Source organism: Apium graveolens, chromosome 2 (genome assembly GCF_009905375.1).
Source record: "Apium graveolens cultivar Ventura chromosome 2, ASM990537v1, whole genome shotgun sequence".
NCBI lineage: Eukaryota > Viridiplantae > Streptophyta > Magnoliopsida > Apiales > Apiaceae > Apium > Apium graveolens.
The window spans coordinates 111,735,171-111,807,259 of record NC_133648.1 but is presented as its reverse complement, the minus strand read 5'-3'; positions in this window follow the sequence as shown (position 1 = coordinate 111,807,259).

Below are 72,089 nucleotides of genomic sequence, written 5' to 3'. Positions count from 1 at the left end.
ATGTGAATTGAATAAAAGAACTTGTTGCCCCGGCATGAATGACTTAGGCGATAGCTTCCTGTCATGCTTCCTTTTTACCTTTTCCTTGTATATTTTGTTGTTCCGTACGCTTGAAGTCGAAATTTATCAAGTTCATTTAACTGAAGCATTCGCTTCTTCCCAGCTGCATCTAGATCAAGGTTTAACTTCTTCAATACCCAATAAGCCTTATGCTCAAGCTCTGCAGGTAAATGACATCCCTTACCATAGACAAGTTGAAACGGGGACATCCCAAGTGGAGTCTTGTATGATGTTCTATAAGCCCAAACAACTTCATCGAGCTTCAAAGACCAATCTTTCCTTGACGGAAAAATGACCTTCTCTAGAATGTGCTTGATCTCTCTATTAGACACTTCAGCTTGACCATTAGTTTGCGGATGATAGGAAATAGCAATGAAATGATTCACATTTTAGCGTTGCATCATAGAAGTGAACTTACGATTGCAGAAATGCGACCCTTCGTCACCTATGATAACTCGTGGCGTTCCAAACCTTGTGAATATCTGCTTATGAAGAAAACTCAACACTACCTTTGCATCATTAGGCGGTAGAGCTTTGACTTCTACTCATTTCGACACATAATCGACTGCCAGCAAGATGTACTGATTATTGCAGGATGAGATAAGGATGAGATAAATGGTCCCATAAAATCGATTCCCCAAACATTAAAGACCTCAACTTCAAGCATCACGTTTAAAGGCATCTCATCCTTTCTGGTAAGATTCCCAACTCTTTGGCAACGATCACACCTTAAAATGAACTGATGTGCATCCTTAAACAACATAGGCCAGAAAAAACCTGCTTGAAGAATACGAGCTGCTGTCTTTTCACCACCATAATGTCCACCATAAGCTGTGCAATGATAGTCTCATAATATCCCCTCCGTCTCACAGAATGGGATACATCTCCTGATGATCTGGTCAGCTCCTTGTCTAAACAAATATGGTTCATCCCACGTGTACCACTTCACCTCATACAGAAACTTCTTCTTTTGAGCGGCATTCATATTAGGAGGCATTATATTGCTAACAAGATAGTTCACAATGTCTGCGAACCATGGCTCTTCCTCTTGAATTATGAATAACTACTCATCCGGAAAAGATTCGTTGATCAATGTCTTATCATGTGAAGTAGAATCGGGATTCTCCAATCTAGAGAGATGGTCAGCTACTTGATTTTTAATACCTTTTCGATCCTTGATCTCTAACTCGAATTCTTGTAGTAAGAGAACCCAACGAATAAGTCTAGGCTTCGAATCCTTCTTTGAGACCAGATAGCGGATGGCAGCATGATCAGTGAACACCGTCACCTTTGTCCCAAATAGATAAGATCGAAATTTTTCGAAACCAAAAACTATAGCCAAGAGCTCCTTCTAAGTAGTGGTGTAGTTCAGTTGGGCTCCATTTAGCATCTTACTAGCACAGTCCACATGAAAGATATTGGTCTTTCGCTGCCCAAGAATTGCTCCCATTGCATAATCACTTGCATCACACATCATCTCAAAAGGTTCTCTCCAATCCGGTGCTGTAATAACTGGTGCGGTGATTAAACTCTTCTTGAGAGTCTCGAATGCTGCCAAACATTCTTCATCAAATTTGAAAGGCACATCTTTTTCGAGCAAGTAGCACAACTGATTAGATATCGTAGAGAAGTCCTTGATGAAACGCCGATAAAAACCCGCATGACCAAAAAAGCTACGGATTCCTTTCACAGAAATAGGTGGTGGAAGATTTTCAATAACGCCCACCTTGGCTTTATCCACCTCAAGACCTTTACTGGAGACCTTATTCCCAAGAATGATGCCTTGTTGCACCATGAAGTGACATTTTTCCCAATTGAGCACTAGATTGGTTTCAACACACCTTTTGAGTACCAAACGGAGATTATTCAAGAATTCATCATACGCATGTCCAAAGACAGAGAAGTCGTCCATGAACACTTCGACATTATTTCCAATCATATCAGAGAAAATGGCCATCATGCATCTCTGAAAAGTGGCAGGTGCACCACATAAGCCAAAAGAAACTCTTTAAAAAGAAAATGTGCCAAATGGACAAGTGAAAGTAGTCTTCTCTTAATCTTCTGGTGCAATGCAAATCTGATTGTAGCCCGAATATCCATCCAGAAGACAATAATACTTTTGACCAGCCAACCTGTCAAGCATCTGATCAATAAATGAAATAGGGAAGTGATCCTTCCTCATGGCTTTATCCAACTTCCTGTAGTCCATACATACCCTCCATCATGTGACTGTTCGAGTGGGGATAAGCTCGTTCTTCTCATTTGCTACGACAGTAATATCTCTTTTCTTAGGTACACATTGCACGGGGCTCACCCAAGAACTGTCAGAAATAGGATATATAATTCCTGCATCCAGCCACTTTAGAATTTCTTTCTTCGCCACTTCTTTCATGATAGGATTAAGCCTTCGCTGTTGCTCAACAGTCTGCAAAATTTTATGCATGCAGTACGAAGGGCTGATCCCTTTTATATCTGCTATAGTCCATCTGATGGCCGATTTGAATTCTCTCAAAATCCTCAAGAGCTTGTCCTTATCAGTACCTGAGAGGTCAGATGCAATAATAATAGGAAAAATAGATGCATCACCTAAAAAAACATACATCAACTGTTCAGGAAATGGTTTAAGCTCTAAAGTAGGTGCTTCCTCAATAGATGGTTTGAGCTTTCCCTCAACATTCTTGAGATCAGTATTTCCCAGAGATTCAAATGGCATGTCTAGCTTTCATTTCCAAGGAGAAGCATTTAGATATTGTAGATGCTCATTGCCTTCATCATCTTCACTGTCAAAATCCCCCAATAAGGCTTTTTCTAAGGCATCAGACCTTAGCACATGATCAAGTTCTGAAATAACTGCATAATCGACCTCATCTTTCATAGGGAATTTCATCGCATTGAACACATTAAATGTCACATCATGATCTTGCACCCTTATACTGAGTTCACCTTTTTGCACATCTATCAAGGTACGGCCTGTAGCTAAGAAAGATCTTTCCAAGATTATAGGAATCTTCTTATCTTCCTCGAAATCTAGAATGACAAAATCTGCAGGGAATATGAGCTTGTCCACCTTTACTATCACGTCCTCCACAATGCCTCGTGGGTATGTAATCGAATGATCGGACAATTGTAGAGACATGTAGGTGGACTTTGAATCAGGAAATTCAGCTTTTTGAAGATAGACAACGGCATCAGATTGATGCTTGCTCCCAAATCACAAAGGCACTTGTCAAATGACAACTCGCCAATGGTGCAAGGAATGGTAAAGCTACTTGGATCCTTAAGCTTTGGAGGTAACTTTTGTTGCAGCATGGCACTGCACTCTTCCGTCAAAGCAACGGTATCAAGATCATCCAGTTTCACCTTCCTCGAAAGAATACCTTTCATGAATTTCACATAACTAGGCATTTGTTCAAGAGCCTCAGCGAAAGGTATGTTGATGTAAAGTTTCTTGAAGTATGTTGATGTAAAGTTTCTTGAAGACTTCCAGAAACTTACCAAATTGCTTGTCCAACTTTTGTTTTTACAATCGCTTAGGAAAAGGTGGTGGAGGATAGAGCTGTTTCTCCCCTGTATTACCCTCAGGCAGAGTGTGTTCAACAATAATCTTCCTTCGTTCCCCCTCTTTCTCCTTTTGCATTCCGTCGTCATCTACATCTTCAACTTCTACATCTTTTGCTTTTTCAGCATCAACAACTTTTCCAGACCTTAAGGTGACAACTTTGACTTGCTCTTTAGCTTCCTTCCTGCCTGGATCTTCAGTATCGTTGGGAAGTGTGTCGGGTTGACGATTGAACAAGGCATTGGCTATTTGTCCAATTTGATTTTCCAAGGTCTTGATAGAATAGCCTGACTTTTGCATTACAGCTTTAACTCCTCAAAATTAGCACTAGAAGGGGGAGCAACACCTCCTTGTTGAGGATATGATTGCCTTTGCGCAAATTACTGAGGTTGCTGGAATCCAGGTGGATTAAACTGTTTACTTGTAGCTTGCTGATATGGTTGCTAAACAACATTCTGATTATTGCTCCAGCTGAAATTGAGATAATTTCTGTTATTGGGATGATAAGTAGCGGGCATAGGCTGCTGCGGTCTCTGAAAATTGTTCACATACTGAACAGATTCATTAACAAGAGAACACTGATCCGTAGCATGCGAGCCTGCACAAAGCTCACAGACACTAGCTATTTAATTTACTCCATAGTTGGCTAAAGAATTGACCTTCATAGACAGCGCCTAGAGCTGCGCTACAATAGCTATAGCTGCATCAACTTCCAGAATACCTGCTACCTTCTCAGGCATCATCCTTTGAGTTGGGTTTTGATACTCATTTGCAGCCATAGTTTCAATGAGATTATAGGCCTCAGTATAGCTTTTGACCCACAAGGCGCCTCCAGAAGCTGCATCGAGCATGCCGAGATTGGGCCCCCAAACCATTTTAGAAACCAGTGATCACCATCCAGTCAGGCATACCATGATGTGGACACTTTCTCCACATCTCCTTGTAGCGCTCCCAAGCTTTGCATATAGATTCTCCTGGTTGCTGCGCAAACTGAGTAAGAGCACTCCTCATAGCTACAATTTTGGCCATTGGATAGAACTTCACCAGAAAATTTTGCACAAGATCTTCCCAAGTAGTGATGGACCCAGCTGGTAGTGAATGTAACCAGTCATTAGCTTTATCCCTCAGAGAGAATGGGAAAAACCTCATCTTGATAGCCTCATCAGTGACACCATTATATTTGAAAGTACTACAGATCTCGATAAAATTCCTGATATGCATGTTGGGATCTTCAGTCACAGCACCTCCGAAAGAAACAGAATTCTGCACCATCTGAATAGTGCCCGGCTTGATTTCAAAAGTATTGGCCTGAATAGCCGGATGAATGATGCTTGACTGAATTTCATCAATTTTAGGCCGAGAAAAGTCCATAAGCGCTGGATCAGCTTGAACTAGACGATCACCCATTGTTTCAGGTTCTTTCTTTTCACTATCTTTATCCGAATCTTTAAAAACTATGTTCTCCGAAAAGTCAAGAGTTGTATCTGTCTCCTCGGCTTTATCCAGATTTCTCTTGCGAGTGCGAGAACGTGTTTGCATAAACGCTCGCTAGAGTACCTGAAACACAACCGGAAGTAGTAAGTAACAAGTCTTAATCAATGAATCTCAATGACCACTTATGGCAAGTACATAAACCAAACAAATTAACACCGAGTCCCCGGCAGCGGCGCCAAAAACTTGTTAGGCACAAAGCATGCGCTAAATAATTCACGCAAGTATACGCGTTCGCAAGTAATATAGAATGATTTCTAGTTCATTCCCACAGAGACTCTGATTAATTATATTTAATTAACACTTACTCACCAATGTATGATTATTCTTCAATGTCAAGACAATAACAATTAAGATTGGTTAACTAATAATTAATAAGAGAATTAAACACTTAAATTAACAATACTAAACACACATGAGATCCTAACTTCATTACTACTCCATTCAATAGTTATTTTTATTACCCTTAGCATGTAATGGTGATGATATTAATCGAACAACACGTAACTGATAAATGCCAACTTTCGTTGTACGAATACCATTCTACAAAGCATTCACAATTAAGATAGAAGTTGAATAGGCATCAATTATGTTGAGACCCTATATGTCTACAGAATTTGACAACATAACGATTTAAGCGCAAGTTATTCATGATGATTACACAGGGCAAGTAAAACCGTTAGAGTTACCCACTAATCATGCATACAATACATGAACCTATGCTAGCATGGCAAGTTCTAAATCTCAAGATTCACTATCGCTTCACAAGAGATTACCAAGCTTTCTTACATGTTCACGATGCATATAAGATGAATAAGCATAACCTATGCTAGATATCATACAATCAGCACATACCAAGGAATTAAACAATTAACTAAAGAGATCCATAGTAAATCTGCTAGGATCCCATGATCATGATTTGCCCATAATAGAACTCATCGTCACCTTGGGTTCATATGAAAGCATGATAATAACACAATGATATAAAGATTAAAAATACTTATTAAATAATGAAGTACGTCACAAGAGTATTAAGGTTCAAAGCATTAAGAAAACTAGCATCCACTGTTACAACGAATTAAAAGAATCACAAGATAAATATATGCTTCCTCTTCTTCGTTGTTGTGTGCTAAAACGGTCTTATCAATCTTCTTTCCTTCGCTCTTGATTATCCCCTCAATGAAGAAAACGTCTTCCCATAAGGTTTATATAATAGCCCAAGAGAACCAGCGCTAACAGAAGCCCAATTGGACTCAAATTAATAAAATCCAGAATCTGAAATTCCGCACACAGGCGGTCGCCTGCATCCTCCACGCGGGAACCTGCTAGTAGGCGGTCTACTGCTACTAGCACGCGGGCGCCTGCAACCCTTCTGGAAAATTCCTTGAATTGCTTCTGTTTTTGCTGATTTCTTCGCTCATCACCTCTAGACTGATTCCAAGCACTTCCTTAAGCTTTATTCGATGAAAACCACCTATCAAAGCAAGTTATACCCTGAAATATAAAAACACTAGAAAATGCGTCAAATACACAAAATACTCGAGTTTAAGACACCAATTCAAGCCTTTATAAGACGCTCTAAGCGGTATAAAATGCCACTTATCAGCAGGCCTGGTCTTGTAAAGCCCTGAAGGGTTTATGATCGAGTATTGTTGTGCAAGACATGCCTGTATTATAAAAAGACTAAGTCACATTAACAACCCTAAGATTTAGTTGTATGATAGTCTAAATATGTATTTTGTATTGTATTACTTGAGTCTGTAGTAATGTTAAAGATCAGACTAGAGTATTTTTCTATGAACAGTCTCAAGACTAAGAATAAATTCTGGAAGAAGATCAACAAGATAATGCCTAAGAGAAAAGGTGAAGAAGCTTGGAGTTGAATAAATCTGTTTTAGGAAAAATGTTCTAAGTTAAGATTTCTATAAGTCACAGATCAAGTCATATAGAGAAGTCATTCGAGAACTCCAGAATCACTTATCGAGAAGTCCAAAATGTTTTATAGGGAAGTCTCAGAGATATCAACAAGTCAAATTATCATTAGAGATCTAAGAGATATCTACAAGTCAAAATATATATAGAGAACTTTGAGATATCGACAAGTCATTTCTGCATATGGAGAACTCAGAGATATCGACAAGTCAAAATGAAGATATGAAGATTGGAGATATCGACAAGTAAATTTCTCATTAGAGATCTCAGAGATATCGACAAGTCAAAATGCATATAGAGATCTAAGATATATCGATAAGTCATTTCTACATGCAGAGTTTTGGAGACCTCGACAAGCCAAGTTCACTTATAGTGAACTCAGAGATCTCGACAAGTCAAAGACACTTATAGAGAACTAAGATATAACGACTCGTGTATTTTTGTATTATTTAAATGTGTAATTATGGAAATTATTAAATAAATAAAATATGTGTATTGGTTTTGACCACTATGTGTTGTTTGATTATTATTTATGTGTGATTTATGAGGCATAGGGTCGTTCGTGTAATTAATTACGGACTTGTATTGAATTGTTTTCACTTTTAAAAGTGGATTTAATACAAGTTTATTTGTGTAAATATGTGGATTGTCTCTAAAATTGTTTTTATGACTTTATAATCTCAATATTTATTTTTGGGATTTTATAAAATTCAGAAATCAATATTTCATTAATTATTTAGCCCTGTACGATTCTCTGATTGCATTTATTTGTAAAATCTGTATTTAATTCCCAAATTCTTCAAAAATTATGAAACTCATATTTATTGAAGTTGGGAATATTCCGGGAATTTTAAAATTATTTTGGAAATTTTTGGGATTAATTTCACCCGCGCGTCGATTCGTTTAATTGATAAAAATGGTTATAAATTGCGTTTCAAAAACTATTTAAAAATTACGAAATTTATGTTTTTATAAACTTCGGGATATTTGTAATATTTTAAGACTAATTTGGTAGGTTTCGGGTTAATTTTTATTTGTAGGGTTGTTCATTATTTTTGTAGAGCACGAACCAAATTTGGGGCTACAGTAGAAAACAGGACACGTGTTAAAATTTTGTTAAATCATTAAAACGTGTCAGCTTCTTAGACTATCACCTGTGCAGATGTAAAAGAAAACAGATAGATAAAAAACAATTTATTTCCCCAGGCAGGCACGCGCGGGGCTTCAGGCCATCTCTTTCTGCTCTTTTTCTTCACGTTCTTTATACCTCCTCCTCTATTTTCTCCCTGTTTTGTTCAATTCCCTTGTTCTTCTTCTCCCTTGGTTGTTCACGGTAAGTTTGCCTCCGGGTTTCGCTTTCCATTCGCCTTGAACTCCGGCCATCGTCGTTGTTTTGGTTTTTATGTATATATGTGGTGCCGTTTAATTAATTGAGGTGTTAATTTGTGGTGCGTTTCTGCTTTTCTGCCGCCTCTCACCAGATTCCGGAGAGTTGATGGCGGTTCTGAGGGTGTGCACATGTGGCGTGTGTGCGCACCTGTATGTACAATAGTTCTGTAATTCCTGTGCTTTTGCTGTGTTGCTTAAATTTGGAACTCAGTTTATTCGAATACTTTGAAATGGTTCAAATTATTCCTTGTTATATTCATATACGATCCGAATGATTTTCTGTGATTTATTGAATTGTGCGAATGATTTAAAATCTGGATTTAAAAATTTAGGTGAAATTTTGATAGGAAACCCGAAAGGGTACTGTCGAAATTATGCCGCCGTCGGCAATGAACTCGTTGAGCCGACGAATTGTTGGCAATGATGATTCTTGAGCCAAATAACAATTTATAAATTTATTTTGTAATTTCTGAAATAAAAAGGTAATAGTTAAATAATACGTTTCGGGGTTATTTGGATTGTGAAGTTGGATTGTGTTATTCCTAGTGGACTAACAATGAGATTTACAGAAGGGGGGTTGAATGTAAATCTCAAAACTTTTTCAAGTTTTGAGCAGTTTATGAAAGTTGTGTGTTCAAGAAGAACAAGTGTGTGAATTGCTTTAAGCTAATACAGACAGATATATATTCAAGCACAAATGTAAAGAACACAACAGACCTTAAAAACTTTTCTGGTGGATTTGTTGTTCCACCAGAGATGGTATTTTAGAAAATCTGTGATTAAACAATGTTGATCACAGCTGCATCCTAGTACAAACTAGATGAATTTTCTCTCAATATTTTTCTAAACAGCTCTGGAAAATCTCTCTTCTAATTACTAGCTTCTACTTGGTTTATATATTACCAAGTGTACAAGTGAAGAACAATATAAAATACAGTAATAAAATAAGATCTTCACTTGCTTCTTTTCCTGTTCACTCCAGTACTTTGTTGACTATTGCATCTTTGTACTAAAGAAGAACGACTGCTTTTTCTGTTGTTCCTGAAATTCGGCTACCACATCTCAGTTGTCTCTATCAACCCATGTGCCTCTGTTTGTAAGTACAACTACCCCTTATCAACGTCTAATCATCAGAACATCCGTTGAAGCTTTCATCCGTTGATGCACTCATCCGTTGAAGGATGTTATCCGTTGAAGCTTTCATCCGTTGATGCACTCATCCGTTGAAGGATGTTATCCGTTGATGACTTTATCCGTTGAAGCTTTAGAGACATCCGTTGAAGCTTAGCTTCTCATCCGTTGAAGGTCTTTAAGTCATCCGTTGATACCACTTCACTTATACAAAATTACAAGGCATGAAGTATTTACAATTGGCCTTCCTATCTGCATATCATCTAGTAGTCAACATGACTCATAGTTTCTCTCAACTTCCAAGAATTACATTTTAAATACAGAGACTGAAATATGCTACAACACTAGACTTATTTCTAAGTAAAGCTACACCATCAACGGATAGCCAAAGTGGTCTTATCCGTTGAGGCTACAGACACTAAATTTCTACTTAAGTATTTTGTTAAACATATCATCAAACTAATGCACATACATTCCTAACAATCTCCCCCTATTTATGTCTATAAGAATTGTAGGCATAAATTCAGGGTTAACTTGATGATAACAAAACACTTAACAGATATATGAATTGAAACTAAGTAGAAATTTAAAAATGCTGCAAAAGTGTATGTACTAGGAGGTAATTGAAGATTTACAGTGTTTCCAAGGACACTCCTTTAGTCTGAGCAAATCATCTTTTTCTTCTTTGTTCCCTGGTTTTCTTTCCTAGCCTTTTGTCATTTTCCTCAATTTGGAGTTGGAGTTGTCTGAAGAATTCAGCTTCATCTTCAACACTGACATCCAACTTAGATTGCATTTCTTTGAGAGTTTCATTGCTGGCAATCTTGAGTTGGTCTTCAAGTCTGAAAAATCTTCTGACTCCTTTATCATCTCTAAATTCCATCAACCAATGAGGTGATTTGTGAATTTTCATTTCCCTTTCTTGAATGAGTAAAGTCCTGGGTAAAGCATTGGGCTCCCTCCAAGTTTTCCTTATATTGGCTATCTTGTTGAGAATTTCAGTCTTGGCAGTTCTGGTAAAGCCAGAATCCTTTTATATAGCTGAATAGACTCTAATCAAGGTAGAGTAGCCTTCTTCCAGAATCCTGTGGAGAGGCCATGTTCTTTCCCCAGCTCCTTTATATCTGAACACTAATCTCTTTGGTAGCTGTCTGTAGGCAGCTATTCCCCTTACATCCTCCAGCTCATCCAGATAGAGTTCAATGTCTGAAATTTCTTTTATGTCACTGATGTGAACATAATCATCTTTAGAAATGGGTGACTTAGGCTTAGGTTTTTATTTTTGAGTGAATTTCTTAGAGGTTATGGGAGGTGTAGATTTTGGTTTTCTTTTCTGTTTCTTTGGTAGTGGAAGAGTGGTTAGAAAGGTAGGCAATTTGATAGTGTCCCAATCAATAGGTTCCTCTTTTGGAATGATTGGTTTACCATGGATGTTTATTGTGGGATCAGCAACAAGGGGTTCAGGTATGGAAGGTAGTGGTTTAGATATAGATTTGGTTACTACAGTGTTATCTCCACTCCTTCTATGTGCCTTGGCCTTTCTTCTGTTTCCCTTCTGCCATTCCTCTCTTTCTTCCACACTCTCACCAAATATACTCCCTAAAACCTCATCTAGGTTTGTAGTCTTGTCTTCACCCCTGACTTCAATCCCTTTTTCTTTTTCAACTAGACTTGACTTTAGCTGTTGTTCAAGCTTTGCTTGTGCTCTTTTGTCAGCCTTTAATTGCTTGTCTTCTTCCTTCTTGGCTATTGAGAATTTGGGATGTCCTTGCATCACACATATGCTCTTTCCCTCTCTAATGATAATAGCTCTATTTCTCCTTACAGCCTCATCCATAGTCTTTTTGAGATAAGCAATACTCCTGCCTAAAATCTTGTTCTCATCAGCTTTTGGAGGAGGAAAGTCCACTTCTTTGAAAGGATTCTTTGTTGAGTCCTTATTGGATCTTTCATTGGGCTTGAGAATTATAGCTTGTAGTTCTTTGGAAGAAGCTTCTCCATCCTTATGACTCCCTACTGGCATGAGCTCCATGTTGATTGGTTCAATTTTTGTGCTGTATTTCACAGATGTTGATTTGTCTTGTGTAGAACCAAACAACAGTTGCAACCTTTCATCAATTCTCCTCCTTTGCTCTTTCACTTGAATTTCAGCTGCTGCTAGCTGAATCAAATCAATTCCATCAGGCTTGCCCTTGATTTGAATGATTGGAGAAGTAGTGATGGCAGGAACTAGCACTTTAGATATGTTGACTTTTGTAGATGGCTCTCCTTCCCCTTCCCTTTTACTCTCCCCCTTTTTGTTATCATCAAGGAGAGGGGTCAAGCCTTGTGCTTTTGCCAGTTGCATTAGGAGAGTGGTTTGAGATTGTTGATTGTGAAGAATGGTGGCCACAGAATCTTCAATAACTTGAACTCTGTCTTCTAACTTGGCCAACCGTTTTTCAGTAACAGATTCTTTCTTCAATCTCAAAACCAAGTCCTGCAATGTACCATAGGGCATGACTGAATCCAATTTTTCTGAAGTATAGGTTTTCAAGTCAGCAATATCCTTCCTGAGATCATCCATACTCAGATTCTGCTTCACTTGCTGCAGCTTCATGAGATGCAGTGAGTCCAGGTGAGCTTGAAGGATAGCCTTGATACTTGCATGTGAAGTATTCTGAATGGCCTGTTGAATAGTGTTGATTTGTTTGACTAAAGAGACATTGAATTCCCCTGATCTATACTCCTTAGTCAAGGCCCATTCAGGTAGATTTGGAATTGAACTAGGGCCTTCATCTCCCCCTAAGTTCATGCTTCCATCAAAAGAAATAGAGTCATCATCATCAGAATTTGCTCCAAATTCCTCAGATGGCTCACCAGCTGTAGAAGGCATTTTGTTAATGGCAGCTTTATCCCTTTGAAGAGATTCTGTTGTGTGCACTAGATGTAGTGACCTTGCTGCCTCCTCATTGCCCTGAGCAGCCAACAGTTGATAGGCTGTCACAGGATGAGTAAAAGTGTCAGCATCCAAGGAAATGTTATCAATTACAGCTTTGTAATGTTGCTGAAATTGTCTTTCCTTTTCAGCATCATCCACAATCATTGACTCATTAGCAATGGCTGGTTCCACCCTTGTATCTACTGTACCTGCTTTTCTCTCTTTTTCTCTATGTTCTTGCATCAGGGGCTCCCCCTGGCTCACACATCTCACTCCCTCACCTTCACCTACTAAGGTGGTACTCCACTCACTTACTTTTGCCATGCTGGAAGAAATAGCATGCATTTTTGAGCTCTCAATCTCTCCTTTTGCCTGGGAGCAACCCAGCCTCTCACTCAAATTGTCACTCCCTTCCCTCAATCCTAAGAGTGATTGCACAGTATTCATGTCTTCTACACTTGGAATTAATTCAGTTATTTGTGTAGAGACTGTCAACGGATGTGGAATATCCGTTGAAGATGAAACTGATGTTATCAACGGATAACTGCTGTTAAGCTTATCCGTTGAAGAACAACCACTTGTCAACGGATGAGTGATATCCGTTGAAGAAGGAAAAGAAGTTGAAATTGAAAGTGATATAACTGTTGAATCTGTGTAGATTGATTTGAGATGTGGTGACACAGATCCTTCAATTATATCTGAAAGAATTTGCGGGTGATCCAACAAATCATCTAAGAGATGATGATCACCTGTATTTGAGTGGGGCTTCTCCCTGAGTTGTAAAGAGGGAGAATCAGGAATTGATGGGAATAACATATCCACATCCAGAGATGGTGATGAAGTGTTTGGTGATTGATGTGTGATTATTGTGAGAGAATGGGGCTGTGACTCCACATTTATTGGAGTCACATCAAACTGAGTTTGAGAAGGCATAGACACAGATGGATGTATCTGTGCAGTGTGTGCACCCTGTGTAGAAGATTGGGTTCTGGCCTTCTTTCTTCTAATAAAGGCTTTTGTTGGTGAGTGTTTGGCTTTAGTGTCCCTCCCTCTTTTGTTCTGTGTTCCTGGTTTGGAACTATTTTCAATAGTAACATCCTTTTGGGAGGATGCTACTAGGGATGTGCTAGATACCTTTTCAACCACCACAGCTTTTTGAGAAGCTGTGGCTTGGCTAGCTTGGGAAGCACTCAACTTTCCTTCCTTATCATGGGGGTTTCTTTGATGTTCACCCCTCCCCTCACCACTCACACCCTGTTCACTCACCTCAGGGTTAATAGTTGGTGTTACAACTGTTGTCTTTTGAGAAACAACAGAGGTGGATTTCTTTGTCTTGGATTTTGAAAGTTTAGTTTTGGTGACCTTGGTAGAAATCTGTTGGGGCATCACAGATTTCATGACCACACTAGAAGATAAAGAAATAGAGAGGTTGGAAGAAGTAGGAGTTGTAGAAGCAATTACCTCACCTACCTGAGGTGCATTCATGATTGGTAAATATACCAATGGCACACTGCTGTTAAGATCCATTCTCTTCAAGTCTGCAAGAACTCTTTTCTCTTGTGCCCAGCACTTGAGTTTATTATTCTCATTGATTATGACTAAACCTTCAGCAACATGGTTAACCAATAACATAAAGAATCTAGCATAATAGATGTTATTAGGTCTATTAGCTTTGTTACCCAATCTAGTACCTAATTCTAGCATCACATAGTTGGTAAAGTTAAAATACCTATCAGAAACAAGCATATAGAGCATATTAACCAGAGATGAAGTTATGGCATCAAAATTACTAATTTTCCCAGAGAAAACCTTTATAAAGGCATCCCCAAGGAAACTCCATTCTTTCCTAAGGCCTTTTCTTCTAATACTCCCTAAATTAGCAGAGTTAAGAGAATAACCTATGGAATCTAACATGCTGGATACATCACTATCAGTGTGTGGTGTCATGGCATTGTTCTCAGGCAATTTAAAACATGCTTGTAAATCATCACAGTTAATACAGTGAATTTTACCTTTGAGAGTGAAGGAGATAGTCATATCCATGGAGTTGAACTCAGCAATTGTCCAAATCTCCTCAACTACTTCACAGAAAATTGTTGGGGCTTCCAGCATTGCATAGCTAAGTTTACAGTTTTTGATGAAGTCCATCATTTTGTGATAGTCTGAGTGGGCTTCATTCTTTTCTACCAAAGCTATGAAATTGTTCTTTTCATAGATGAACCCAGATTGAGACATAATCTTCACGACTGGTGCCATTTTTTTGTGAGTAGAAATTGCAGAGAATAACTTGAAGTTTTTGAAGAGAGAAAATGGTAAATGCTTGAAATTTCAAGAAAGCGTAAAGTAAAAATGAACAATCAGAAGGACTTATATGCTTTCTCAAATTAATAAACAAAAATATAAAAGAAAGATTTATCAATAAATATGCGTTAGTGAATTTCAGCCGTTTAAGAATAAACTGTAAGTATTCTAAAAACTACCTTTAAAACCAATACATACAGATGTATGTATGAGTATCAACGGTTAAGAGAATAGAATCAACGGCTGTTAAACACCTGAATCGATTGATGTGACATTTCAACGGATAAGGCAAATTATCATCCGTTGAAAGGTACTTCAATTTTATCCGTTGACGGATAAAAATTCCAGAAATGTATTTGTCTTTCAACGGATAATGACTATCCGTTGATAGAGCAATTTTGACTTTCAACGGATAGGGAACATCCGTTGATGGAATAAACTATGTTAAAAGTCAAATTTGTTCTTAGCAACTAATATATTTCAGGCTTCAATTCAAATTGCAATAAAGACATGAATTTTAAGAGTAATTAAGCATACCTAGCTCACTTACCAATCTTGTGAATGTTGATTCATCAAGTGGCTTGGTAAATATGTCAGCAATTTGTTGTTCACTTGGAACAAAATGTAGTTCCACTGTACCATTCATGACATGCTCCCTAATGAAGTGGTACTTGATATCAATGTGCTTGGTCCTTGAGTGCTGCACAGGATTCTCTGTTATGGCTATGGCACTTGTGTTGTCACAAAAGATAGGAATTCTATCAACATGAAGTCCATAGTCAAGGAGTTGGTTCCTCATCTATAACACTTGAGAACAGCAACTTCCAGCAGCAATGTATTCAGCCTCAGCTGTAGAAGTAGAGACTGAATTTTGCTTTTTGCTAAACCATGATACAAGCTTGTTTCCCAGGAATTGGCAGGAGCCTGTTGTACTTTTCCTATCTATTTTGCAACCTGCATAGTCTGCATCTGAATAACCAATTAGATCAAAGCCAGATTCTCTAGGATACCAAATACCTAAATTTGGTGTACCCTTGAGATATCTGAAAATCCTTTTGATAGCAATTAAGTGAGACTCCCTAGGATCAGCTTGGAATCTAGCACATAGACATGTAGCAAACATTATATCTGGTCTGCTAGCAGTTAAATATAAAAGTGAACCAACCATGCCTCTATAACTTGTAATATCCACAGACCTTTCAGTCTTATTTAATTCAAGTTTGGTGGCAGTGGCCATGGGAGTTTTTGCAGATGAACATTCCATTAAGTCAAACTTCTTTAAAAGATCATAAATATATTTAGTTTGACTAATGAAAATTCCATCACTAACTTGTTTAACTTGTAAACCAAGAAAATAGGTTAGTTCTCCCATTAGGCTCATTTCATAATTACTTTGCATTAGCTTAGCAAACTTTTTGCAAAGTTTATCATCTATAGAGCCAAATATTATGTCATCTACATAAATTTGAACAAGTATACTAGAGCCATTAACATCCCTAAAGAAGAGAGTTTTATCAACAGTACCTCTAGTGAAGTGATTCTCCAAAAGAAATTTTGATAAGGTTTCATACCAGGCTCTAGGTGCTTGCTTCAGTCCATAGAGTGCTTTCAACAGATAATACACATAGTCTGGAAAATTTGGATCTTCAAATCCTGGAGGTTGACTTACATAGACTTCTTCCTCTAATTTCCCATTTAGAAATGCACTCTTGACATCCATTTGATAGACTTTGAAATTGGCATGGGCTGCATGGGTTAGAAATATTCTGATGGCTTCAAGTCTTGCAACAGGAGCATATGTTTCATCAAAATCTATTCCCTCTTGCTGAGAATAGCCTTTAGCAACCAGTCTGGCTTTATTCCTTATGATAATGCCATTTTCATCCATCTTGTTTCTGAATACCCACTTTGTGTCAATAGGACTCTTGTTCTTTGGTTTGGGTACCAGCTTCCATACTTGGTTTCTCTCAAATTGGTTCAGCTCTTCCTGCATAGCTACTATCCAATCTGGATCCAATAGAGCTTCTTCCACTTTCTTAGGTTCCTCCTGAGACAGAAAACTACTATACAGACATTCATCTTGAGTGGCTTTTCTTGTTTGCACTTTAGATGATGCATCACCAATGATCAGTTCAAAGGGATGATTCTTGGTCCATTTCCTTTGTGGTGGAAGATGTGCTCTAGATGAGGTGGCCTCAGTATTGTCATGATGTGAGACAGAGTGTTGACTGGTTGAAACTCCCCCTGAGTTGTTGGTCCTTTGCAGGGAACTTGGAGTTCTATCAACTGATGATGTAAATCGATTATCCGTTGATGAACTATGATCAACGGATGCTTCATTTTGTACTTCAACGGATGATGCACTATGTCTGTCAACGGATACTGCATTGCCTCTATCAACGGATGCAGTATTTTGTGCATTATCCAAGGGCATGTTTTGAATCCCTTTTGAAGTGTCATCTCCATCAGTCTCCTCTTCACTATCATCACAATATATCTCAATGTTGTCAAATTTGAGTTTCTCATTATGTCCCTCATCTGTTAGTCCATCAATCTTTTTATCATCAAACACAACATGCACAGATTCCATAACAATGTTGGTTCTTAGATTGTAGACCCTATAAGATTTTCCAGCTGAGTAACCAACAAATATCCCTTCATCAGCCTTTGCATCAAACTTCCCTTTATGGTCAGATTGATTCCTCAGTATAAAGCATTTACATCAAAAGACATGAAGAAAGTTTAGAGTTGGTTTTCTTCTCTTGAACAACTGATAAGGAGTCATGCCTTTAGCTTGATTGATCAAAGAAATATTCTGAGTGAAGCAGGCACAATTAACAGCTTCAGCCCAGAAATATGTTGGTAACTTTGATTCTTCAAGCATTGTTCTGGCAGCTTCAATTAAAGATCTGTTCTTTCTTTCAACAACCCCATTTTGCTGAGGTGTTCTTGGAGCTGAGAACTCATGCATGATTCCATTTTCTTCACAGAACAGCCTTAATGTCGAATTCTTGAACTCAGTTCCATTGTCACTCCTGATATTTCTAACCTTCAAGTCAGGATGATTGTTGACTTGCCTGATGTGATTGATAATGATTTCACTTGCTTCATCCTTTGATCCAAGAAAATAGACCCATGAGAACTTTGAGAAATCATCTACAATCACTAAGCAATATCTTTTTCTTGCAATAGACAATACATTGACTGGTCCAAACAAATCCATATGTAGCAGCTGTAATGGTTCATCAATTGTTGTTTCAAGCTTCTTTTTGAATGATGCTTTCCTTTGTTTGCCTTTCTGACAAGCATCACACAAACCATCCCTTGAGAATTCAACTAGAGGGATTCCTCTAACTAAGTCCTTTTTGACTAGATCATTCATTGTCTTGAAATTCAAGTGAGATAGCTTCTTGTGCCATAGCCAACTTTCAACTGTGCTTGCTTTGCTGAAGAGACAAGTAATGGATTCTGCATCTGTAGAGTTGAAGTCAGCTATGTACACATTTCCTTTTCTAACTCCAGTTAGAACCACTTTGTTGTCTTTCTTACTAGTGACAACACAGGCTTCAGAATTGAAGGAAACTGTATTCCCTCTATCACATAGTTGACTGATGCTCAGTAAATTGTGCTTGAGACCATCAACTAATGCAACTTCAATAATGATGACATTCCTTGTTGAAATCAAGCCATATCCCATAGTAAACCCTTTGCTGTCATCTCCAAAGGTTATGCTAGGGCCAGCTCTCTCCTTGAACTCTGTGAGCAGGGAGAAATCTCCTGTCATGTGTCTTGAACAACCACTGTCCAAGTACCATAGATTTCTTCCATTTCCCTGATTGCTTGATGAACTAACTTCATTTTCTTCAGAATCAGCCATGAGAGCAAGGCTGACATACTCCACATCTTCATCCTCTTCATCTCCATTAGCTGCCCAGTCCCTTTCTTGAGTAATGAAAGCCCTCTCCTTTTGCTTGAGTAGATCAAAATATTTCTTTTTGTAATCTACTTGTTCAACTTTCTTCTTTTCAGAAGTTGGCTTTCTGCACTCACCTGCAAAGTGTCCACTTATACCACAATTGAAACATTTGAACTTGGATTTGTCCACAGTGTTTTTGTGAGGTTTAGTGGCTCTAGTGTTTTTCTTGAATTTCATCTTTGCAAATCTTCTGGACAGAAATGCAAGATGCTCATCAATACCATCTGAGTCATCTTGGCTGGAGTTGTCTTCATTTTCAGCAACTTGCTCTTTCCCCTTGCTTGATTCCTGATTTCTTATACCATCTTTGGAATTTGATGTAGATCTCACAGTTTCTTGTCTGCATTTCCTCTCATCTTCAGCTACCAATGCAACTGAACTTCCTTTCTTTCTCCCCTTCTCCAATACCTCATCCTGTTCCAGCTCTAGTTCATAAGTCTTCAAGATTCCATACAATCTTTCAAGAGTGAAGTCCTTATAATCTTGAGAGTTTCTTAAGGAGACAGTCATGGGTTTCCATTCCTTTGGCAAGGATCTTAAAAATTTAAGATTTGAATCCTTCACCTGGTACACTCTTCCATACAGCTTCAGTCCATTCAACAGCTTTTGGAACCTATTGAATGTTTCATTTAAAGATTCATTTTCTTCAAAATGAAAGTATTCATACTGTTGAATGAGAAGCTGCATTTTGTTTTCTTTCACTTGTTCTGTACCTTCACACAGTAGTTGAACTGTGTCCCAAACCTCTTTGGCAGTTGTGCAATTTATCACATTATCAAACATATCCATGTTAAGACCATTAAACAAAATGTTCATAGCCTTCTTATCCTTGTGGACTTCTTCTGTGTCTTTCATTGTCCATTCTGCTCTAGGTTTTGGAATGGATTGACCAACAGCAACTGTGGCTGTAGCAACTGTTGCTACTTTGTGGGGAATGTGAGGACCATTCTCAATGCAGTTTACATAACCTTCATCTTGGGAGAGTAGATGAAGGTGCATTTTCACCTTCCAATGGTGATAACTGTCTTTGTCAAGAACTGGGATCTTTACTCCAATATCCTTCTTACTCATCTTTGTTAGATTCCAAGATCTTTAAACTCTTTGTATGTCAAGAGCCTGCTCTGATACCAATTGTTATTCCTAGTGGACTAACAATGAGATTTACAGAAGGGGGGTTGAATGTAAATCTCAAAACTTTTTCAAGTTTTGAGCAGTTTATGAAAGTTGTGTGTTCAAGAAGAACAAGTGTGTGAATTGCTTTAAGCTAATACAGACAGATATATATTCAAGCACAAATGTAAAGAACACAACAGACCTTAAAAACTTTTCTGGTGGATTTGTTGTTCCACCAGAGATGGTATTTTAGAAAATCTGTGATTAAACAATGTTGATCACAGCTGCATCCTAGTACAAACTAGATGAATTTTCTCTCAATATTTTTCTAAACAGCTCTGGAAAATCTCTCTTCTAATTACTAGCTTCTACTTGGTTTATATATTACCAAGTGTACAAGTGAAGAACAATATAAAATACAGTAATAAAATAAGATCTTCACTTGCTTCTTTTCCTGTTCACTCCAGTACTTTGTTGACTATTGCATCTTTGTACTAAAGAAGAACGGCTGCTTTTTCTGTTGTTCCTGAAATTCGGCTACCACATCTCAGTTGTCTCTATCAACCCATGTGCCTCTGTTTGTAAGTACAACTACCCCTTATCAACGGCTAATCATCAGAACATCCGTTGAAGCTTTCATCCGTTGATGCACTCATCCGTTGAAGGATGTTATCCGTTGAAGCTTTCATCCGTTGATGCACTCATCCGTTGAAGGATGTTATCCGTTGATGACTTTATCCGTTGAAGCTTTAGAGACATCCGTTGAAGCTTAGCTTCTCATCCGTTGAAGGTCTTTAAGTCATCCGTTGATACCACTTCACTTATACAAAATTACAAGGCATGAAGTATTTACAATTGGCCTTCCTATCTGCATATCATCTAGTAGTCAACATGACTCATAGTTTCTCTCAACTTCCAAGAATTACATTTTAAATACAGAGACTGAAATATGCTACAACACTAGACTTATTTCTAAGTAAAGCTACACCATCAACGGATAGCCAAAGTGGTCTTATCCGTTGAGGCTACAGACACTAAATTTCTACTTAAGTATTTTGTTAAACATATCATCAAACTAATGCACATACATTCCTAACAGATTGATTATCGGTTTGATTGGTTGGTTATTGCGATTGACGTCGAGTTGTTCGACAGGTTAGTCCGATAAATAAAAGAGGTGCATCCCAATTTCCGAGAAATCGAACTACGGAAATACGGGAGCGTATCCAGTAATTATCGGGCCGTCGAACGAGTATATATAAACATATATATATGTTGTATACGAAATCTGATTATATGTGGTGGTGAACTGTTTTACCAAAAGTAATAACCCTAATTTTGTAAAATGACGAGTATATGTATTTTCCCGAAAATGAACATCGAACCAATTTTTCGAGTATGTGAACCCTAAATTGATGCATGTACTGTAATAATGTACATAAGTACGAGTCGGGATTTGATATCGAAGGGTAGATGTGTTATTGAGGATATGTCAAGTATACATAAACGTCTAACATAGGGTATTTCAGCACTGTAGGTTCTAGTCGAAGGACTCAAGAATTGATGTCGAACTAAGATAGTCTAGTGATCAGTTGGCAAGTGCCTCAAGGTTTCCAAGCGAAGAACCCTGAGAGTCTTGGATACTATCTTCAGATAGATTACTGCGAAGCAGGGATGTCTTCTAGTGAGACAATCATGTTTCTATGAGAGCCCGAACGTTCAAGTCTATCAAAATCAGTCAGTGATAGTCGTAAAGTTCTTCAAGGCAAGTACCCCTGACCATTATTTTATGGTTCAGTATGTATGAATAGCTAAATGTTTTATTTTCGTAATGGAACATAAACGTTTTAATTTACGTATCCCCCGTAGGTATAAAACACTGTTTTCAAATTATTTTGGGGAAAAGTAACTTCGAAAGGTACCTATCTTGAATGAAATGATTTGCGAACTGGATTTTATATGTGTGTTGGTTAAATAAATGATTTTGAAAATGAGATAGGTACAAGTATTTTGAAAACTGGATAAAAAGATCAGATATGGGATACAATGGGGCCAGAGTAGGCCTATTGAGGTGGCATAAGAGGCTAATTTGGTTGCGCGCAATATATAACCGATTAGTCCAGCAGGTCTGAGACCTAGCTAGTCTCTGAGTTCCGGAACAGGTATATGGGATGGTAGTGATAGCCGCCCTGTATTGATAGCCTGATCAGCTTTCTTCACATATTCGTAAGTATCTGATTTGACTTTGTGATTCTCGTAACGGAACAAGTGAGTTATACAGTGGATTGGGAAATGAAAATGGCATGCTAGAATTAAATTCTGGTATTTGTACACAGCACACTACTGATGTTATTGTTTTACAGAGCATGCTAGTTTTAGTATCCAGTTTATGAATGTTTACATGTTTCTAACAAGTTATGAATTCTGTTCCTATAACTGCTTTACTTTAAACTGTTTAATTTTTATTCATATAGTGGTATTGCTGAGCAATTGATTGCTCACCCTTGCAGAATATTTTACATAAGTATTGCAAATGCCTAGGAGATTCTTGCGCGGTAGTCAGGACAGAGTTCCAGCTCCTTTTGTGTCAGGCTCCTCTGAGGTAGTTGTGCTGGACCAAAGATGGTCTGTTGAATTGATATGTTAAGTTAGTTGCGTCAGAAAGATTGTTGTAAGTTGGTTTGTCTTAGTTGTAACCTAAATCATACTTAAGCCTGGCAAAGATCTTGGTAAAAGGGGGTCGTAGTTATGTATTGTTAATGATTTGGATTGAATTATGATTGTTATTATTGTTATTAATGACGTCAACTCCTGACCCCGGGGTTGAGGCCATCACAGTTGGTATCAGAGCTACAGGTTTGAGTCCCTGATTTAGGTTAGGGGTAGAGTCAAAAGAGTGCAGGAAGGTTTATATATAGATGTAAGTCAGCAACTCAATCAGAGGAGCGAGTCTAGGAGTTCAGTCAAGGGTTTCAGAGGCGTAACCCTGACGTTTATTGGGGATTGACTGGAACTGCCCTAACCTAGAGTATGTTTCCTTCATTTATGTGTCATTGATAATATTCGATAGAGGTTCCTAGTTTTCTCTTGAGAAAAACGAGTTTGATCGCGAGAGTTCAGTGTTTGAGCAAACCCTTGATGTGTCAGCTGAGGGGACACCAACGTTGTTCCCACATATCGTATTTTCTATGTCAAGGAATGTTTCTGGACTGATTGTGTGACCTTGGTGAGTTCGGATAGCATGATAATAGTCAGGGGCTGCTATGACGACGAAGTTTTATAGTGAATGTGGATCAGAACGGGAGGTGGTATCTCTGAACCCTTATACTTCTTCCTTGAAATGCATTTTATTTCCAGAGTCATTGTTTCTTTTCTCAGAAATTTTATCGGTTGATTGGGGCAAACAATGCATATGAACTAGTCATTTTTCTATGTGACAAAAGGGTCTGGTGGGACGCCACCAAGTTATGTATTGTGAACTATGCGGTACTAAGACTGGCCATCTTATGTACTTGTATGGTTGCTCTCAGTCATACCTACATTCTCTTCATTATTTCTTCCCATTCAATTTCCTTGATTTTGAAATTTCATTTGAAGTCCCGAGGCAATGAATTGTCAGTAACTTTTGTAGTTGAACAGTCCTAGTATTGTAAGTAAGCGAAAGTTGATTGTCAGGAGAAATGAAAGTCTTATATTAGGTTGTTATTAAAGAACAAGAGTAGCAGCGAGGATTCAGAATCTAATAATGGATTTATAGCCTCGGGAAGGGTAACTCAGTGATACTTGAATCACTTGAGGGTGATAAAAAATCATCCCTAGAGGAATGGTTGGTTGAAATTTGGACCAGGGTGCCTAGAGGATTCTAGCATTCCTTAAGCTTGACTTGAGTTACTAGTGGGCTCTGTGTAATTGGTGGCTGTTATAGCCGGTCAGGTTTCATTTTATACCAGATTGGTGTTATTGTGGTAATAGAGTAGTGGCAGAAATTTGGTCAATTGTTGTTGTATCGAGGAGCTATGTTATGGTATTCGCTTTCTTTGTATTTTAGTTCCCTGAACTGTTATTGATTCTGCTACTGTCAGTGTTTCTATGATTGCTAGTGCTATTAATCTAGATTTCTTTGGTAAATGGACCCTGATATTATGGACATGGGTATTTTATTGGGCAACATTTTCCTGATATAGGTGCACCGTTTAAACGGTGGTATTTTGTTAAACATTTTGTTATATTTTAAATAAACTCATTTATGTATCTCGGGAAGATGCCACTTAAGAAAGCTACCCAGTCTAAAGAAAATAGTAGCAGTTTTGTGGAAGGTCCGACCATAAATGAAATTCTAGATTTGTTGTGCCAGCAGTAGCAACAACAGTTGCAGTTAATCTAACAGGTTCAGCGGTGGTACTACTGTTACAACAGCAGTAGCAAGGAGTGAACCCAAGTGTTTATTTTAAATCTTTTCATATGTTAACCCTTCTAAGTTTAAAGGTGAACCTAATCCAGTAGCTGCTGGAGCATGGTTAAAAGAGATGGAGAAAGTTTTCAATCTTGTTCCAGTAGGTAAGAATCTTAATACTGATTCTGCGAGCTATTTTTTTTAAAAGAATGAAGCAAATTACTGGTGGGAGTTAACCAGAGCGTTAGAAGGGGAAGGCCCTGTTTCATGGGCTAGGTTTATTGAGTTGTTTTTGGAAAGGTATTTCCCAGATTATGTGCGGAGTCGAATAAAAATTGAAGTTTCTAGAACTGAAACAAGGTGAAAGTAGTGTGTTGGAATATAAGGCCAAATTTACAGAATTGGCCCGATTAGTTCCCGAGTATGTAAGTAGGGAGAGTCAGAAGGCAAGGAGGTTTCAACAAGGGTTGAAGCCTGAGATTCGCAAAGGAGTGGTGGGATTGCAACTCTAGACATACTCCCCTATGGTTCAGGTCGCCCTAGTAATGGAAGGTGACTAGAGGTTGAATGTTAAGGACAAAAGTGATAAGAAAAGGGAGTCGGAAGGTGTTAAGGATTGAGCAGACCAAGGAGAATCCATTCAAGGATTTGAGAATCGGTTTGGCTGGAGTAGGAGTAATAGATTCCGGAGATAGAGTTTATTACAGGCTAGGTCTAGTGTTACTTCAGTTGCTTCCACTCCATCCCAGTCAGTTAAATGATCAGTGGATTGCAAGTCATGTGAAAGGAGACGTAGTGGTACGTGCAAGAAGAAGGTGCAATGTTTCAAGCGTGGACGTAAGGGTCATTATGCATCGGAATGTAATCCAGAGAAGCAGGAGTTATGTATCACAATTATGAAAGAGTGTACATATTGTAAGAAGTTGTAAAATGGTTATTAAAGATATTACATTCCAAGGGCCAACATCCAGCTCAACTAGAGATAGAACTTTCAAAAGAACTAAGAAATCAAGCGTTTAGAGGTTGGACGTAGTTACAGTTAATCTGGAACCCTCAAAGTTAGAGGGGTTTGATGTGATTTTAGGATTGAGTTGGTTGTCCTGTATTATGGCAAGAAGTGGTTTTTTAGAAGAAGCGAAGTGTAAAGTGTACAGAAGCCAAGAGCAAGATAAGTTTCTGGAGGCAGAAGCAATATAAGGAGTTCTTCCAATCATGCGAGAAAAGAAGTAATAAGCTAAGGATATAAGGTAGATCCACCATCTGTAAAGATACGAAGAAGAGAATACTTAAGCTAGAGGAATTTTGGGTAATACATAAATGCCCTGAAGTCTCTGGAGGCCAGTGGCACGAAGTAATTAGTTGATAATGATAAAAGTTATTAGGAAGGGAAGTAAGCATACCAGATATAGTTCTCTGGGGGTGTACCAGTGATATTATTGGAGAAGAGGGATGAAATTATGAGATTATGTACCGATTATCGGGAGTTTAGTAAAACGACAAATAAGAATAAGTAACCCCTATTAAGAATTGATTACTTATGTGACCTAATTCAAGGAATGTGTTATTCCTCGAGGATTGACTTAAGATACAGCCTGAGAACATGTCAAAGATTGCGATTAAGATGAGTTATGAGCATTGCAAGTTCTGGTGATATTATGCGAAGTAATAAGTGCATCATTTATCTATAAGGAATCAAGGAACATGGTGTATAAGGAGTATTTGGATGGTATGATAGTATTTATTGATAACATCCTTGCCATCTAAGGGCTAAGGAAGGCCAAGTTGAAAACCTAAAGAAATGTCGTAAAAGGTTGAGAAGTAGAAATTGTAGACTAAGCTTCAAAAGTATGAGAACTTTATCAAAATTGATTATGATCCATGGTTGTTTAAGTGACTACCCACCAAGAAGGGTCCATTCAGGGATAGATGTCTTGAGTAGAAAATAAAATTGAATAGTATTAAGGTCATTGAAGAGTTGGAGGAAGAATGGAAGAAGTGAGAAATTGAAGATTCAAGTACCTGGAGGTAATGGGGGGTAATTGTAGGAGATCACTTTTTAGTCAAAAGGAATGGAAGGAATCAAGGAGTGTTAAGAAGAAGTTATGAATCAAGAATGGGAAACTGTGGGAATTGAAGTTGAGTATTTGAAGGTGGTGAGAAGTTAGAATATAAAATTATTTCCCAACCTTAACTAATGGAAATGAGTAAGAAGTGATCAGATCTTGGAAATTAAATTGAAAATCAGTATTACCTATCACCCTTAGACAGAGGGTCAAAGTGAGAAGATAATTCAGACAATATAAGATATGTAGAGAGTATATATATGATGGGTTTAAAAAGTGAACTGCGATAATCACCTACCATGGATTGAGTTTTCTATGATAATAGTTATCATGCTAGTATGAAAATGTTACTTTGCGAAGTGTTGTATGGACATAAGTGTGGGTCCTCACCCTAGTGAGAGAAAGTGGAAGTAGAGAATATGCATCGAAAGAATATGAATATATAGAATGAGGATCGTGGTATAGGCAAAAGCTTTACCTTGAAAGAGATTGATTAAGTTTGAATAGAAGGAACAAGTAGAGTCTTAAATATGTTGAACCGATAGAGGTATAAATAAATATAGGCAAAGCTGTCTATGAGTTGATGTTATCACCGTAATTGCAATGTGTGTATATATATAGTGTGTTCCACGTGTCAATACAAAGGTGATATGTATCTGATTTGGAATCAAGCCATTGATTAGGAGCCAATGGGTTCTCATCCAAATTTGTTCCGCGTGGAATAATCAATCCAGATCCTAGATCGTTAAGAGTGAGTCCTTAGTAATGAATTTATGTCTATAGTGAGTATGCTTTGAATAAATCCTTGAGTCGAAGAGTCTACTTGGAAGTTAGAGTCTGATATGCTTGACAAATATCCTCATGTATAGTTAGATTAGATTCTGAGGACAGAATCTTTTTAAGGGGGGAAGGATATAACGACTCGTGTATTTTTGTATTATTTAAATGTGTAATTATGGAAATTATTAAATATATAAAATATGTGTATTGATTTTGACCACTATGTGTTGTTTGATTATTATTTATGTGTGATTTATGAGGCATAGGGTCATTCGTGAAATTAATTACGGACTTGTATTGAATTGTTTTCACTTTTAAAAGTGGATTTAATACAAGTTTATTTTTTTAAATATGTGGATTGTCTCTAAAATTGTTTTTATGACTTTATAATCTCAATATTTATTTTTGGGGTTTTATAAAATTCAGAAAACAATATTTCATTAATTATTTAGCCCTGTACGATTTTCTGATTGCATTTATTTGTAAAATATGTATTTAATTCCCTAATTCTTTAAAAATTATGAAACTCATATTTATTGAAGTTGGGAATATTCCGGGAATTTTAAAATTATTTTGGAAATTTTTGGGATTAATTTCACCCGCGCGTCGATTCGTTTAATTGATAAAAACGGGTATAAATTGTATTTCAAAAATTATTTAAAAATTACAAAATTTATGTTTTTATAAACTTCGGGATATTTGTAATATTTTAAGACTAATTTGGTAGGTTTCGGGTTAATTTTTATTCGTAGGGTTGTTCATTATTTTTGTAGAGCACGAACCAAATTTGGGGCTACAGTAGAAAATAGGACACGTGTTAAAATTTCGTTAAATCATTAAAACGTGTCAGCTTCTCAGACTATCAACTGTGCAGATGTAAAAGAAAACAGATAGATACAAAAACAAATTATTTCCCCACGCAGACATGCGCGGGGCTTCAGGCCATCTCTTTCTGCTCTTTTTCTTCACGATCTTTATCCCTCCTCCTCTGTTTTCTCCCTGTTTTGTTGACTTCCCCTGTTCTTCTTCTCCCTTGGCTGTTCACGGTAAGTTCGCCACCGGGTTTTGCTTTCTAGCCGCCTTGAACTCCGACCATCGTCGTTGTTTTGGTTATTATTCCGATTGATTAGACTGGGTGTATATATGTATATGTTTGTATATGGATATATGACATTTAATTAATTGGGGTGTTAATTTGTGGTGCGTTTCTGCTTTTCCAGTTCGTGGCTGCCGCCTCTCACCGGATTCCAGAGAGATGGTGGTGGTTCTGAGGGTGTGCACGCGTGGCGTGTGTGGGCACATGTGTGTACAATAGTTCTGTGATTCCAGTGCTTTTGCTGTGTTGCTTAAATTTGGTACTCGGTTTATCCGAATACTTTGAAATGGTTCAAATTATTCCTTGTTATATTCGTATATGATCTGAATGATTTTCTGTTATTTATCGAATTGTGCGAATGATTTAAAATCTGGATTTAAAAATTTAGGTGAAATTTCGATAGGAAACCCGAAAGGGTATCGAAATTATGCCACCGTCGGCAATGAACTCGTTGAGCCGACGAATTATTGGCAATGATGATTCTTGAGCCAAAGAATAATTTATAAATTTATTTTGTAATTTTTGAAATAAAAAGGTAATATTTAAATAATACGTTTCGGGGTTGTTAGGTCCCAATGTGTTTGTAGAAGGGGGGTTGAATACAAACAATACCGAATAATCGAATTTAGTGCAGAATAAAAAAACTGAAACAAAATTCAAGTTAAATAAAAATATTATTAAACTTGAAAGGTGTTACAACAACGGTATCGATTACAAGGGATTAATCTCAAATTAATTATCACAAATCTAGAATAAATTCGACATGAACTTTTTCTATTTTTGCAATAAAAAGATTCAAATGCTAAACGCAATTTGAGATTAAGTTCTAGGGATTTTGATCCGCTAGATAGTTACACAAGAACAAGAGAATGATTTCTAGTTATTTGAATTTAACTTTACTAACTAGAAATTGTTGATCTTGAATTGGCAGTTGAAGGATAAAATGTTTTCTGCTCTGCTTTCCTTTTGTTCTTGGTTGGTTGAAGTCTATGTTGTGTGTTGATGATTGTCTGCTGCTTCTGTCTTTAAGTTTTAAATCAACAAAACTGAAATGAACTGGCATGACAATCGGCATGAAAATCACTTGTACTAGGAAGACAATCGGTATGACTATCTGTTGTACTAGCATGACAATCTGATTGAACTAGCAAGACAAGCCTCCTTCTAGTAGAACTTTCGATATGACAATCAAATGAACTAGTATGACTTTCGGCAAGACTATTGAATGAACTAGTATGACTTTCGGTATGACAATTGATTGTCATACCAGTTCAAAATAATTGTCTTGCTGAATTAAAACTGATTTTAATCCAATTAAAATTATGAAAATTCTTAATATTAATTTAGAATTAATTAATCAATTAATTCAATTAATCAATAAATTAATCTTTGCAGATATAATTTATTTTCTTAATTAAATTATATGACTTAATTAATTAATAGAGAATTAATACTAATCTTGAGCAGCAACCACTCTTCTGAAAATCTTCTGAAAATCACTAAGAATTATTAATCAATTCCACCACTTTAATGTTGACACTCGATGTACTGTCTGGTTCATGAGTGACTAACTTCCGTGATGTTTCTTCATGTCTTGACTTTGACACTTTGATTTTCTCCAGATTAAATCCTTGTAATTCTCTGATACCTTGACGAGATCTCTGTCACTTGATTAAATCCACAATCTTGATTTGTATCACTGAGGCTTGATCAATTTCTTGAACTTCTTCCAGTGAAGTAATTCCTCAAGTCTGTAGATGAACCTTGTTTCTGAATCCTTTGACAGATGTTACTTTGTGAGATCTCTTTGATGGTAGATCCACTATTTATTTATTACATTCTTATTTGAGTTGAGTTAAAACCTTGAATAAACAAATAGGCTATGACATATGCCTTTCAATCTTCCCCTATTTGTTTGTTAGACAATAACAACAAATACCTAGAGGATAACTCAACTAACAAATAAGAAAAAGATGTAATCAGAAATCCAAAGTAAATAGCAGAAAAGTTCTGGATTAAATTTAACATTTTCCAGATTCCAAATAGATGTTCCTTTAGACTGAACATATCTTCAAGTAGTTTCATCTTCTTTTGTACAACCACATTTCCTGTTGAGAAGCGCATATCTCTCTTGCTTCTCCCCCTATGAGAATTAATTGCTTAAAGAAGATCACCTTTGTTTACCACATCTCCCGTACAATAGGATCCGCAGATAAAAACCAATGGTACTCCCCTTTTGAAAAACAGCTTCTTCCCTTACTAGGAAATCACCTTGTGTTTACCACCTCTCCCGTAAAATAGGATCCGTAGTTACAAACAACAATGGTGTGGTGTAGTGTACATATGTAGGATCTTTTTCTTCCTCCCTGCTATTTCTCCCCCTTAGTTGAGGAATCCTGCAAACTATTACTTAAGCTTTTATCTCCCCCTTAGAGAAGGAATGTATGCCATTGTCTGAAGGAGTTCTCATATTTCACTTGGTTGGAAAAGAAATAACAAGTAGTTTCATCTTTCTTCCTCACTGTGAGTGTGTGATTCTGTTTAGTGTACCTCACATGTGTTTCACTCTTCTCTCCACTCGTGTTTACACTCATTCTCACAAGTGTATCACTCTTCTCTCCACTCGTGTTTACACTCATTCTCACAAGTGTATCACTCCTCTCATAGCTCCAAAAATCAGCTGTACCTGCAAGGAAAATCACCTTAGCCGTCCTTAAGGAGGTCACAGGTGGTGCAATGGGAGTTCGCAAATCCCCATCCTTGTTAAACTCGTCAGATGAATATGAGTCATAATCTACAAGTTGCTAGTTTCCCTTTTAGGGTTCCAAATTTGAATTCTGGGAAGGTAAACAATGATCCAAAGAATTTAGCATAAGGATCAAAGTTCCCTTCTAATGTCTGTGAAGACATTTCCTTGTGACTCATCAGGTAATATCTGAATCATTGTCAACAAGTTGCCGATCTACACCTATGTCAGATCCACTATCCGCAGATGCATCCAGGGGATTTAAGCCTGGGGAGGTAGACACTGACCACTGGCATATGGCTTTTGGATCAGTATCCTCTCCAAACACCTGTAAAGGCAATTGGTCCATTAAAGAACCTTGAACAATCGAATCTGACCTTAAAATGGTCGAAACTCTTGTTTCCGTCAACTCATCCTTTGTGTGTGTAACCTTTTCTTGTGCATCAAGAATTGTTTATGTTTGAGGTGGTGACACTACATTGGATACCCTGGCCGACAGGCAAATTTCAATAGACACACCCTTTTGAGAGAATGAATCTAGTAACTGTTTTTGAGCCTTTTCAGCCATTACATCTTTTTGAGAAGATGTATGGGGGCTAGAAGTTGTCTCGGTTTAAATACTACTCATCTTTGTAAGAGACAGAGCTGCTGGGTTGACTACAGAACCTTCCTTATGTGGTGCACTAGGGCACTATCTCCCTCACGCTCATTAATACTTCATTTTAGTGGTAAGAGGGTGTTGGTTGGTTCTGTTTTTGTGTTTGTCTTTACAGTCTCGGATAAATGTTGTGGGTTTTCAACCTCATGACTGTCAATGAAAGAAAGCCATTGGAGACTGAACCTGTATCACAGAACATATGGCAATAGAGAGATAAAATGTACTTAAGATCTATAATGAATGAAAATTATACATTTAATCTTTTGAGAGAAATGTACACTAGTGATTTCAAAAGATTTTAATGAAATAAGAAATCACTAATGTAGAAAGAGGTTTGATTTTTTCCTAAAACTCACTGCACATATAAAATAATATGTTTGTGCCTAGTAATAAGAGAGTTATTAATATGACGACTCTACTAGTTCATATTAAACTGTAACTTCAGTTAGAGTGCCATACCATGTTCTTGACGATTGCTTGAGTAGTACACTAGTTCATACCAACCTGAAGTGAGATTGTGAAGAAGAGATTTCATAGTCCAATAGATCTGTAACTGCAAAATCCATGAACTGTGGTGCATTGAATTCCTCTTTTGACTCACCAACCAGGAGTACACTTGTACACATCTTACTAGAGTCCAATTCCAAGTGTAAAGTGCATCAGGTGCCTGATATGTCGTAATATTCTCAAGTCTCATCACTGGTGCTATATGTTAGATACTGCTTCCTGATAATAACCTAGCACAATATACAAATTTACAATGATAACATTTCCAGCTTGCAAACAGCCATATCCCTCAGATAAACCTTTGCTGTTATCTCCAAAGGTAACCAGTGGGCCAGCTTTCTCAACCACATTTGATAGCAAGGCTCTATCTCCGGTCATATGTCTTGACGATCCACTGTCAAGAATCCACACTACCGGTTCCACCTATTTACTGCCCTGCACTTCAAATGGATTAGACCTTCTTCGGAACCCAAACTTGGTTGGGCCCGACATACTTGTAGAATTGACCTTTGTCAGGCAAAACAACATTCTTAACTTTAATGGTCTCAACTTTCTCAATGACTGAACATTTGACCTTGTAAACAGCCTTAACAAATTTCTGTTTAGGCTTAGGCACAAATGTCTCCTTTCTAGCCTTAGAAGGACTAGCAGTCTTAGACCTATCATGTTTCCTATTATTCACATGCTGATGAGGAGTAGTCTTATCATTAGAAACATGCTTACCATTAAAATAAGCATACATCAAATTAAAAGCACAAGACATACAATTAGCAACACCACATGCTTTATGAGAGGGATTAATAACAGGCAAATTATGCATGGTAGACATGGCAGTTTTGTTATCCAACTCATGTGTGTCTGAGTTAGTCTCAGTTGCTTTCACAACTTTGACTGGAACTTTCGACACACTTGACTTGGAAATAACCTTCTCATTAGCAAGATCTTCAGCACGCATTTCTTCTTGAATAATAGAGGAGGTCGTATCAAATGGTTCGACAATTGATGCTTTATAGAGGGGTATATCAACACCCTTAAGCACATGTGGTACTTTCCTACCTTTAGCACAGACATGAGGAGGGGAGTTTATGCCTAATTCTCCAATAGCAGCATTGTAATCATAACTTATGCCAGATGTTTGATTAACAGCCTGCTTACTGTAGAACTCTTTAGCCTTCGAACAAGAATTGAAGTAGGCTTTAACCTTAGTCTCAAGACCGGTGATCTTGTCTTTGAGAATAGTTTCGAGTTTTCTATAACAGTTAACTCTATTCTCTAGAAAAGATACTTGTCCTTTTAACTTGTCTTGATTAATGTGCACAAGTCTTAATTCATTGACCTCTTTCTCAAGGTCTTTGATCTGCTAACTTAACAGTTCATTATCATGACGAGCACAATCTAAGGAACCTCCTAGATGATAAACTAATTCAGCATCAGTAAATTTTACCTCTTTTCTTGACGATGAAGCTTTTCCATCAATAGCCATAAGAGCAAGATTCTCATCTTCTTCATCTTCACTATCAGTATCATCCCAGCTTCTTCCCTTTGCCAGGTAAGCCCTTTCAAAGTTACTCTTCTGATTTGAATCATAAGAGTTCTTCCTTACTTGCTTTGGCTTCCTGCATTCTATGGTAAAGTGTCCCATCTCATTGCAGTTATAGCATCTAATGGTGCTCCGATCAACCATCCCTGTTTTGTATCCACCACTACTGGTGTTAGAGGATGAAGATCCACCTGTCTAGAATCTGTTGTAGTTAGACTTGTACTTGAACTTGGGATTTCTCTTGAATCTGACATTGGAGAATCTCTTGACAATTTGGGCCATTGACTCATCTTCCAATTGCTCCAGCTCTTCCAAGGAGTAAAAATCATCACCGGATTGATTTGTAGTAGGAGGATCATATTCTGCTACTAACATATTTTCCTCAGCCTTGGAAGACTGTACCATTCTCTCTGACTGTTGAGATTGTTGTTGTTGTTGTTGACCTTCAGCTACTAGAGCAGTAGATGTGCTGACCACTCTATCTTTCTCGTAGACTTCCTTCTGCTGAATCTGCTCCAACTCATAGGTTTTTAACACACCATAGAGTCTATCCAAAGAAATCTCACTCAGATCTCTAGCCTCTCTTATGGCAGTGATTCTATGTTCAAGATGAGTTGGCAGTGTTAAAAGGAACTTTTGTTGACCTCCCTGATTGAATAATATTTTCCATTTATGTTCAGGTTGTTGATCAATGCATTGTACCTCTCAAACACTTCAGTAATTCCTTCTCCTGGATTGGATTTAAAATGTTCATACTCAGAGGTTAGGATCTCCAACTTGTTCTCCCTAACTTCCTCTGTACCTTCATTAATCACCTCAATAGTTTCCCAGATGTGTTTGGAATTTTTACAGTTCATCACATGTCTGTTCATCAAGGGATCGAGGGAATCAACTAAAATCAACTGAAGGCTGGCATCCAAGGAGGCCTCTTCTTTTTCAGCAAAAAATCCTCAGGCTCTTTTGGATAGGTTCTAGCTTTGGTAATCACAACATCATCTACTATCACCACTGGTTCAATAACCATCGAAGTTTTTGGACCCTTCTTTAACAAGTTCAGATATTTGGGATTTGCAACTTGTAAAAACAAGAGCATCTTCTTCTTCCACATGATATAATTTTCTTTATCAAATAATGGAATTTTAACGGTTCCAACTTTTTGTGGTCATTATGAATTTTTGAATAAATAAAAATTCAAGGAGTTGAAAAATCACAAAAGTTTAGGATCTTGATTTGTTAATTAATCAGAAGGCTCTGATACCAATTGTTAGGTCCCAATGTGTTTGTAGAAGGGGGGTTGAATATAAACAATACCGAATAATCGAATTTAGTGCAGAATAAAAAAATTGAAACAAAATTCAAGTTAAATAAAAATATTATTAAACTTGAAAGGTGTTACAACAACTGTATCGATTACAAGGGATTAATCTTAAATTAATTATCACAAATCTAGAATAAATTCGACATGAACTTTTTCTATTTTTGGAATAAAAAGATTCAAATGCTAAACGCAATTTGAGATTAAGTTCTAGGGATTTTGATCCGCTAGATAGTTACACAAGAACAAGAGAATGATTTCTAGTTGTTTGAATTTAACTTTACTAACTAGAAATTGTTGATCTTGAATTTGTAGTTGAAGGATAAAATATTTTCTGCTCTGCTTTCCTTTTGTTCTTGGTTGGTTGAAGTCTGTGTTGTGTGTTGATGATTGTCTGCTGCTTCTGTCTTTAAGTTTTAAATCAACAGAACTGAAATGAACTGGCATGACAATCGGCATGACAATCACTTGTACTAGGAAGACAATCGGTATGACTATCTGTTGTACTAGTATGACAATCTGATTGAACTAGCAAGAAAATCCTCCTTCTAGTAGAACTTTCGGTATGACAATCGAATGAACTAGTATGACTTTCGGCAAGACTATTGAATGAACTAGTATGACTTTCGGTATGACAATTGATTGTCATACCAGTTCAAAATAATTGTCTTGCTGAATTAAAACTGATTTTAATCCAATTAAAATTCTGAAAATTCTTAATATTAATTCAGAATTAATTAATCAATTAATTCAATTAATCAATAAATTAATCTTGGCAGATATAATTTATTTTCTTAATTAAATTATATGACTTAATTAATTAATAGAGAATTAATACTAATCTTTAGCAGCAACTACTCTTCTGAAAATCACTGAGAATTATGAATCAATTCCACCACTTCAATGTTGACACTCGATGTACTGTCTGGTTCATGAGTGACTAACTTCCGTGACGTTTCTTCATGTCTTGACTTTGACACTTTAATTTTCTTCAGATTAAATCCTTGTAATTCTCTGATACCCTGACGAGATCTCTGTCACTTGATTAAATCCACAATCTTGATTTGTATCACTGAGGCTTGATCAATATCTTGAACTTCTTCCAGTGAAGTAATTCCTCAAGTCTGTAGATGAACCTTGTTTCTGAATCCTTTGACAGATGTTACTTTGTAAGATCTCTTTGACGGTAGATCCACTATTTACTTATTACATTCTTATTTGAGTTGGGTTAAATCCTCGAATAAACAAATAGGCTATGACATATGCCTTTCAGGGATTATTTGTATTATGAAGTTGGATTGATTGCCGGTGTGATTGGTTGGTTGTTGTGATTGACATCGAGTTGTTCGACGGGTTAGTCCGATAAATAAAAGAGGTGCTGCCCAATTTTCGAGAAATCGAACAACGGAAATACGGGAGCGTATCCAGTAATTATCGGGCCGTCGAACGAGTATATATAAACATATATATATATATGTTGTATACAAAATGTGATTGTATGTGCTGGTGAACTATTTTGCCAAAAGTAATAACCCTAATTTTGTAAAATGAAAAGTATATGTATTTTCCCGAAAATGAACATCAAACCAATTTTTCGCGAATGTGAACCCTAAATTGATGCATGTAATGTAATAATGTATATAAGTACGAGTTGGGATTTGATATCGAAGGGTAGATGTGTTATTGAGGATATGTCAAGCATACCTAGACGTCTCACGTATGGTATTTCGGCACTGTAGGTTCTAGTCGAAGGACTCGGGAATTGATGTCGAACTAAGATAGTCTAGTGATCAGTTGGCAAGTGCCTCGAGGTTTCCAAGTGAAGAACCCTGAGAGTCTTGGATACTATCTTGAGATAGATTGCTGCGAAGCAGGGATGTCTTCTATTGAGACAGTCATTTTTTCATGAGAGCCCGAACGTTCAAGTATATCAAAATCAGTCAATGATAGTCGTAAAGCTCTGCAAGGAAAGTACCCCTGACCATTTTTTTATGGTTTAGTATGTATGAATAACTAAATGTTTTATTTTCGTAATGGAACAGAAATGTTTTAAGTTATGTATCCCCCGTAGGTATAAAACACGGTTTTCAAATTATTTTGGGGAAAAGTAACTTCAAAAGGTACCTATCTTGAATGAAATGATTTGCGAACTGGATTTTATATGTGTGCTGGTTAAATAAATGATTTTGAAAATGAGATAGGTACAACTGTTTTGAAAACTGGATAAAACGATCAGATATGGGATACAATGAGGCCAGATTAGGCCTATTGAGGTGGTGTAAGAGGCTAATTCAGTTGCGCATAATATATAACCGATTAGTCCAGCAGATCAGAGACCTAGCTAGTCTCTGAGTTCCGGAACAGGTATATGGGATGGCAGTGAGAGCCGTCCAGTGTTGATAGCCTGATCAGCTATCTTCATATATCCGTAAGTATCTGATTTGACTTTGTGATTCTCGTAACGGAACAAGTGAGTTATACAGTGGATTGGGAAATGAAAATGACATGCTAGAATTCAATTCTAATATTTGTACATAGCACACTACTGATGTTATTGTTTTACAGAGCATGCTAGTTTTGGTATCCAGTTTATGAATGTTTACATGTTTCTAACAAGTTATGAATTTTGTTCCTATAACTGCTTTACTTTAAACTGTTTAATTGTTATTCATATAGTGGTACTGCTGAACAATTGATTGCTCACCCTTGTAGAATATTTTACATATGTATTGCAGATGCCTAGGAGATTCTTGCGCGGTAGTCAGGATAGAGCTCCAGCTCCTTTTGTGTCAGGCTCCTCTGAGGTAGTTGTGCTGGACCAAAGATGGTTTGTTGAGTTGCTGTGTTAAGTTAGCTGTGTCAGAAAGATTGTTGTAAGTTGGTTTGTGTTAGTTGTAACTTAAATCATACTTAAGCCTGGAAAAGATCTTAGTAAAAAGGGGTCGTAGTTATGTGTTGTTAATGATTTGGATTGAATTATGATTGTTATTATTGTTGTTAATGACGTCAACTCCTGACACTGGGGTTGAGGCCGTCACATAAGAGATCTCGATAAGCCATTATACTTATAGAGATGTCAGTTTTCTATACAACAAACTGGAGATCTAGATGTGAACCTCAAGTACAGAATGCAGACAAGTTAAAGATTCAAGATTATCAGTCAAAAAATGATCTAATAACTTAGATTGAAAAGTCTACAAAAGCAGCTTGAAGAGTGCAAGATCAAGGGCCAAGATTAACTGACAAAGGAAGGTCACGGAGCTACAAGATTTGCAAGGATTCACTAAGCCATAAATGGAAAGCTTTAGAGATAACTTAAAGTAGGATTTAGTACATCTTATTACATGTTTTGTAAACCTGTGTTACTAATTTATAAAGTAAACAGTGGTCCTTTGTTTTAAAATATAACAAATAGATCTAAATTTTCTTTTACTCACTCAAGAAAGAAGTTGAGTTCTTTACTTACAAAGAACCCAGGATTTGTAGCAAAACATAACTTGATTTTACTACAAAATTAAGTGAGTTTTGAAATATTGTGTTTTCTGCTTTATTTCTGCTAACATTATATAACTGCATCTCTCATCTTCTTTGTTCATACATCCATAAAATTTTGAAAAAAGGTAAAAATATCTAAAACACATTCACCCCCTCTATGTTGTATTCAATATCTAACACGTGGTATCAGAGGAAAATTTGTAAATAAACAAATCAAGGTCTTGGAAGAATGAATACACACAAGATAAGCAGTATAAAGATACCAGCCTTTTATAAAATCGACTACACATTATGGAAGAAAAGATGATGTTGTTTCTAAGGATGGCCAATCCCTTGTACATCCAGATTCTGAAGAATGGACCTTTTACTCCTATAGAAAGGATTGAAGAATCTACAGATGGAGACATGGTCATCTGTAATATCTTGGATATATCGTGTAATTATTTTTGCTAATAAATAAATATTATGTATATTCAGTATTTATTCTGTGAATTATTTGTTAAGTGGTATATATGTTTGGATGTTTAAAAATAATATAAATTGAGTATTTTAATTTTTATATGTCCAAAATAAAATATAGATAATTGTTATATCTTCCTATTTATTTTTATGTTGATTTATGATTTTATAGGAAATTTATGGATTTTATAAATTCTTTTTCCGAGTATTTATAAACTATTTTATATAATCGGGAACCAGCCGACTTCACCCGTTTTTACGTTTATATAACTCGAAACTCTTCCGAGAACTCCTTCCTAACCTAATTGCAATATTCCGAGCATTTTTCATGTTTCGACTTTTTCGATCCGGCGTACGGTTGTCCTGTGCGGGTCCCGGCGTAATATTTTCGATACAAAATTCGTTTTGGTAAATCAATAAAACTCGTATTTTTTATAAACGGGATCTTTTATTAAACTATTATAATTATCACCTCGTAATACGTGTAACCAGGCGCTGAGACCAAGACCGCAGTACAAATTGTACAGATTTGGATAATTATCCTGAAACCCGGTACCATTTGGATCTGTTTTTATAAATAAACGTACTATTTTATTTCCGGAATGATCCAGCGGGATACTAATTTCCGTAAATATAAATAGCCTTTACCATAATTATTTCCGTACCAAAAATCATTTGCAAACCAGTAAATCTTTATAAAACAGAGAAAATACTATATTCATATTTCGTTCTTCATAATCAAACTCAAATTCGGAGGCGTTATCGATATCCGATTTTGGCGTACATATACTCAAAACGAAGCTACCGAAATCTAGAATCCAAATCTTTCATCAATTTCAATCCAGAAACATCATGTGATTTTCCATTTAATGGTTTTAATTCGAATTTCTTGATAATTAAATAATGAATTTTTGTTCGAGCTATTGTTTGTATGATTTGATGCTTGCATGTTGTAGAGTTTTTGATGCTAATCATTTTGGTATATTATACTTCAAATTTGGAATTCTATAACGTGTCCAATTTGTGGTTTGATTATCGAATTATTGAATTAGGGTTTTCTTGGTTTGAATGTTTTCAATTCGATTTGGGGTTGTCCGTATCTAGGGTTATCTGTTGAATTTGATGATTGATATGTGTTCCTGGTTGAATATGGAATCGATTCGTATATAGCATAGCAACTGACGATTCCCAGAAATCTATAAATCGAGCTCGCCGGAGTTCTTCGCGTTTCTGGCCGGTTTTTGGCCGAAAATTTTTGGGCAATTGTTGATGATGGATTGTTGTTTGACTGTGTTTCTGAAAGCAATTAGAATTGTTTTGCATCAAAGAATAGATCAAATGTAGTTGATTTGGACCCTAATTGAGGTCACCGGAAACCGAGAGGGGTCGGTGGAATCTTGGTTCATCCGGTGTTTTTCCCGACCCGGCAACCTGGATTCTGACCCGGTTTTGATCCGATTTTTGCCTAAATAAACTCTAAAATGCTATTTTTGCAAATTAGTCCCTGGAAGTTTCAGAAGTTTTCAAAAATAGGATTTCTGTTTCAAAAATTTTTAAAATTCAGATTTCTTTTATAAATTCATTTCCAAAATTGATTTTTATTTTCAAAAAAATTCCAAAAATCATTTATTTTAATTCCAAAATTTGTTTTTAATTATTTAATTGGATTTAATTATTTTTAAATGATTTAAAAATTCCGAAATATAGTTTCAAACTTTAAAATATTATTTTAAATTATTTTCATGTCTCGATAATTATTATAAAATTATTTTGAAGCCATATTTGGCCAACCGAACCCTGTTTATTATTTCAAAAATGGTTCAACGACCCGTTTAAATTATGAAAAATGTTTTAAAAATCATATTAAATACCCTTAAGACTGTTTATGACCCGTGGCTTCCTTATAAATGAAATTTCATTGATTGTTTGACATGTTATATGTTATATGTGACTTGTTTGTTTGATTGTCGGTCTATATGATTAGTGTTTATTTGTTTTTAGTATAACTTTCAATCCGTTAGTCGAATTTGGGTAAAACGAAGGGAAGAGAGAAGTGTATACCAAATAGAATCATATGAGTTGAGTATTGATAGATACTTATGATATTTGAGCAGAAGAGGCAAGGAGTAGGAAAGGGAAGCAAGTAGTCGAGGAATAGGAGATTGTGATTGAAATTAGTGAAGTATAGCAACCTAATATCAGGCAAGTGTTCTTACCTTCACAAGATATTTTATAGATAATTGATAATCCTGTTTTTTATTGCAAGTGCTTTGAAGCACTGAACCCAAAACCTTGATTTCAGTTATTGATCTTTGAGCCGTAAACCTATTTCTTTCTGAACCACTGATTGCTGATTACCTAAATACAAACCACTGAGATACGATACTACTCCACAAATACACACAAACTAAATACCAAACACGGAACCAAGATTGCTTATATACTCAAACCATTGTATATGCATTGAAAGATCAAATCCTTATAACCTTGAAACTTTAATTCTTTTGTTATCCAATTCTTGTACCACCTGATAGCCATTCTTTGAATTTGCCATATTGTTCCTTTGTGAAGATTGAAACCATCTCATTATTGGACATCCAATGTTCTTTATAATTTTGATAATTGCTTTACATTGTTTATTCTGTTATTATAGTAGAATTGGATTGTTTTATAAAACTGTGGACCGGATTCGTGGTCAGACCAGATTGGTGGTCAAGTTATGCCAATGTGTGCCTTGGATCCAGTAATTAGAGCAGAGATGTGTGCCTTGCTCGGGGTTAGTGCGTGACTGATCAACAACCTAACCTTGGTTATTAAAATGAAAATATAATATCCAATTCTAAATTATTATTCATTGTTCACTTGATACCTTAACTCTTTTCACTTGATGATCATTATTCTCAGTCTTGTCATTGTGACTTGCTGAGCTAGTTAGCTCATTTGTGCGATATTGTTTATGTTCTTTTCCAGTTAAGAAGGAACCTGTTGGTAGCGAGGATCCCCAATCCACTACGAGAGTTAGGGGTCCAGGTTGATCGAGTTAAGCTAGCTGACAGCTTTTGGAATAGTTTAAGTTTATGAAGTTTGTAATAATGTTTAATATTCAGTTATAAGTTTGAATAGTTGGGATTTGGGCGTTTGTAATATAAGTGTGTGTGTGTGGCTTTTGTGCATACTTTAACCTGTTGCGGTCCGTGGTAGTTGGTGAGTAGGGTCACTACATATTATTATTATCTTTATTATTATATAAGCGGGTTATAAATAAGCTGTGTGTTTGTGTAGACCCCAAACTTCTGACCCGGGTTTAGAGGGTGCCACAGGTTTGATATCAGAGCTACAGGTTATAAGTTACTGACACAAGCCTAGGTTGACGGGAGGTAGAGGGTTAGGATTAGAAGTAAGAAATAGAAAGATAGAACGTCGAGAGGTTGAGTGCGACGGTATAGCATGTATTAATATGATTCGTGTCGTGGTTTGACATTCTTATTATTGCGATATGATTTCAGATAGCAGCGATGGCCGACTCTTTCATCCCCGTATCAGCTGATCACTCAGAGCCCTCAGTTGGAGGACCATCTTCAGATCCACATCCTGTTGTTCCACCAGTGTTGGCTATTTTACCTCCACCTGTGTTGCAGCCCGTACTACTGCAGGCTATTCCACCCCCAGGTATGAGGCCACCTATCAGAGGACCCCCACCAGCTGATTCAGATTCCACTGGGCATTCAGTTACGGGTGCCCCATTTCAGTCTACATTGCATCATGTTCCTTATTACCGGTATGAGGCTCTTCTACTGGAGCGTTATTCCTTGTTGGCACAGATCCAAGAGCTGCAACATATCATCAGGACTACAGATGTTGATCGCAGTGTGAGGGAGCTCCGAGAGGAGATCCATGTGACACGCAGGATTCTTGAGGCCAGGCTACATGGAGCTACATTAGTTGGCCCTGATGCATTTATGGGATGGGCTAGTGAGGTAATGGAGGATCTTGAAAGGCTAGGTCGACCAGAGTTTCCTTGGAGTTAGATACAGAGGCACAGAGATGGAGATGCTAAGCAGTGTTATTGTGGTTGTTTAGTATGTACAGTAGTGTGTAGTATGTATCAGTAGACTTTTGGGTTGTATTTATAGACTAGATCTGCTGAGTAGTGAGTAGGTTTGTTGTACCCTTTTGCTTTTACTTCCGAAGTGTCTTTACGCTTGTACTACCTAAAACTTTTGATCTATATATATCAGTACCTTTCCTTTCCAGCATTGACATTTACATTACTGCACCTGTTTTACTTTACTTTACTTATTGCACCAGTTATACCTCCTATGATACCATGTACCCTACCCCATTTTACTGTTTACATTCTGTAAAGAAGCATGTAATTTACTTAGTTCGACTGTTACAACTATTTTCAAAAAGAGATATTTGTGTTTTACAAAACTTTTCTTTTATGCAAAAGGATTTGATTTAAAAGCTAAATAAGTTGTTTGATTCTTTACAGAAAATGCCTCTCAGAAGAAATACCCCCACCAACACTCAGAATAAAGAAACCAACAACAACAACAACCAAGACAATACCAACCAGAATGCAAACCCAGGACCCATAGACCCAGCAGTAGCCTAGATTCTTCAAATCTTGGCTCAACAAACAGTTCACCGGACTCAACAACAACAAAGACAGACCAATCCCGAGGTAACTTTCAAAACTTTCCAGGCGGTGAACCCACCAGAATTCAAGGGTTCCTTAGATCCGATTGAAGTGAATATTTGGTTAAAGGAAATAGAGAAGTCGTTTGCTTTAGTTAAGGTAAAGGAAGAACATATGGTTGAGTTTGCAAGTTATTATTTAAAGAATGAGGCCACCTATTGGTGGGAAACTGTGAAGACATTGGAAGGTACAGATGTTATTACTTGGGGGAGGTTCAAAGAATTGTTTTTAGAAAAATATTATCCCCAGCTTGTTCAGGATCAGATGGAGCTGAAGTTTTTAGAGCTAAAGCAAGGAAATATGTCGGTAGCTGATTACGAGAGTAAGTTTGAAGAGTTGTCAAGGTATGTGCCATCATATGTGGATACTGACAGGAAGAAGGCTAAGAGATTCCAGCAAGGTCTGAAGGCATGGATCAGAGGAAAGGTAACCATATTTGAATTGGATACCTATACAGCAGTTGTATAGAAAGCTATGATTGCAGAAACAGAGAGGGAGATGTCACAGAAAGAGAAGGAGAGTAAGAAGAGAAAGTTTGAAGGGAATGAAGGACAGTTACAACCAGGGAAGTTTCCAAATTTTAGGAAGGGCAAGTTTCAGCCAGGGAGAAATTTTAATTTCAAGAAGCAAAATACAGGCGACGGAGGTCAAGGCAATCGTCCTGCCAATGTGAATCAGCCAAATCAGTTGAGGCTAACTTTTCCAGATTGCCAGGTATGTGGGAAGAAGCACGTAGGAGTTTGTAATAAGTTGAACATGGTTTGTTTCAAGTGTAATCAGAAAGGGCACTATTCGAGAGAGTGCCGCAATCAACCAGCAAGAGAACCAGTGAACAAGGATCAGCCTACCCAGAATCCAGCAATTAAGGTTCGAACTATTGGATTTACATGCTTTAAATGTGGGAAGCCAGGACATATAGCCAGGGATTGCAAGACACCAACCCCAGTCAACAATGAATTGAGAATTATGGGATCTACTCCATCAGTGAATGAGACTCCAGGGGCTAGAGTTTTTGATATGTCGGTAAAAGACGCTATCGAGGATACTGATGTCATGGTAGGTACGCTTAATGTGAATTCTTTATGTGCTAAAGTGTTAATAGATTCGGGAGCAACTTGATCGTTTATTTATCAAGATTTTGTTAATAAGTTAAATTGTCCAGTTGAGTATTTAAATGAAATAATAAATGTGGAATTAGAAAATCAAGAACGTACGTATGTTAATCAAATTTGTGGGAATTGTGAGATTGAGATTTCTGGTAGTAAGTTTTGTGTGGATTTGTTACCATTTGAGCTATGAGAGTTTGACGTTATCTTAGGAATGGATTGGTTATCTAAGCACGATGCCCAGATAGATTGTCGAAATAAGAAGGTAACGGTGAAGACGCCAGATGAAAGAATAGTAACGTTTAAGGGCCAAAAACAAGCAAAGAAGTTCTTAACGATAATCCAAGCTAAAAAGTTACTACGACAAGGATGCGATCATTTCGTTGCATATGTGATTGATAGAAGTCAGGAGCCATCAAAACTTGAAGATATTCCTGTAGTCAATGAATTTCCAGACGTATTTCCCGATGAGTTACCAGGACTTCCTCTAGATAGAGAAATTGAGTTTGCGATCGACTTAGCACCTGGAACGGAACCAGTGTCCAAGGCCCCGTATAGAATGGCGCCCGTCGAGATGAAGGAACTAGCAAAGCAATTACAAGAGCTATTAAAGAAAGGAGTAATCAGACCTAGTGTATCCCCGTGGGGTGCATCGGTACTATTTGTCAAGAAGAAGGATGGAAGCATGAAACTGTGCATCGATTATCGGGAGCTCAAAAAGCTTATAATCAAGAACAAGTATCCGTTACCCATAATTGATGATTTATTTGACCAGTTGAAAGGAGCCAAGTACTTCTCCAAGATCGATTTGAGATCAGGATATCACCAACTAAAGATTAATCCAGAAGATATACCAAAGACAGCTTTCAGAACAAGGTATGGACATTTATGAATTTCTAGTGATGTCTTTTGGATTAACTAATGCCCCAACAGCATTCATGGACCTGATGAACAGAATTTTCAAGGAATACTCGGACAAGTTTGTTATTGTGTTTATAGATGATATTTTGATTTATTCAAAAACAGAAGAAGATCATGCAAAACATTTGAGGATAGCTTTGGAAATTTTGAGGAAAAAATAGTTATATGCTAAATTCCCGAAGTGTGAGTTTTGGTTACAGGAAGTTCAGTTCTTAGGACACATAGTCAGTAATGAAGGGATCAAAGTTGACTCAGCGAAGATTGAAGCAATTACAAATTGGGAAAGACCGAGAACACCGACAGAAGAAAGAAGTTTCTTAGGATTAGCGGGATATTATCGCCGATTTGTTCAAAATTTCTCAAGGATTGCGACACCATTGACAAAGCTTACACGGAAAAATAAAAAGTTTATATGGAATGATAAATGTGAAGAAAGTTTTCAGGAATTGAAGCGAAGATTAATCACGGCACCTGTTTTGTCACTTCCAGATGACCAAGGGAATTTCGTAATCTATAGCGATGGTTCTCATAAAGGACTAGGATGTGTTCTGATGCAGCACGACAAAGTTATTGCATATGCGTCAAGACAACTGAAACCATATGAACAGAAGTATCCTACTCATGATTTGGAGTTAGCGGCTATAGTATTCGCTTTAAAGATTTGGAGACATTATCTATTTGGAGAAAAATGCGAGATTTATACGGATCACAAAAGCTTGAAGTACATATTCACACAAAAGGAGCTTAATATGAGACAGAGAAGATGGTTAGAGTTGATTAAGGATTACGACTACACAATTAACTATCATCCCAGTAAAGCGAATGTTATGGCGGACGCGTTAAGTCGGAAAGAAAAGTTGAATGTATTGTCAGTACCCGAAGAAATATACAAGGAATTTCAGAAACTGGAATTGGAAATCAGAGTTTGCAAGCCTGATGAAGCAAAAGTGTATAGTATGACTTTCCAGCCGGAGTTGTTAGAAAAAATAAGGAAGTATCAAGAGGAGGTAATGGATCGGGACATTAATCGTTTGGTAGGAGAGGAATTGTGCACGTTAAAAGATGATCAAGGTATTCTTAGGTTTTCTTCTAGAATTTGGATTCCACCAGTAACGGAGTTGAAGAATGAAATTTTACAAGAAGCTCATAATTTAAGGTATTCAATCCATCCTGGGAGTACCAAGATGTACATAGATTTGAAGGAAAATTATTGGTGGCCAGATATGAAGAGGGAGATTGCAGAATGGGTTAGTAGATGTTATATATGTCAAAGAGTTAAAGCAGAGCATCAGAGACCAAGTGGATTGTTACAGCCATTAGAGATTCCAGAGTGGAAGTGGGAACATATTGCCATGGATTTCATAGTCGGATTACCAAGGACGAAAGCCAATCATAATTCCATTTGGGTTATAGTGGACAGACTTACCAAGTCAACTCATTTTCTTCCTATAAATGAAAGATTTTCATTAGACAAGTTAGTCTATATATGCCTGAAAGAAATCGTAGTTCGTCATGGAGTTCATTTGTCTATCGTATCAGATCGAGATCCGAGGTTTAATTCGAGATTTTGGAAAAGTTTTCAAGAATGTTTAGGAACGAGACTAAATATGAGTATGGCTTACCATCCATAGATGGACGGCCAGAGTGAAAGAACAATCCAGATAATCAAAGACATGTTACGTGTTTGTGCTATTGATTTCAAAGGAAGTTGGGATGAGAAATTACCCTTTGTAGAATTTGCTTACAATAACAGTTATCATTCCAGTATTGGGATGCCACCCTATGAAGCTCTTTATGGACGCAAATGTCGATCTCCCGTATATTGGGACGAAGTAGGAGAACGCAAAATACTTGGACCTGAATTAGTGCAACAGACGAAGGAAGTTGTTGAAGTTATCCAGAAGAGATTGATAGCAGCACAAGACCGTCAAAGGAAGTATGCAGATCAATCAAGGAAAGATATGGAATTCGAAGAAGGAAATCTGATATTAATGAAAATATCGCCATGGAAAGGATTGACAAGATTTGGGAAGAAAGGAAAATTGAGCCTTAGATATGTTGGACCATTTGAGATTCTAAAGCGTGTCGACAAAGTAGCTTACGAGTTGGCGTTACCCCCGTACATGGAGCACATTCACAATGTTCTTCACGTATCGATAATTAAGAAGTATAATCCAGACTCGAGGCATGTAATTGAATACGAGCCAATAGAACTTTAAGCAGATTTATCATATGTAGAGAGTCCGATAGAGATTCTAGAAAAAAGAGAGAAAGTATTAAGAAATAAAGTAGTAAAGTTAGTAAAAGTGTTGTGGAGAAACCCGAAAGTTGAAGAATCAACCTGGGAGTTAGAAAGTGATATGAAAAAAAAGTACCCTCATTTGTTTTTTAGGAGATTCTGAGGATCGAATCCTTTTAAGGGGGGAAGGATGTAATATCTGGGATATATCGTGTAATTATTTTTGCTAGTAAATAAATATTATGTATGTTCAGTATTTATTTTGTGAATTATTTGTTAAGTGGTATATGTGTTTGGATGTTTAAAAATAATATAAATTGAGTATTTTAATTTTCATATATCCAAAATAAAATATAGATAATTGTCATATCTTCCTATTTATTTTTATGTTGATTTATGATTTTATAGGAAATTTATGGATTTTATAAATTCTTTTTCCGAGTATTTATAAACTATTTTATATAATCGGGAACCAGCCGACTCCACCTGTTTTTACGTTTTTATTACCCGAAACTCTTCCGAGAACTCCTTCCTAACCTAATTGCAATATTCCGAGCATTTTCCATGTTTTGACTTTTTCGATCCGGCGTACGGTTTGTCCTATGCGGGTCCCGGTTCAATATTTTCATTACAAAATTCGTTTCGGTAAATCAATAAAACTCGTATTTTTGATAAACGGGATCTTTTTATTAAACTATTATAATTATCACCTCATAATACGTGTAACCGGGCGCTGAGACAAAGACCACAGTACAAATTATACAGATTTGGATAATTATCCCGAAAACCGGTACCATTTGGATCTGTTTTTATAAATAAACGTACTATTTTATATCCGAAATGATCCAACGGGATACTATTTTTCATAAATATAAATAGCCTTTACCGTAATTATTTCCGTAACAAAAATCATTTGCAAACCAGTAAATCTTTATAAAACAGAGAAAATACTATATTCATATTTCGTTCTTCATAATCAAACTCAAATCCGGAGGCGTTATTGATATCCGATTTTGGCGTACATATACTCAAAACGAAGCTACTGAAATCTAGAATCCAAATCTTTCGTCAATTTCAATCCAGAAACATCAGGTGATTTTCTATTTAATGGTGTTAATTCAAATTTCTTGATAATTATATTATGATTTTTTGTTCGAGCTATTGTTTATATGATTTGATGCTTGCATGTTGTAGAGTTTTTAATGTTGATCATTTTGGTATATTATACTTCAAATTTGGAATTTTATAATGTGTCCAATTTGTGGTTTGATTATCGAATTACTGAATTAGGGTTTTTTTGGTTTGAATGTTTTCAATTCGATTTGGGGTTTTCGGTATCTGGGGTTATCTGTTGAATTTGATGATTGATATGTGTTCCTGGTTGAATATGGAATCAATTCGTATATAGCATAGCAACTGACGATTCCCAGAAATTTATAAATCGAGCTCGCCGGAGTTCTTCGCGTTTCTGGCCGGTTTTTGGCCGAAAATTCGACTGGGCCATTGTTGATGATGGATTGTCGTTTGACTGTATTTCTGGAAGTAATTAGAGTTGTTTTGCATCAAAGAATAATTCAAATGGAGTTGATTGGGACCCTAATTGAGGTCACCGGAAACCGGGAGGGGTCGCCGGAATCTGGGTTCATCCGGTGTTCTTCCCAACCCGGCAACCTGGATTCTGACCCGGTTTTGATCCGATTTTTGCCTAAATAAACTCTGAAATGCTGTTTTAAAAATTAGTCCTTGGAAGTTTCAAAAGTTTTCAAAAATAGGATTTCTGTTTTAAAAAATTTTAAAAATCAGATTTCTTTTATAAATTCATTTCCAAAATTGATTTTTATTTTCCAAAAAAAAATCCAAAAATCATTTATTTAAATTCCAAAATTCATTTTTTATTTAAAAATAAATCTAAATTACTTTGTTAATTAATTTTAATTAATAATTAATTGATTAATTAATCAATTAATTTATATATTAATTGATTAATTAATCAATTAATTTATATATTAATTGATTAATTAGTTTAATTATTTATTAATTGATTTAATTAATTATTTATTTAGATTTAATTATTTTTAAATGATTTAAAAATTCTGAAAAATAGTTTCAAGCTTTAAAATATTATTTTAAATTGTTTTCAAGGTTGATAATTATTATAAAATTATTTTAAAGCCATATTTGGCCAACCAAACCCTGTTTATTGTTTCAAAAATGGTTCAACGGCACGTTTAAATTCTGAAAAATATTTTAAAAATCATATTAAATAACCAATAGCCTGTTTATGACATGAGGCTTCCTTATAAATGAAATTTCATTGATTGTTTGACGTGTTATGTGTTATATTTGACTTTTTTGTTTGACTGTCGGTCTATATGATTAGTGTTTATTTGTTTTTAGTATAACTTTCAATCCGTTAGTCGGATTTGGGTAAAACGGAGGGTAGATAGAAGTGTATACCAAATAGAATCGTATGAGTTGAGTATTGAAAGATACTTATGATATGTGAGCAGAAGAGGGAAGGAGTAGGAAAGGGAAGCAAATAGTCGAGGAATAGGAGATTGTGATTGGAAGTTAGTGAAGTATAGCAAGCTAATATCAGGCAAGTGTTCTGAACCTTCTCGAGATATTTTGTAGATAATTGATAATCCTGTTTTATATTGCAAGTGTTTTGAAGCACTGAACCCTAAACCTTGATTTCAGTTATTGATCTTTGAGTCGTAAACCTTATTCATTCTGAACCATTGATTGTTGATTACCTAAATACAAACCACTGAGATACGATACTACTCCACAAATACACACAAACTAAATACCAAATACTGAACTAAGATTGCTTATATACTCAAACCATTATACCTTATGCATTGAAAGATCGAATCCTTATAACCTTGAAACTTTAATTCTTTTGTTATCCAATTCTTGCACCACCTGATAGCCATTCTTTGAAATTGCCATATTGTTCCTTTGTGAAGATTGAAATCATCTCATTATTGGACATCCAATGTTGCTTATAATTTTGATTATTGCTTTACATTGTTTATTCTGTTATTATGGTAGAATTGGATTATTTTATAAAATTGTGGACCAGATTCGTGGTCATACCAGATTGGTGGTCAAGTTAGGCCAATGTGTGCCTCGGATCCAGTAATTAGAGCAGAGCTATGTGCCTTGCTCGGGGTTAGTGTGTGAATGATCAGCAGCCTAACCTTGGTTTTTAAAATGAAAATATAATATCCAATTCTAAATTATTATTCATTGTTCACTTGATACTTTAACTCTTTTCACTTGATGATCATTATTCTCAGTCTTGTCAATGTGACTTGCTGAGCTAGTTAGCTCATTTGTGCGATATTGTTTATGTTCTTTTCCAGTTAAGAAGGAACCTGCTGGTAGCGAGGATCCCTAATCCAGTGCGAGAGCTAGGGGTCCAGGTTAATCGAGTTAAGCTAGCTGATAGCTTTTGGAATAGTTTAAGTTTATGAAGTTTATAATAATGTTTAATATTCAGTTATAAGTTTGAATAGTTGGGGTTTGGGTGTTTATAATATAAGTGTGTGTGTGTGGCTTGTGTGCATACTTTAACCTGTTGCGGTCCGTGGTAGTTGGTAAGTAGGGTCACTGCATATTATTATTATCTTTATTATTATATAAGCAGGTTATAAATAAGGTGTGTGTATGGACCCCAAACTTCTGACTCGGGTTTGGAGGGCGCCACATCATCCCTGCTTATTATGGTCCTAATGATCCTTCAAAATACACGGAAACTGAGAAAGAAAAAGTCTCTCTTGACAGTGGCCTACAATTAATTCTGATAGAGTCACTTGACAATATTATGTACAACAATATTGTCAATTGCGACATAAACAAGCAAATATGGGAGAAGATTGAGATACTGTGTGAAGGTACAAAAGAAATTAGGTCAAATCAAAGGAGAATATTGGTGTCTCGGTATGAGATTTTATGGTAAAACCAAAGGAGAGTGTTAATGATATGTTTGAAAGATTCAACAAGTTGATTAATGACTTGCAACTTCATGACAAGTACTATGAAGCTGAGGAGGTTAACTTGAAGTTTTTTCTACCCTTCCCGATCATCTTGAACATAAAATATCAACCATAAGAGAAGGAAAAAACTTGAGCAAGATAATATTGGAGGTCTCATATGGGATTTCAAAAACATATGAACTGGAAATAATTCAAAGAAAATTGTTGCCCAATAAATATATAATTATTTAAGGAGGGTTGGATACAATTGTGTAAATGTTTTGAACAAGTAATAAAATATAACAACATTTATATTTCTGATAAAAATTGTTACAAAATCCTCTCAAGAAATACTAATGTTCTTGAGAGCTGCTAGGTCGAATGATCCTCGAGTGTAATTCAACTAAGTGATGACCTAAACTGTGTTTATATACTACACAGCTACAACGCATTAATCTAAGATTTGCATTATCAAAAACTAACTGAAACTGATACATATCTTAAACTAAACAAATAAAGTCCTATAACTCAGACGTAACAGATATCTGCTCCATATTATAAGGAGCAGAACAAATCCTCTCATGCTAACTATCTTCAAATACTGATGTCATACAAATGCTGATGACATATCAAATCCTGATGGTACATCAGATCTTAATGACATCCGAACAGGCAGATCCTGAGCTTCTTCTGATCATTGAGAATTCAATATGTAACAATCTCCCCCAATTTATGCTTAATACAATGAAGCATAAATTCCTTTCTCAATGATGCCAAAACCAATCTACAAAATATACAAGGAGTAAAGCTTACTTCAGTATCTTCAGATAACTGACAGTTTTCCAAGAAAGTTGTAATAACCCCAATTTTTGAGAAATTTTGAAACCCTTATGAATAGTGTTTTTGCTGAACGAGAAAACTTTTCATGCCACGCTATGTAGGGGTTCTGTTATTGATCTTATGGGATATTATTAGTACTCTATGTGGTATATAAGTGTATGTAAAGATCGTCAGAATCCAATTCCGAACACTTTGATTTTTCCCGGAAATCCACAAGATACGGAAAGATTTGAGAAAAAGGTAACAGGATAAAAAGGATTTAAATAAAAGGATTATAGGAGAGGATCATAAAAGGAATATAATATATTGAGAAAGGTTAAGGGAACCTAAGTAATAAGATCCCGGGTATGATCCCTCAAACGATAAACGAAAACGAAAGTTAAGCGAACCGCATAACAGATCAGCGGTCATTAGGCAAACGATTAGGAAGTTAATCAAAGGGATTAGGGGCAAAGATGTCATCCAACCAATAGAAAGAGGACAAGGAAGGGAGGATGACATCATGAGGATGACATAAGCATGACATGGGAAGGAAGGAGGTGTGGTGGCTTTGTAACCACACAAATCCAAGGGCAAGAAGGTAATTGACTAAAGCAAGCACAAAAACCAATCAACCAAGCCAAGTAAAATCATTTTCATCAAAAATCAAAAGCAACCAAGGCTTTGTTCTTCATTGCTCACGGCTTTTCACTATTCAAAAGGCAAGAGAAATTCAAAATCCAAGATCCAAGCTTCCTAAATTGGTAAGATAATTCCCTAATCATCTTCATGCTTAGTTAGGACTATATCATGAGTTTAAGCCATTAATTCCTTCTCAATCTTCTTCATTTAATCAAAGAAGAAGACAATGAATAGTGTTTTCAAGTTTTTAACTTGAATTGAAGATCCAAGCATTCTTAAGACTTCTCCAAGCTTCTTAAGGCTTCCTAGCTCCACCCACCACTTCAAGGAAGGTATACCATCTCTAAACCCTAGATTCCTATATATTATAAGATGATTTTGATTAGTGGGTTGATATTGTAGCTTGTTGTTATGATTTAGAGTTTGGGATTTGGAATGGTAGTGAAATGGAATGGTAATTGTTGTGGTTTTGATTTAAAGGGACTTAAGTATGATTAAAGTTAAGTTTAGGCATAAGTATGAATGATTAAATTGAATTGGTTGGGGTTGTTATGATGTGATAAGGATGGATGTTGGTTGTATGTTGGATTTGAGGTTGGTTTGTGGTTGGTTTTGTATGGTTTAAAATTTGGAAATCGCGTAAACATAGCCGTCGTAACGTCCGATTTTCTTTGGACTGTTTTTGTGCATAGCATTAGGACCCGAGAACCCCCTTCTAGATTATGACCACTGCCATGTTTAGATAGCTCATGTTACGAGCTTCGTTTTGATATGTAGTTCGTTCGATTCCGATGCACGGTTTAGGAGAAACGACCGTTTCAAGTAACGGCGTTTCGCGAACGAAACTTTTTCCCTCGCCTTACTTTGAAACATAGGTTAAAGACCAAAAAGGGTTAATTAATGTATGAAACATTTATGGTAAGTGTGTTAGACAGTTGGTAAGACATTCGCGAAGGAATCGCTTTAAACTCGTAAAGGTTAAATTATTAAAAATGGTGGAGCCGAGGGTACCCGAGTGACTTAAGCGAATCAGTGAGCGCAAAACGAGCGTTAGAGTCTAAGTTAGTTAAAGTATAGATTTACAAGTGACTTTGGTTTAATTCCAACTTACTTGTTGCTTATAGGTTACCAGACTCGTCCCGAGCCATTCGTAACCCCCAGTCGCTCAGGCAAGTTTTCTACCCGTTATACTGTTGTTGTGATGTAAATATATGTATATGCATTATCTTGTGATATTGCATGATTGTTATTAGCAAATTTTGCGATATATTGGAGCATGCTAATATGGTATATATGTATGTCTGTTTCGTAATCTGGTTATCTATCTGTTGATTTCAATGCTTATAGTTGCATAATACCTATGCTAGAAATAAGCAAGTAGTTGCGTATACCCTTAGTATAGGGGATAAAAGGTGAACATATTTCTAAACCGGGAGTCGATGTTCCCGAGTATATTATATATATATATATATTTATTTATATATATATATATGGATATAGTTTTTAAAACTATTAATCGAATAAGGTTTATTCGATAACTTTAACTTTATTTTATTATTGAATATTATTTTGAATATTCATTCGAGGACTTATGACTCCTTTTACTTTATTTATTGAATATTATTTGAATATTCATTCGAGGGCTTATGACTCTTTTATATTATTTATTGAATATTATTTGAATATTCATTCGAGGGCTTATGACTCTTTTATATTATTTATTGAATATTATTTGAATATTCATTCGAAGGCTTATGACTCAGTTTATATTATTTAATGAATATTATTTGAATATTCATTTGAGGATCTATGACTCCGATTACTTGCTGGAATATATTCTTTATTTTATTAAAGAATAAGGTGTTAATAATCAAACTTATTTTCGATTATTCAAATAAAGATAATACTTTCATATTAGTATATCTTTGGTTATTTAATACTCGTTTCAAGTATAAGTTTTAATACTTCTACTTCAATTATTTTTATAAAGATTATTCTTATGGGAATATTATTTAAATAATAATATTCAGTCATTTTCTAAATATTCTGGGGACTGATTTACTTCATTAAATCAGCTTAACTCCAAACACTCTATAAAGTGTTTTCGAGTCTTCAAAATGATTTTTAAAAGTTAGAGCGGATCCCAAAACTCAATTTTATATTTAAGATCTTCCTTTTTAAGGGGATTTAAATACTCGCTTAAAACCTGAGGGATCCGGCTCTGTGGTGTATTTTATATTCGCAACAAGGTTGCAGTTTTGGTAAATGAATTGATTACTTACCCAACGTTCGGGAAGTAAGTCCATCTATTGAGTCGGCATAAGCAACATGGGCTCAGTGGGCGTCCATGATAGTGTAAGTGGCTCAGTGGGAGTCCATCAAATGCATAAGTGGCTGAGTGGCAGTCCAGCATAAGGTCCTATTTATGACCAGGGTGATGACCAGTGGGGAATTCGTCCATCTACTAGTAGAAAAGGTTACTTATGGGTATCTTTGCCTGATCAGCAAGATATCTGGTTTATGCCAAAGGTTTTCTTTTCCTTCCAAATTCATTGGATATTGCAACTCTGTTCATACCTTACATAACAGAGGTTCCAGGAAATGTTTTAGAGATATATATATGTGGATATATATATATCGGGACTAAATAAAGTATCTCATAACTTTTTCATTCAATAATATTTCAAAGATTGAATCTATTCAAGTCTTATCTTGTGGTCTCATCAGTGGGATGAACTTTTGAAACTAATTATAACTTGAACGGTGGTAGTTCAAGTAGTATTTGGGAAAGATATAAGTATATTGGGGTATTTGGTAACCTCATCTTTTAAACTTATATCTAGTTAATAATTGTCTTATGTATGACAAAGATTTTCAGAAAAATGTTGAGACAAGGTTAGATATATGAGATCACCTTGCAACGATATTTTTTTTATACAGTTATACACTAGGACTTTGTGTATATTATGCATGGAAGAGGACTTCCAATATTTTGAAAAGTATATATGTATATATACTGAATATTTTGCGACTTCATCGCATTAAGTTATCAACTTGGTTCATTTCTTTTGACCAAGACTTTCATGAGTATTATGAGTAGGCTCATATATTGTAAATCATTATACATATTATTTTGGTGGGCTTGCTGCTCACCCTTGCTTTATTTCTTCATCACACAACAACAGTTAGGAAAGATGGCCAGACTCCAGCAGACCCAGCGCAAGCGCGTGGGAAGCGTTCCGCGTCTTCCCGTTGATGTTGTAGCTGCTATAGCTGCAGAGGTAGATCTATTGTAGATCAGACCATCTACTTTTGAGAATCAATTATGTATAATTATAACTTGTGGCAGATAATGGCAATTAACTGTAAATTTATCAAGTAATCATTTTGGGTTGTAATAACTTTTAAATTGTGGATTCAAAGACTTGTACTTATTTAAATTTCATCTCTGAGACTATAACGGGTTGTGGTGTGTGTTAGTGTGGGGTCACAGCATAAGGTTATTATTATTAATTAAGTGAAGTGATATTGTGGAAAGAAAGACCGTGACGACCCGGATCCTCGACCCCGGATCTGGGGGTGTTACAGAAATGGTATCAGAGCTAAGCGTTATAAACCTCAGAGATGATGGGACGTTAAGATAATAAGTTCACAAAGATAATAAGAACTCTTTCCAAGTTCATAGTCGGGCTACCTAACGTAGTACTGACAGTTAAAACCCTTATGAGAACCCTTATAAATATCGTGATAGGAGCGTAGTTCGTTATCGTATATGGTAGCGGGACTCCGAACCCTGAGGTTGAGGAGCAACAGCGCGATGATGTTTTATTACTAATTGGAGATCGGATTGTGGATCCGATAGAGTGTCCTAATGCAGGACCGGATGATGTTGATATTGAGGATGTAGCGGTTGAGGATGTTGTCCTAGAAGGGATAGTTGTTGAGGAGGATCCCATGGAGGATCCTGACAAGATTTGGATAAAGAACCACTGATGAATTGATGACCATGGTTAGGTCGACTACCAGAGGTAGGATTGGTCGGTCACTACCGGAGGTTCGTTCAAGTTTGTAAAGATAGTAGCCCCTTTAACGTGGCTTACTCATAAGACTGAGAAGTTCGAATGGATAGAGAAATGCGAGAACAGCTTTCAAGAACTGAAGCAGAGGTTGGTGATGGCCCCTATGCTGGCGTTGCCGGATGGAAAAAGGAGATTTTGTGATTTGTAAGTGACGCTTCGCATAAGGAATTAGGGTGCTTCTTAGCACAGGAAGATAATCGCGTCTGCGTCAAGACAATTAAGGTAATATGAAATTCGATATCCCCGCTCATGAGCTTAGGCTCGTGGCAATAGTTTACCCTAAAGATTGGAGGCACTACTCGTATGGAGAGAAGTGCGAGAATTACCTAAGCCATAAGTGCTCTAGTACATTTTCGCGTAGAAAGAGCTCAACATATGCCAGAGGAGGCAGTTAGAGCTAATCAAGAATAATGATTGGGAGATTCTTTATCATTCGGGGAAAGCCAATATGGTGGCTGATGCCCTTAGTAAAAAGGAGAGACTCAAGATGATAATGTCTTTGGGAGAGTTGATAAGAGATTTTGAGAAAATGGAAATAGTAGTGAAGGTAACCGGAGCCGGTACCGAAAAGCTGTTTGAGATTGCAATAGAGACCGAATTATTGGAAAAGAGCATATTGTGCCAGAAAAAGGTGATGAATGAAGGCAGGGAGCCAACAAATAAATATGAGATTAATACTGAGAAAGATGATAAGGGAATAATGAGGTATTCCTACAGAAATTGGGTTCCAAAAGTTCAAGAGCTTAAGGATGAGAACTTAGATGAGAGCCATAGTTTGAGGAATAAGATTTAGGGCAAACCCTGAATGTGATAGTCAGGGAGGTTGCCATCAAGAAAGAAAGAACCCATAACATAATAGAGTGGAAAACAAGGTTTTTAATGTATAAGATAACCCCGATTATGGGAGAAGGTTGAAACATTTCATACCAAGGAAACAGAAAGTCGAGTAAGGAAAGGAGACCCGAGACGGTACTCCTATACGGCAATTCATGGACCTGTCTAAAAAGAACTTAGACTATTATCCCCAACCACCACCCTGAGGAGACAGTGCGGTGAGAAATTCTTGCAGGACCTTTAAGTCGCTAAGCTCTCAGAGTTCCATGGAACAAGCTGACCCAGCCGAGGCAAGAGCCTGGCTAAAGGGAATAGAGGAATCATTTGAGATTCTAAATGATTGACGAACCACAAAGGACTGTTTTGTCACTTACCCTCCTAAGAGAGAGACCACCCGCTGGTGAAAGACCAAGGAAGGCACAGAGCAAGAGATTATAATAAACTGATTTAAGTTCAGACAATTATTTTCGGGAAAGTACTTCCCAAGGTTATGGAGATAGTGTAAAAGCTTAAGAGCCAGAACAAAGGCAGACGAGTATGATGAATTATGAATCTAAGCTGTAAAAAGTTGTCAAGATTCGTTCTAAGGACACGAATCCAGAATGACAGGATGTTTGAAATCAATGCTTATGTGGTGTTGGTTCATGAAATAATGATAAGAGAAAGGAAAATAAAAAAAAAAAGAAACTGAAGTGGAAAGGAATATAACGGCAATAGAGTTTGAGGTATGATAAGGGAGTTGGGTATGAGGAAACCCTAAAGACTCATAGCAATAGAAATAGAAAAGTATGTAATCGTCAGGATGATGATGATCCACCATGAGTTAAAATTGATGGTTGAAGGCATAAGAGATACATATATTGTACCCCCTTTAAGTTGGGAGGATTCGAGGAAACCTTGAGGTAATTCGAAGGATAAATAATGAGACGCGGATAGACTGAGGAGACAAGAAAGTAAGAAATTAAGAAAATTGGATGAAGGAAGTGACCTTCAAGAATGGGAAATGTAAGACCGGTGGCTTGATACCCAGAAAGGAAGACGTCAGGTATGAAAGATATCCCAACATTGAGGTGACTGTTGAGATAAACAACAAAAGTAAATAAGGAATTATTAAGAAGAAGTTCACGTTGAACATAACCAATATCTTCCAGAACATCCATGTTATCATTACCAAATCAGGAAAGAAAAGCAGATGACCATTGTTATCTTTTAGAGGCCATATGGATTGACCTCAATTTGAATAAGGATGCTATTATGAAGTTAGGTATAGACTATCGAGGTGCGAATGATGAATATGATAATCTATCAGGGATATATGACTTGATTTATCCATGGAAGAAGGCAGGTACCTTTTAAAGGTGGAATTAAGGATAGAACATTGGTAACTTAAAACGAATCCTAGGGGAATGCATAAAGGTTGGCATTTCACCCTTAATAGGGATAGTATGAGTTTTGACAGTATGAATTGGAAAGCATTAAGGTAATAATAACCTTTAAGAATCAGTGGAGAAATTTTTTTTTTTTTTTTTTTTTCAAAAGTATATAGACAATGATTCTAGTATTAGTATATGGTATTTTGATATGCCCTGTATCTACGGAATACAGGAGGAACGATTCAAGGATAACCTTAGAGGTTTTGCAATGAGAAAGGTAATATTCAAAATTCTCAAGAATAGAAATGTTGATAAAGGAAATATGACGTAATTATAATGATGCCAAGTGAGGCACGTGTTAAACCACGAGAAGGTATGGATCGAACCAGTAATGGTCAAAATTGTTCAGGGCAATTAGGACTTAAGATAGAAGATGTTCTAAGTATGATTGAGAGTCAGTCATGACAGTGATTAACCTCTAAAGACTGAGGCAATAACTTATGGAAAAATGGTGATTTTTTTTTTTTTTTTTTTTTTTTTTTTACTCATCAGATTTTAAGGAAAGCATTTTCACTCAAGCAGTGATCGGAAATAAGGTAGAAAATTTATTTGGAGGTGGTTAAAATGACATTGACTGTAAGGAAATTTTACTATCAGGAAAGGCCAAAGAGGTGGCCGACACTTTAAAGGTAAGAGGATAATTATAGGCACTTGTGCCAAAGGAATACAGTGATGATGGTTAAAACTGTGAAGGTTGTATTATGGTTTGGAAGATTGACATTCCTTCTGATGACTGTGCAATACCCAACCGTAATAGTAGTTAGTAAAGGTTTAATTCGTGTAATCGCCATGAGCGGGCTATCTATCTCAGAAGATACTATCTTGAGATAAGCCAGGACCATAGTTCAAAAAGGACTAAACAAACCTTTGAGTTAAGTCTTCTATTGAAGGTATATGATTAAGAATGGTATTAACCTGCTATCGTTGCTTTGAGCGAAACTCTTCTGCAAATTTTATCTGCTTCATGTCATGAAAGTACGTCAGAGTTTGGAGTGTTCTTCATGAATTGTGATTGGTGGTTATGTTAACTCCTTAGGAGAATTAGATACGAGATGTATGGACTCCGTATGGTTAGTTATTAAGACTTCATGGAAAATGAATGACTACAGTAGGTCAGTGGTGGACCTTAGTAAGGCAGCAATGATTCTGTGAGTAATGAGCTGATTACAACCGTGAGAGTTGTATTGGAATGGGTGTTGAGATTGAGTACCACTAATCGGGTCGTGGTAGTGTATAAGTTATCACTAATAGACTAATTAAGTAGAGTATCTACCTAGTGAATTATTATTCTTTCTTATCAATAGAGAGTCATATTATTATACGAGGAAGGTTGCGGTGCAAGCATAGAATTCAAGTAACGATGATGTCTAGAATAAGATCCCAGATTCGATTTTCGATGTCGAGGGAGTTTCAAAGGTAATTGTGTATAAGCTCGAGGAAGAGCATGGGTCCATAGAATGATGGACGGGATAGCGAAAATATTTAGGCACGTGAAATGCGATGCTATAACACTTGATGTTGATATAAATACATATATGTTTTGTTCTTCTATGACAAACCTCTATAGTTCAGAGGTAGATTCCAAGCCAGATATTTTATGGCAATAATTTTTTTTTTATGAATATACAATTTTCTTCAATTCGTTCTTTTCTCTTCTTTTCATTTCATGTAAGCTGAGAAGAACAACCCTTCCAGAAGGGGAGGTATTGCCGAATGACTATCTATCTGTGTGATAGAAGCCTAGTAGGATACCATCTATTGTTTAATTGCTTGTCAAGTACTAAAGGTTGGCCACCTTCTGTACTAACTATGCGATATAACAAGTGTTCATGATCATAGTGATCTCTCAACAAATTCCTTTACTTCTATTTGATTGATCAAATTTTGGAAAATAGAAACAACTGAAAAAGGAGTAATAAAGTGGTGGTAGTATGCGGAATGGAAACACATTCGTGATACTAAGGTTGACGTGGTTATTAAAAGGTTATAGAACGCTAACGAGCAAAAGTATAACCCGTATAATATTAGGAACGGGAGATAGTAGCGACTACGAACTGGAAAAAAAAAAGATGGGTAGTGAGAAGCAAAAGCTCTAATGCTAAAAGCTATAATGAGAGTCTGTGCAATAGACTTGAAAGAATTTGGAATGATCACTTAATTCGGATTGAGTTATCTTACGACAATAGATCATATGTCATTATCGAGATATCGCCTTATGAGATCCTTGAGGGAAGACAATGTCGATCTCCCTTATGTTAGGATGAAGTTGTAGAGCGCAAGATGCTCGGACCCGCAGTAGTCCAAAGGACCAAGGATATGATAGATCTAATCAGAGGACGGCTGGTAGTAGCCCAAGATGGACATGATAAGTATGTTGATTTGACACGAAAGGATAAAGAGTATGAAATAGGGGACCTAGTAATGTTATAGGTATCCCTTGGAAAGGATTGATGAGGTTCGGAAAGAAAGGAAAGCTAAGTCTACAATTTGTTGGACCCTTGGATATATTAAGACGTTTGGGAAGTTAGCATATGAGCTAGCCCTAACCCCGAACATGTAGCAGTTCGTAACGTGTTTCACGTATCAATGTTAAGGAAGTGTAATTCGGATGCCAGTCAAATAGGGGCATATGAGCGCATAGATATGTAACCCGACGTAACCTATATGGAGCAACCAGGAAGGGTTATAGAGTGAAAAGGAACAAGTGCTTAGGAGAAGGATTATCAAACTAGGCAGAGTTTGGTGGTAGAACCACAATGTGGAAAATTGACTCGAGAGTTAGAAAGTGTAATGCTAAGAAAGTATCCCCATTTGTTTTCTATCTGATTCCGGGACGGAATCCTTTTAAGGAGGGGAGACTGTAATAACCCCAATTTTTGAGAAATTTTGAAACCCTTATGAATAGTGTTTTTGCTGAACGAGAAAACTTTTCATGCCACGCTATGTAGGGGTTCTGTTATTGATCTTATGGGATATTATTAGTACTCTATGTGGTATATAAGTGTATGTAAAGATCGTCAGAATCCAATTCCGAACACTTTGATTTTTCCCGGAAATCCACAAGATACGGAAAGATTTGAGAAAAAGGTAACAGGATAAAAAGGATTTAAATAAAAGGATTATAGGAGAGGATCATAAAAGGAATATAATATATTGAGAAAGGTTAAGGGAACCTAAGTAATAAGATCCCGGGTATGATCCCTCAAACGATAAACGAAAACGAAAGTTAAGCGAACCATATAACAGATCAGCGGTCATTAGGCAAACGATTAGGAAGTTAATCAAAGGGATTAGGGGCAAAGATGTTATCCAACCAATAGAAAGAGGACAAGGAAGGGAGGATGACATCATGAGGATGACATAAGCATGACATGGGAAGGAAGGAGGTGTGGTGGCTTTGTAACCACACAAATCCAAGGGCAAGAAGGTAATTGACTAAAGCAAGCACAAAAACCAATCAACCAAGCCAAGTAAAATCATTTTCATCAAAAATCAAAAGCAACCAAGGCTTTGTTCTTCATTGCTCACGGCTTTTCACTATTCAAAAGGCAAGAGAAATTCAAAATCCAAGATCCAAGCTTCCTAAATTGGTAAGATAATTCCCTAATCATCTTCATGCTTAGTTAGGACTATATCATGAGTTTAAGCCATTAATTCCTTCTCAATCTTCTTCATTTAATCAAAGAAGAAGACAATGAATAGTGTTTTCAAGTTTTTAACTTGAACTTTTTCTTGTTTTCTTGAAGATCCAAGCATTCTTAAGACTTCTCCAAGCTTCTTAAGGCTTCCTAGCTCCACCCACCACTTCAAGGAAGGTATACCATCTCCAAACCCTAGATTCCTATATATTATAAGATGATTTTGATTAGTGGGTTGATATTGTAGCTTGTTGTTATGATTTAGAGTTTGGGATTTGGAATGGTAGTGAAATGGAATGGTAATTGTTGTGGTTTTGATTTAAAGGGACTTAAGTATGATTAAAGTTAAGTTTAGGCATAAGTATGAATGATTAAATTGAATTGGTTGGGGTTGTTATGATGTGATAAGGATGGATGTTGGTTGTATGTTGGATTTAAGGTTGGTTTGTGGTTGGTTTTGTATGGTTTAAAATTTGGAAATCGCGTAAACATAGCCGTCGTAACGTCCGATTTTCTTTGGACTGTTTTTGTGCATAGCATTAGGACCCGAGAACCCCCTGCTAGATTATGACCACTGCCATGTTTAGATAGCTCATGTTACGAGCTTCGTTTTGATATGTAGTTCGTTCGATTCCGATGCACGGTTTAGGAGAAACGACCGTTTCAAGTAACGGCGTTTCGCGAACGAAACTTTTTCCCTCGCCTTACTTTGAAACATAGGTTAAAGACCAAAAAGGGTTAATTAATGTATGAAACATTTATGGTAAGTGTGTTAGACAGTTGGTAAGACATTCGCGAAGGAATCGCTTTAAACTCGTAAAGGTTAAATTATTAAAAATGGTGGAGCCGAGGGTACCCGAGTGACTTAAGCGAATCAGTGAGCGCAAAATGAGCGTTAGAGTCTAAGTTAGTTAAAGTATAGATTTACAAGTGACTTTGGTTTAATTCCAACTTACTTGTTGCTTATAGGTTACCAGACTCGTCCCGAGCCATTCGTAACCCCCAGTCGCTCAGGCAAGTTTTCTACCCGTTATACTGTTGCTGTGATGTAAATATATGTATATGCATTATCTTGTGATATTGCATGATTGTTATTAGCAAATTTTGCGATATATTGGAGCATGCTAATATGGTATATATGCATGTCTGTTTCGTAATCTGGTTATCTATCTGTTGATTTCAATGCTTATAGTTGCATAATACCTATGCTAGAAATAAGCAAGTAGTTGCGTATACCCTTAGTATAGGGGATAAAAGGTGAACATATTTCTAAACCGGGAGTCGATGTTCCCGAGTATATTATATATATATATATATATTTATTTATATATATATATATGGATATAGTTTTTAAAACTATTAATCGAATAAAGTTTATTCGATAACTTTAACTTTATTTTATTATTGAATATTATTTTGAATATTCATTCGAGGACTTATGACTCCTTTTACTTTATTTATTGAATATTATTTGAATATTCATTCGAGGGCTTATGACTCTTTTATATTATTTATTGAATATTATTTGAATATTCATTCGAGGGCTTATGACTCTTTTATATTATTTATTGAATATTATTTGAATATTCATTCGAAGGCTTATGACTCAGTTTATATTATTTAATGAATATTATTTGAATATTCATTTGAGGATCTATGACTCCGATTACTTGCTGGAATATATTCTTTATTTTATTAAAGAATAAGGTGTTAATAATCAAACTTATTTTCGATTATTCAAATAAAGATAATACTTTCATATTAGTATATCTTTGGTTATTTAATACTCGTTTCAAGTATAAGTTTTAATACTTCTACTTCAATTATTTTTATAAAGATTATTCTTATGGGAATATTATTTAAATAATAATATTCAGTCATTTTCTAAATATTCTGGGGACTGATTTACTTCATTAAATCAGCTTAACTCCAAACACTCTATAAAGTGTTTTCGAGTCTTCAAAATGATTTTTAAAAGTTAGAGCGGATCCCAAAACTCAATTTTATATTTAAGATCTTCCTTTTTAAGGGGATTTAAATACTCGCTTAAAACCTGAGGGATCCGGCTCTGTGGTGTATTTTATATTCGCAACAAGGTTGCAGTTTTGGTAAATGAATTGATTACTTACCCAACGTTCGGGAAGTAAGTCCATCTATTGAGTCGGCATAAGCAACATGGGCTCAGTGGGCGTCCATGATAGTGTAAGTGGCTCAGTGGGAGTCCATCAAATGCATAAGTGGCTGAGTGGCAGTCCAGCATAAGGTCCTATTTATGACCAGGGTGATGACCAGTGGGGAATTCGTCCATCTACTAGTAGAAAAGGTTACTTATGGGTATCTTTGCCTGATCAGCAAGATATCTGGTTTATGCCAAAGGTTTTCTTTTCCTTCCAAATTCATTGGATATTGCAACTCTGTTCATACCTTACATAACAGAGGTTCCAGGAAATGTTTTAGAGATATATATATGTGGATATATATATATCGGGACTAAATAAAGTATCTCATAACTTTTTCATTCAATAATATTTCAAAGATTGAATCTATTCAAGTCTTATCTTGTGGTCTCATCAGTGGGATGAACTTTTGAAACTAATTATAACTTGAACGGTGGTAGTTCAAGTAGTATTTGGGAAAGATATAAGTATATTGGGGTATTTGGTAACCTCATCTTTTAAACTTATATCTAGTTAATAATTGTCTTATGTATGACAAAGATTTTCAGAAAAATGTTGAGACAAGGTTAGATATATGAGATCACCTTGCAACGATATTTTTTTTATACAGTTATACACTAGGACTTTGTGTATATTATGCATGGAAGAGGACTTCCAATATTTTGAAAAGTATATATGTATATATACTGAATATTTTGCGACTTCATCGCATTAAGTTATCAACTTGGTTCATTTCTTTTGACCAAGACTTTCATGAGTATTATGAGTAGGCTCATATATTGTAAATCATTATACATATTATTTTGGTGGGCTTGCTGCTCACCCTTGCTTTATTTCTTCATCACACAACAACAGTTAGGAAAGATGGCCAGACTCCAGCAGACCCAGCGCAAGCGCGTGGGAAGCGTTCCGCGTCTTCCCGTTGATGTTGTAGCTGCTATAGCTGCAGAGGTAGATCTATTGTAGATCAGACCATCTACTTTTGAGAATCAATTATGTATAATTATAACTTGTGGCAGATAATGGCAATTAACTGTAAATTTATCAAGTAATCATTTTGGGTTGTAATAACTTTTAAATTGTGGATTCAAAGACTTGTACTTATTTAAATTTCATCTCTGAGACTATAACGGGTTGTGGTGTGTGTTAGTGTGGGGTCACAGCATAAGGTTATTATTATTAATTAAGTGAAGTGATATTGTGGAAAGAAAGACCGTGACGACCCGGATCCTCGACCCCGGATCTGGGGGTGTTACAAAAGTTCTTCAATCTTTCTTCCTCCTTGTCTCGTAGGACTTTAACACGCTTTTTCTTCAACTCGCTTTTCTCTTCAGTGTCTTCTCCAAGCTGATAGATAGCTGATCTTAAATTAGAAATTGAGCTTTTGCTTATCTCAAGATCACCAATCAACATGAAGCTTAAAGTGACATCTTCATGATCAGGACTGAAGGATAACTGAGGACTGTTGAGAAAAACTTGTAGCACTGCAGCTCCCTTTTTCATCTGCATTTCTTGACCAGTATAAGTTCTGTACTCAGGAACATAATCACCATTGTATTTATCATCTTTTGTCATGACTCTTCTTCTGATCATTTCAAGTATCATGGAAGACCAGTTTCTGGTGACTTTGTTCTCAACTCTAAGAAGATAGTGAATGTATTTCAATTCTGTCACAGTCTTCATTAAGAGTTGCTGCAACGTAAAGCTTTTTACTTTACCATCTCTGAAAAAGTACAGAATCTCTTCTCTAACATCATTATCATTTATCTTTCTATGAATAATCTTCACAGCTTCCACTTTCTCAAGATATGAAGGAGAAATTCTTTCACCATGATTTTCTGTCAGAGTATCTGTATCTAGCAGATCATATTCTAAGATCTCCATATTGGAATGACCAATGCCTCCTCTAGTTCGAGATTTGATAAGTTTCAGTTTTTAATTGTATACCACCCAAGAAGGCTTCTTGATGGACTTTTCAACATCTTCCTATTTTGAGATAAAATCTCTTAACCCAGCTGACACAAATTCAACATGCTTGAACCCTTTAGAATAATTGAATACATGGATGTCTTTCCATCTTCTATTCTTCATGCCGAGAGGAGCATAGTTTGAAGACAAATCATCAGTCTTCCCTTCTTCTTTATGCCATAGCTCCCTCTTTGATTTTAAAACTCTCTACAAATATTCTTTACATGCTTCATCAGCTTTCCTTCTATCAATCTTTTCTTTTTCATCAGCCTCTAAAATATGAGGAGTGATTACTAGAGAAGGAGATGACTCATTTGATGCTTTGATCACTTTTTCATCAGAGTTAAAATCAGTTATCAGGTTCACAGCATCAGGATCTGCTTTTACCTCAGGATTTGTGTCTGCATCAGGAGTTACATTTTGATTTGTTGTATCAGCTTAATCAATGTCAGTGGCTGATCTTTTCTTCCTTGGTATAATCAACTCTTCTAGCTTCTCAACTTCTTTATCTTCTTCATTTCCTTGTACAGGAACATAACCTACTCTGGATAGAAAATTCAGAAAAGTAGAGTTGAATGCAGTCACTTGCCTTGATCCAGAAGTTCTTCCATCTCTTCCTCTTCCTTTTCCTCTTGCTCTTGCAGATCTACCACCTCTTTTTCCTCTTCCTTTAGAAGTGTTAGCTTCAGCTTCAATTTGAGCCAAGAGCTCATTTTATTGCATAACTGCTTCTTCAAGTGTTAGATCAGGAAATTCTTCAGTTATATACCCATGAGCACTCCTAGCATTCTTTTGCTCAAACTTCTTGTTTTTGTAGTACAAGACAATCTCTTCACCTGTTTCCTTATGTCTGTAAGGAAGGAACATCTCTTTAGCTTCTGCTAAATTTGAGATTGTAATATCATCATCCTCAGGAATACCAGCAGTAGTCTTGTGTTTGGCTTTATAAGCACCAGTACACTTCCTTTATCCTGAAGGATCATTCTTCTTGAAATGATGAAGTTGTTGAGCAGTAGAAGCAATTTGAACATCTGTAACTGGATTATCCTTATCACCATCATCATCAATATCTTTATCCTTTGTCTGAATAGAATCTGGTGTACAATTTGTTTCAACTATCTTCTCCCCCTTTTTGGCATCAGTATTTGAAAGAAGAGAAAACAGAGCATCCAGTTTGTCACCTATAAAAGAAACCTTGTCTTCCAAGGAGGAAAGTCTAGAGGCCATGCTGTCTTGAGATTTAACAACATCTTTGATGGTATTTTTCACACTTTTGATTTCAGCTGAGTTAGGTGTGTGAAGCAAAAATCCATCAATTTTCTCTTTGACACAAGTATGAGACTTCTTCAATTCATCAAGTTCAGAGTGAATTCCTTTAACAAAAATGGTTGAGGCCTTAAGATGCAACTTCAGATCCGGAGTTTAAATTTCATCATAGGCCCGATGAATGTGTTGCAGGCCAACAGTAGATGAGATAGAAGTATTTAAAAGTCTCCATTTATAATCCCATTCTGTCTATCTGAAATGCTCAGCATCAGCATTGTAATAAGAAGGATGGTCAGTGAAGTGCGAAGAAGAACCAACATTGGACTTCTTAGATGCATTAATTGCAGACTTAAGGTGAGCGGTATCAGGATCATCGTCATCACTATCATTGTCAGATTCAGACAAGCCATCAAAAGAATATGTAGAATCAGGTAGAATTGCCTTGCCTTTATCCAGATTCTTTGCAAGAGATGCATGTGGCTGATGGGATCCTGAAACAAAAACATGGTAACACCTAAATCTCTCTGTTGTTTTCAAGTGATCTCATCACTTCTCACACAATATATTACTTTTAGGAGTAATATTATTCTCACAGAAGAAACTTTATAAGTAAAGATAAACTTATAAGATTCTTGTCTCAAAACTACCTCTCCTTTTGCCTGTACAGGAGACTGCCACTCAAAATATTTTTATTTTTATTTTTTGTTTTTTTTTTAAATCTGATATTTTCACACAGTCTCTCAGAAAGGCTCAATCACACATATAACAAAGAAATAAGAGATGGATGAGAAGAGTTGTATGCTTGTTATATAAATAGTGGTAACCTCAAATAAGAGACTATTTATAATCATACAAACATGAGAATATATGAGAAGTTAGCAATACCTGAAGGTGATTCCTCAAGTGAAAGTGATGAAAGTGGAGGAACAAACAACACATCATGATACTTTTTAAAACTAACAACCAGTAATGGATCATCAATTATAGCTAGTGCAGTGGAAAGATGATTCTCAGTAGGATCTGTTGTATCTTCAGGATTTGATCTGTCAGGAGTATGTGAAAGACCATCATCAGTACTTTGAACTGATGGTTCTTGTGGAGTCTGAGACATGTGAGCAGCTTTAGCAATGCTTGGTAAAGGTTCTTGTGTGCTCTTCTTAAAAATAGGATCATCAATGATTGCATCCACTCGTGACAATATCTCCTGATGAGTTTGCTTTTCCTGGAGTAGTTCAACAGAGTCAGCAAGAAGATCACTCTGAGCAATATTAACAATGATCTGTGCAGCCTCAGTGTCTGCATCTTCCCTTTGAGAATATGGTTCTTGTATGACTGGATGTGTTACAGTTGCTAAATCCCTTTGAGACCTAGGTTCTTGTATACTAACATCCTTGTCAAGAGGCTGAGTCTTCTTCTTCTTTCTGATATATCCAACTACTTCTTCACTTCTTCTTTTCAACTGGCTCTTTGCAGTTTTCTTGTGTTCAGCAGTTGCTTCAATTACTGGAAGCTTGTCAAGCAAAGCATTAGCATCAGTAGTTGGCTCCTTGATTCTATTAGTATCAATGAAGTCATCAGGATTTTGATCAATGGACTTCTTGATTGTTGATAAGGATCCTATTGGCATCTGATCATCTGAGTCAGAATTATTTTGTATGATCAGTCTTCTTTTCCTGATTGGAAAACAATCTTCTTTCTTCTCACTCTCACTCAGTGAGACTTGTTTAGCTTTCTGTCTAGATGTGATAGATTTCTTAAACAGCCTTTTCTTTGTTACAATTGATGTCTTTTGAGAGACAACATAAGAGGCTAATTTATGAGCTTGATGTGTTTGTTGTTTGGTAGAATAAATGCTTGGGTTAGAAACAAGATGGGTGATTTCTTGAGTCTTCACATCAGGAACTGTGACAGAGGTGCCAGCATCAGAATTTGCAGGCACCTGTGTAGGAGTAGGTCTATTTCTTAACAGAAATTGCCTGACCTCTCTAGGAAGAAAGGGTGGTCCTGAAAATTTATTATTTTCATCCCTTTTAATATGATCAATGATTGTTTTTTCAGAAATTTGAAAAACAGGGAGTAATTCATCATCATCAAACATAGCATTAGGGCATAGAAAATTGAAAATTAGTTGCAAAAACCTAGTATACCCTATTACTCTTGAAGCATCAGATCTCCTAGCAATTATGAACTGTAATATAGTATTACCATAATCAAAATTACCAGAGTTAAGAAGAGAGTACCCAATTCTCAGGGAAGTGGATGGAAGAGCATCAAAGTTTGTTATCTTATTCAAGAAACATCTACTGATGCAGTCAAAGAAAAAGTTCCACTCTCTTTTTAGTTTGGTCCTGGCCAGTTTTCCAATGGTTGTGATTTCTCCTTGACAGCCTAAAGTCCTAAGCATGTCAAACAGCTGCTCAGTGGTATGAATATCAGGAGCACCATCAAGAGCAGGAAATCTCAAGGCTTGAAGCAGAATATCAGCATCAACTTCATATCTTTGGTCCCCATACTCAAAGGAAAAGTCAGTATGTGTTGAATTTACCACTGCTGTGTTCCAGACCTGCATGACAGCCCTGTATGACACCTTAACAGGATTTGTGAGAGCATACCCAATTGGACATAGAACGAGAAAATCATGAATATCCTGAAAAGATGATGATAGTTGCTGATGTGTAAGGATTTGTTTTGTCAGAAGCAAGTTTAGTAAAACCAACAGAATTAATCACACAAGCAACTTTATTAAACTTAGGCAAAGGTTCATAGTAATTGTGATACAACTTATGATAAGAACTACAAGTACAAATCGAATGTCAACTACTACCACAATGAAAACAAGGATTTTGTAGTTTATAAAATACTGATCTACCCCTGACATCAGACTCGGGAATAGCAGTTTTCCTTTTCTTATTCCTCCTGCAATCAATAGCAAGATGATTAGTATTTCCACATTTAAAACAAGTTTTCCTAGGAGCATTGGGAACAACCTTGTAATTTGAATCTTTAGAAATACCTTGCTTACCATTCCTGTTTCTTTTAGGACTTTTTAATTGAGGTTTGTCAGTAACCTTAGATATTTTCTTTTTCAATTGTCTTTCTAACAAAATTCCTATGTTCTTTTCTTTTGTAACAGACTTAATGGTTTCCTTGCTTTTCTTTCTTTGAGTTTTATCACTTATCAGTTTTTCTTGTGATACTGATGTTGAACCTTTTTCAAAAGTGGATTTGGGTTCATTAGCTTCTGATGCAATAAATTTAACAGGAGTTTTAAGAGAAATTTTATTTTCAGTTTCAACATCCTTAATTCTATCTTTATAGCCTAGGCATTCTTTCCAGTTTTTCTTTGAGATCATCTCAT